At 33.6% G+C, this 72089-nt stretch overlaps 5 protein-coding genes and 1 long non-coding RNA gene across 7 annotated transcripts; 3 read left to right on the top strand and 3 right to left on the bottom strand.

Moving 5' to 3' along the window:
* Nucleotides 1-13369: 13369 nt before the first annotated feature.
* LOC130649086 (uncharacterized) lies at nucleotides 13370-16141 on the top strand. Its single transcript, XM_057455288.1, has 2 exons — nucleotides 13370-15029; nucleotides 15237-16141. The coding sequence occupies exons 1-2, from the start codon at nucleotides 14962-14964 to the stop codon at nucleotides 15646-15648; spliced, it is 480 nt and encodes a 159-aa protein (XP_057311271.1). The 5' UTR covers nucleotides 13370-14961; the 3' UTR covers nucleotides 15649-16141.
* Nucleotides 16142-17079: 938 nt separating this feature from the next.
* Nucleotides 17080-23983, bottom strand: LOC130649491 (ankyrin repeat and sterile alpha motif domain-containing protein 1B-like). The gene is made up of 2 exons (XM_057455774.1): nucleotides 23205-23983; nucleotides 17080-17718 (listed from the first exon to the last, which is right to left on the bottom strand). The coding sequence occupies exons 1-2, from the start codon at nucleotides 23464-23466 to the stop codon at nucleotides 17231-17233; spliced, it is 750 nt and encodes a 249-aa protein (XP_057311757.1). The 5' UTR covers nucleotides 23467-23983; the 3' UTR covers nucleotides 17080-17230.
* Nucleotides 23984-24149: 166 nt separating this feature from the next.
* Nucleotides 24150-28208, bottom strand: LOC130648556 (uncharacterized). The gene is made up of 3 exons (XM_057454609.1): nucleotides 28150-28208; nucleotides 27602-27718; nucleotides 24150-24787 (listed from the first exon to the last, which is right to left on the bottom strand). Exon 3 carries the CDS (start codon nucleotides 24774-24776, stop codon nucleotides 24150-24152), a length of 627 nt encoding a protein of 208 aa, XP_057310592.1. The 5' UTR covers nucleotides 24777-24787; nucleotides 27602-27718; nucleotides 28150-28208.
* Nucleotides 28209-32600: 4392 nt separating this feature from the next.
* LOC130649130 (uncharacterized) lies at nucleotides 32601-35558 on the top strand. Its single transcript, XM_057455348.1, has one exon. It carries the CDS (start codon nucleotides 33839-33841, stop codon nucleotides 34988-34990), a length of 1152 nt encoding a protein of 383 aa, XP_057311331.1. The 5' UTR covers nucleotides 32601-33838; the 3' UTR covers nucleotides 34991-35558.
* A 10455-nt stretch (nucleotides 35559-46013) lies between these two features.
* Nucleotides 46014-46883, bottom strand: LOC130649497 (uncharacterized). 2 transcript variants are annotated; one of them, XR_008983055.1, is made up of 2 exons: nucleotides 46743-46883; nucleotides 46014-46572 (listed from the first exon to the last, which is right to left on the bottom strand). It is a non-coding gene; the product is annotated as an uncharacterized LOC130649497 (long non-coding RNA). The 2 variants fall into 2 exon arrangements; XR_008983056.1 differs by having other exon boundaries at nucleotides 46669-46795.
* Nucleotides 46884-49790: 2907 nt separating this feature from the next.
* On the top strand, nucleotides 49791-51020 carry LOC130648555 (tigger transposable element-derived protein 4-like). The gene is made up of 4 exons (XM_057454607.1): nucleotides 49791-49860; nucleotides 49980-50151; nucleotides 50280-50831; nucleotides 50903-51020. The coding sequence occupies exons 1-4, from the start codon at nucleotides 49791-49793 to the stop codon at nucleotides 51018-51020; spliced, it is 912 nt and encodes a 303-aa protein (XP_057310590.1).
* Nucleotides 51021-72089: the final 21069 nt, after the last annotated feature.

Genomic DNA, 72089 nt, shown 5'->3' with positions numbered 1-72089 from the left:
GCTCGAAAAAATGAACATATTCACTTTGTCTGTTACAGACATACACACACAACTTGAGCATCAGTTCATTGGTCCGTGTAACCCACCAAATTCAGCAAAAAATGGTTAGTGGTCCTTTTACAAAGAACTTTTTTGGATAAACTTGGTAGCTGCTGTTTCATTTGGTACGACTCGAAATGTTGATTAAAATAATGTATATCCCATACATGTTGTTTTAATCAGCGGTCAAATATTAAGCTTAGACTATTTTGCTATCGTCAGAAAAGACTCACTACCGTGTAAGAATATTCTATTTTGAAATCTGTTCTGTAACATTCACTACAATATTTATAATTACTTTCAATTGACATTCGAATCCTTTATAACATTCGAATTACGTCAACTTGTTCGATTGCCGCTTCCATAAGCATTTAAAGCTCACATGTCATAAAGTATGAGTTAGAGATAGAAAAGTACTTACAGGACAAAAATAATTATTCGAAATAAGGAGGTGTTCGAGTTAAGAGACAGAGAGTCTACTTTAATTAATTTTGTTAAGTCTTTGAGGTCGCTAAATAAGTTTATTTTTTATGCGCGTTGGTGTGCATTCTATGTGCGCGTTGCCACACTAAAGTCGTAAAAATATATATCACTTGGCCAACAAACAGAATACTGATATCATTCATACAGCTAGAAACTACAGACAAAATTATTTTGTGTGTTTTTAGTGCAAAAAAAAAAAAAACTGACAGGCAAGACATACTATTATAGTAATTGTTTAAACAAAACGAACAACTGCCCTATAACAAACGAAGAACAGAAAGCATTCGGTCGTGAAACAAGATACAGTTAAATGTAGTTAAATGCATAAACATTATAATAGAGAAATAGAATAACTAACTAACGACTCCTTTATCAATATTTCCAACTGTCTTTGTAATTCACACACACAACAGAAAATAATGGTAAGCATTTTAGATAGTCACGTCTTTTCACCAGTAAACACATTTCTATATCTTTATTAAATCATCTTAAGCAAAACAAGATTAAGAAAACGATCCAAAATATTATGTTGTTAAACAAATAATAATGCTTTCTTTGCCAACAAAAATATCAACTTATACTTTATCCCGTCAACTGACACTTCAGTTCATCAGCGTTTTTACACGCCATGTTAAGGACGGTTTACTTTACAATCAAATTTAACGTCATTGGAACTAAAGCTCTGAGCAGGTCAAGGTTGAAGGAGTAAATTTACCGTCGAATCTTTATTTTAAACCTAAATGTAGTTTTGGGAACAGAATATCTAAATGTGTGTAATTTAGATTGTACTGAAAAAAACATTAATAGAGTGATGTAAAAAACAAAGAAAAAGCTCATGCAGCTAAATAATTTATTGGTCGTAAGTGGAAACGATCTTTTAGGCAAAAATATCCCAGCTGTCATACAGGTACCTTATCTAGAATACCTTGAACGAATAAAAAACGAATAACGAACTTTCGTCGATAAAATTACAACCATTAACTCAATGACCCTGACAGAAAGAAAATTTATGAAAATTTCGAGCAGATATGCCACGCCCATCATGTTCTATGTGATATTTTTTGAAGATTTTGATCTTTTTGCATAATGCACATTATAAAGGCTATATCTCTTTTAAAAAATGTATCAATTTTTTTTTTATACTTTATCCAATTGGACTCTAATTGTTAATGAATTGTGGTAAAAAAGTTGAAATGTCACTCAAAATAACAAAATAATACTTATTTTAAATATTAAGCGAATATCATATTTCCAAAACTTCGTAGCAACACAAGATTGCAAAGTATTTTCATAAAAATTACGACACGTTTTATTTTTGACATGTTTCGACTTTACCAAAGTCATCTTCAGAATATTATACAAAAGTTGATACATACACTCTTTATACAAAAATTTTTTCAAAAGTTATTTAAATATTTCCCAAAAGTACAATTTATATGAATTATACACAAGCTAATCCATGTTGGCAAAATAATATTAGATAAACTAACAAAAGTTAGTTAAATAAAATTTATATACACAATTTGTTTAAGACAATTAAATATTTCCCAAAAGTACAATTTTTTAATTTATTAAATGAATTTAAAATGCTAAATCAATATCTAAGTAACAAAAACGATATTGAACAAGCGGCTAATATAAAATTAAACGGATAAATTGATGATGCAATGCTTAACTTGTTTATTGAGGTCTGGTTTCAACCAAGAAATATGCATACTCTCTTTGAGTTTCCTCTGCCAATCAGTGTCTGCATGATCCAAAATAGAAAAACAATTTTCGTTACATAGTAATTTGCAGTTAAGATTTGACTGCATATGCTTAAATATTTGTGAGTTTTTATCAGTTTTCAAATGTTCTTTAACTCTACTAGAAATGTGCCTGGTGGTTTCACCCACATAGCTAGCATTACAACTAGCACAAACAAATTTATACACAAGTCCAGATTTAAAAGATTCAGGAACTCGGTCCTTGCAAGAAAAATAATCTTTAATTTTACACGACTTAAAAACGAGGCACACATTGATTTCTTTACACATCTTATTGACAAGTTGATTGACTTTTTCTTTGGCAGTAATAGAGTACTTGCCAATAAAAGGCAATTTAAAATACCTCTTTTCTAATACATTAGTTGTCTCTGTACTGACAGCTGTAGAAAAATTCTTATCAAGGTAATTTGAAATGTGGCGGTTTACCAGTTTTGTAGGAAAAAAGTTTTTTCTCAAAATTTCAGTCAGAGCCTTAATATTAATGTCAAAGTGTTTCCAACTGTTGTTAATTTTGAAAGTCCTGTCAATTAGTGTTTTAATGAGACCTATTTTATATATTTTGGGAGTGAAACTAAAATAATTAGTTAAAAGGCCAGTATAGGTTGACTTATGGAACACAGAAGTATAAAATTTGTCACTGGTGTTCTCAATTAAAATGTCAAGAAAAGGAAGTTTACCATCAACTTGTTTTTCTAAGGTAAATTTTATATTAGGGTGTCTCTGATTCAAGTATTCAAAAAAGGCCAACGCTTCACTTTCATCGTTAAATAAAGCAAAGATGTCATCCACATATCTACGGTAGTATGTTGGGCCACAACCCGAGTAATTTTTTATCCATTCCTTTTCTTTAACGCCCATGAAAAGATTCGCTAAAATAGGTGCCAGCGGCGAGCCCATGGCAACACCATCGACCTGTTCATACATTTCATTATTGAACAAAAAATTCGAGGATGACGTTGCAAAAACGAATAATTGTTTTAGTTCAGATTTTGTGATTTTGAGTTTACGATTTCCGGCAATTACAAGTTGAACTGCAAGATCTAATGTTTCATACAATGGTATGTTCGTGAAAAGACTACAAACATCAAAAGAAACCATAAACTTGTCGGATTTACTCACCTTTTTTAATTCCTCAACGAAAGTGAAAGTATCTGCAGTACAGTAATCCTTGGGAATTACATCAGATAATAAACCACCTAAAAACTTGGCAAGTTGATAGTTACAAGTGCCTATAGAAGATATAATAGGCCTAAATTTAGGTAAATTTTCAAAAGATTTATGCATTTTAGGAAGGCCGTATATTCTGGCCGGTTGAGAACCACTGGGATATATATCGTTGTACACTTTGTCACTAAAAAAAACCTTTTTTCTTTAAATTCCTAAGAAAACGTTGTAACTGTCCTTCTCTCTTCAATGTTGGATCTTCGTCGAGTTTTTTAAATTTAGTAGTATCTAAAATGATATCCAAGATGCCTTTTTCATAATCCTTTCTGTCTAAGATTACTACCCCATTTCCCTTGTCCGGCTTTAAAATAACAATATTGTTTTTCTTCAACTTTTTCAGGATACCATGTTTTTTGATAACTTCGCGACTGGGTCGGTAATCGTGGTAATAACTGTTCGCAATATGTGATAGGCTGGACTTTAAAAGATTATCATCATTTTTATCTTTCAAATTTGAGGACATAAATCGATAAATCATTTCAAACGAAACAAACACATCTGTTTTCCTAAGTGTTAATGGTGGAATGGCAAAAGACAGACCATTTTTTAAAACTTCACTCTCATCATCAAGCAAATTGTACGAAGATAAATTGGTGACAATTTCGTCTGCTGTAAACGGTGGTGCGACGTTTTTAGTTAGACTTCTAAGTTTCTTCTCTTGGGTAAAAATGCATAATACGTAAACCCTTACTGAAAAGTGCCATTCACAAAGGAGAAAAAGAACGAATCAAGTTAAGAAAAGATTATGTAAATCACGTCCAATCTCTTAGTGATACCTTGAATTCTATAGATTTCTATATTTTACGGAAAGCAGCCGAGAAAAGTGTTGAAAAAAGTATTAGAAAATGCATTTTTACCCAAGAGAAGAAACTTAGAAGTCTAACTAAAAACGTCGCACCACCGTTTACAGCAGACGAAATTGTCACCAATTTATCTTCGTACAATTTGCTTGATGATGAGAGTGAAGTTTTAAAAAATGGTCTGTCTTTTGCCATTCCACCATTAACACTTAGGAAAACAGATGTGTTTGTTTCGTTTGAAATGATTTATCGATTTATGTCCTCAAATTTGAAAGATAAAAATGATGATAATCTTTTAAAGTCCAGCCTATCACATATTGCGAACAGTTATTACCACGATTACCGACCCAGTCGCGAAGTTATCAAAAAACATGGTATCCTGAAAAAGTTGAAGAAAAACAATATTGTTATTTTAAAGCCGGACAAGGGAAATGGGGTAGTAATCTTAGACAGAAAGGATTATGAAAAAGGCATCTTGGATATCATTTTAGATACTACTAAATTTAAAAAACTCGACGAAGATCCAACATTGAAGAGAGAAGGACAGTTACAACGTTTTCTTAGGAATTTAAAGAAAAAAGGTTTTTTTTAGTGACAAAGTGTACAACGATATATATCCCAGTGGTTCTCAACCGGCCAGAATATACGGCCTTCCTAAAATGCATAAATCTTTTGAAAATTTACCTAAATTTAGGCCTATTATATCTTCTATAGGCACTTGTAACTATCAACTTGCCAAGTTTTTAGGTGGTTTATTATCTGATGTAATTCCCAAGGATTACTGTACTGCAGATACTTTCACTTTCGTTGAGGAATTAAAAAAGGTGAGTAAATCCGACAAGTTTATGGTTTCTTTTGATGTTTGTAGTCTTTTCACGAACATACCATTGTATGAAACATTAGATCTTGCAGTTCAACTTGTAATTGCCGGAAATCGTAAACTCAAAATCACAAAATCTGAACTAAAACAATTATTCGTTTTTGCAACGTCATCCTCGAATTTTTTGTTCAATAATGAAATGTATGAACAGGTCGATGGTGTTGCCATGGGCTCGCCGCTGGCACCTATTTTAGCGAATCTTTTCATGGGCGTTAAAGAAAAGGAATGGATAAAAAATTACTCGGGTTGTGGCCCAACATACTACCGTAGATATGTGGATGACATCTTTGCTTTATTTAACGATGAAAGTGAAGCGTTGGCCTTTTTTGAATACTTGAATCAGAGACACCCTAATATAAAATTTACCTTAGAAAAACAAGTTGATGGTAAACTTCCTTTTCTTGACATTTTAATTGAGAACACCAGTGACAAATTTTATACTTCTGTGTTCCATAAGTCAACCTATACTGGCCTTTTAACTAATTATTTTAGTTTCACTCCCAAAATATATAAAATAGGTCTCATTAAAACACTAATTGACAGGACTTTCAAAATTAACAACAGTTGGAAACACTTTGACATTAATATTAAGGCTCTGACTGAAATTTTGAGAAAAAACTTTTTTCCTACAAAACTGGTAAACCGCCACATTTCAAATTACCTTGATAAGAATTTTTCTACAGCTGTCAGTACAGAGACAACTAATGTATTAGAAAAGAGGTATTTTAAATTGCCTTTTATTGGCAAGTACTCTATTACTGCCAAAGAAAAAGTCAATCAACTTGTCAATAAGATGTGTAAAGAAATCAATGTGTGCCTCGTTTTTAAGTCGTGTAAAATTAAAGATTATTTTTCTTGCAAGGACCGAGTTCCTGAATCTTTTAAATCTGGACTTGTGTATAAATTTGTTTGTGCTAGTTGTAATGCTAGCTATGTGGGTGAAACCACCAGGCACATTTCTAGTAGAGTTAAAAAACATTTGAAAACTGATAAAAACTCACAAATATTTAAGCATATGCAGTCAAATCTTAACTGCAAATTACTATGTAACGAAAATTGTTTTTCTATTTTGGATCATGCAGACACTGATTGGCAGAGGAAACTCAAAGAGAGTATGCATATTTCTTGGTTGAAACCAGACCTCAATAAACAAGTTAAGCATTGCATCATCAATTTATCCGTTTAATTTTATATTAGCCGCTTGTTCAATATCGTTTTTGTTACTTAGATATTGATTTAGCATTTTAAATTCATTTAATAAATTAAAAAATTGTACTTTTGGGAAATATTTAATTGTCTTAAACAAATTGTGTATATAAATTTTATTTAACTAACTTTTGTTAGTTTATCTAATATTATTTTGCCAACATGGATTAGCTTGTGTATAATTCATATAAATTGTACTTTTGGGAAATATTTAAATAACTTTTGAAAAAATTTTTGTATAAAGAGTGTATGTATCAACTTTTGTATAATATTCTGAAGATGACTTTGGTAAAGTCGAAACATGTCAAAAATAAAACGTGTCGTAATTTTTAAGCGAATATCGCAAGAAACATATGCCGAAAAAAAACACCTTTGAACGCTAAATTTTTAACAAAAATGCTAATTTTAAAAGTTATTGCTGTCAGGCATCATTTCAGAGATGAATTTTAATTGTCATGCGACCGGCATTACTTGTACCACGTTTTATGCTTTACAATCCAAGGCAAGGGAAGTTACGAGGATAAGGTATATTAGACCATCTATACACCGACATGAATTAGGTTAAATATTTGCAGTGAATTGCGCATATTGTTGTGACCGTCTGTTGTTGTATAAATGTTATTCTATACGGAAAAACAGACACTGAGATCAGAACACGTTCGCTATCAGGTTCCAACTTTCCTTGAAAATAATATAAGTTTGTTTTTATACACACTTCGTCGTAGGTATCGCTTTCCATTGCAAGTGCTGCTTTCACTTCATAACAACAATTCGTATCAAATGGCGTTACTAGTTTTCCAGAAACTCATTTATTCCTTTGAACCCAATCGTGTTTGTGTACAGTAACACTGGATTTGTGTTGATTTCGTGTTATAAGATAGTATACGTTCGTTTCGTGTTCAATATGTTTGTTACGTGCATGTTTTATTGTTATTTTATGGTGTATTGTGTAATTAACTTGTGTTTATGTTCGTTAATGTGCAAGTGTGATATATTTATTGATAGAATTTATATATGTAGTTTTTTCACGTTTTTTTTTTCATTCCCGCTCAAAAAAAGTAACAAGTTCAAATCAAGTTTCAAACACAAAAGTTACGAAGTTTTGTTTTATCAAATTTCAAATAAATTTGCGTCTGTTAAAGAAGTTCAAGAAAGTTAAACAGTCACAATGTTCATCCTTTCAAGCCGTGTAAAGAATAGTTGATATACATTTGTTATTTATTTATTTATTTATTTATTTATTTATTTATTTATTTATTTATTTATTTATTTATTTATTTATTTATTTATTTATTTATTTATTTATTTATTTGTTTATTTGTTTATTTGTTTATTTGTTTATTTGTTTATTTGTTTATTTGTTTATTTGTTTATTTGTTTATTTGTTTATTTGTTTATTTGTTTATTTGTTTATTTGTTTATTTGTTTATTTGTTTATTTGTTTATTTGTTTATTTGTTTATTTGTTTATTTGTTTATTTGTTTATTTGTTTATTTGTTTATTTGTTTATTTGTTTATTTGTTTATTTGTTTATTTGTTTATTTGTTTATTTGTTTATTTGTTTATTTGTTTATTTATTTATTTATTTATTTATTTATTTATTTATTTATTTATTTATTTATTTATTTATTTATTTATTTATTTATTTATTTATTTATTTATTTATTTATTATTCATTTCAAATTTAAGCGTTGTGTTTTTCTTTCATATTTTCATATTTTCTGTGTATTTATTTTAGTTTGAACCTTGTTTAACAAAAAGTTCCAAACAATTCTATCAGGGTTTTTTGTGATCCCGCGCAAACTTGACAGTTTAACCCCGCATACAATTATTAATTTCAACATAGAGGGAAAATGTCATTTTCCAATCAAATTACTTTCTACATTGACGTTAGCTATCACACTCACCAGCTGTATCTCTTATAATATCACACTCACCAGCTGTATCTCTCTATAATAATAGCCGTATTCCGTCTGTCTGTCTGTTCAAAAGGGTTACCGATATCTTTCCGCGATTTTTAGAAACCAGGGGGTTGTTTAATCGCAAATCAAATTACTGATTAAAATAAATTCAAGAAATTAATTTATTTCCTTACATAATTTAATTACTTTAATTGATTATCATCATTAAGAAAAATAAATTAAGTGATTAATTTAAATTAAGTGAAAATGAATGCATTATTTTAATACGACATTTTTAACAATAATTACCCCCGTGACCTCAATCACCGTTTTCGCTCAGGAGCTGCATAAAACAAATGGGACATTTTACTGATAGTTTTACTGACTTTGTTTTGACCGCTCGCACATAATACACCAATCAAAACGCTTAATTGTTTGAAAAACCAATCCAAGACTTTCGCGGCCTGGGCATGCCGACGAAAAAACATGAGGACCGAAACATGATGGCCATTTTTGTTTTTAGAAGAAGGTCAGTTCAGTGCTGTTTGTAAGTCTGTTTCACCTTTTTGTCTTCTATAAGCTTTTTATTTTCGTAATATTGGTTTTTTGTATGTTCTAAAATGTTAAGATGAATATATTGTCATGTTTTTAGTCACGTACAGATCTTAAGCGCACCAGTTTTAGGATTTTTGGCTAGGAACGAAGATTTTGGAGGCTAGCTAGCTAGCTAGAACCTTACTTATTACTATTCTGTATGGTATAAGAGCTTTTTATCCTACCCACCAATTGTTTTTGTGTTGAGACTGTAGCCATTTAGCTAGCTCCTATCTTTGGCTAGAAGTGAGAGTATAAAAATGCAGTTTGGCTACAACAATATTCTTAAACAATAAGTGTTATGCTATAAATGCAGTTAGCTAGGTAGCTACATCTTTTATTATTTTTTCCTGAAAACTTTTTGTGCAAATAAAATGACTGACAGATTATTTTAGCTGAACCGGTAATGAGCTGTTCCCTGTGTTTTCATTAAAACCGAAGTTGCAATGAAGTTTTTTTGGAAAGGGGTATTACGCCTATACGCCTGTTCAACTTTGTTCAAATGTACTAAGCGGTTAGCCCAGTGTTAACAACAGACTGTTGTTTTTAGTAAAGGCTGTTACGCCTATGCGCATTTACAACGTGGTTTACCTGTACTAAGGGGTCATCCCAATGTGACAATTCATTTTCAAACTTTCTCGGTAATCACACCTGTACGGATGTGCAGCAATGTTTACCCGGACTAACCGCTCAGCCCTGTTGTGTTTTTTTAAACAGAATCTGTGAGAAAGTTTTTTCCAAAGGCGTATTATTCCTATACGCCTGTACAACACCGTTTAACTGTAGTAAGCGCTTAGCCCAGTGTCACGATAAATTCTTTAACTTTCACAAAAACTTATTCCGCAAAATAAAATAATATTGACTGATTGTTTTTGCTATGATGGGGTACCGACTGTTGTTTGTAAACTGCGTTTTTATTTCAGCTATCGTTGCGGGGAATATTTTTTGAAAAATATGATACAGTCGCAAGACTATAATGGTGTATGCGCTTCACTTAATTTACGACATACTGTATACCTGTACTAAAGCGTTCCACCTGATCGTGTAGCACAGTTTACGGCTCTTATTAAGCGCTCCACAGAGTGTTCAACGTCAGGTCACACCTTGACTCTGGCTTACCCCGACGTTTCGACACCGGGGTGAGCCAAACGCGAGACGCGCTTAAGTGGTATAAAAAGGATGGGCGGACCCGTGGATTTTTTCACGGGCCATCGACTAGTATCATATATTAAATTAATGAACCATTACAGTGCACTTAAAACTTTTAGGCTAAATGAGTTGGAAACGAGGTGGTGACGTCAATAATTTTTTCAGCCGCGTGGGTAACTAGGGACCACCTAGGACCAATTTGGGTAATTTTTCCAAACCTGGATCCCCAATTCCATTTCGGAATACACGGGTTGATGACGTCATCAAAATTTTTAAATCCCAATATCTCTGCAACCGTTTGTAAAAGATATGTGATCCCGTATATTATTTCGATCTGCGTTTCAAGATCTATATGATAAAGGCATTAGATATAAAATTCTAAAAAAAAAAATTTATTTATTTATTTTGGTGGGTCTTTGCAGACATCAGCAAAATTTTTAAAACCTTACAAACAAAGCTCTAAATTATTTTCTTGTGGATGGGCTGCTGACGTCATCAAAATTTAAATGACGCTTCTTTTTCATTTTTATCCTGCCTCAGTGTCCACGAGCTTTATCGACTAGTATTGAATATTTTAAATTCTGGTCTGGTCGATAATGGCAACTACCTGTGTAAGGTTAAGTGTTCGGATTCTATAACGCATGCAGAAAGCTACAGCGTGGTTCATAAGTCCTGGTGCACGAGCTGCTGTTTTCCTTAGGTCTTAACATTTATGTATTTTCTATGTCAAATATGTTATCTGTGAGTTCTTTGTTGCGTTGTCTCTCTGCTGGATCTGCAAACTATCCTTGTAAAAGGGATATCTCGGGCCGCATGTAGATCTTTAGAGGATATGAACGGTAAAAATTTAGCGAATCGGTTTTTTGTTATCTCACATTCATCTCCTCAAACTTAAAATTACAATGCAATACTTATACTAATATTGTTTATCCAATTGTCACCAATCTAATTTACATTTACATATTGACAAAACTTCAATATGGTTAGAAAATTAGATATGACTTTTTCGGCGACTTCAGAAATTGATAAATACTATCCAAGTTATCTCCTTACTATACACGTGAAAAAATCCACTTCGGAAGAGGAACAATGAAAACAATCCTGCATTTAAATTTGATGACGTCAGCGATGATTGTAAAAAAGGTAAAAAAAAGTACTTGTCGCTTGTATGATTATGAGATAACAAGACAGCAAGCTGTGATGATGGAACTGGTCTAACGACCCTTGAAGTTAGAATTGTAGAGGTTACACCCTCTAAAGATCAAAACGCAGTGCAAGAATAGAACCTAAAATGCTAATTAAAATAATGTATAAGATCATGTGCTTTTAATGGTTAAAGATATAAGGGTTTAAAAATTTTGCTGGTGTCAGCGAGGGCCTGCCAAATAAATAAATTTATTTTATCAGAAATTTCTTAACCTCCTCTTGCTATTGTGTAGAAGATTGAAATGCTGTTCACAAAAATGTATAGGGTTGTGTGCTTTTGACAAACGTTTACAGCTCCCTGCAATGGCTTTCCTATTTGAGTTTCATGCATTAACATCGAGATGTACCGTTTATGCATTTTTCAAATAAGAGATACTTTTTTCGGCGAATCAAAGCTGGCACTAGCCGGGAGAACCGCAGTCAAAACCTGGTGTTGAATGACACGTGGAGCATATAATAAGACCATCCACTGTCCGGAACATCTAGGTGGAGCGCTTTAGCGCAGGTATACAGTATGTCGAGGGAAGCGCACATAACAATTCAGTGTTTTAGGTGCAATGTATTTTTTAAATGTAACTTTCCCGCAACTATAGCTGAAATAAAAACAGAGTTTACAAGCAGTTGTTATCCCGTCATAGGAAAAACAATCGGTTAATATCGGTAATTTTTCGGGAAGGGTAGATAAATAATCGTGACACCGGGCTGAGCGCTAAGTACAACTGTTTTTGCACATCTGTATAGGCATAAAAACTTTGTCATAACTTTGGTTTAAATAAAAACACAGGAAACACTCCATTGTTGACACCAGGCAGGTATATTTCTTTGCCTTATGGCCACTAATTATGATAATTCATGTTTATTTTCATGTCTCTTCTATTTATTAAAATGTGTGACCACGATTATTGCATAACTTTTGCCAAAGAGTGCCTAACTGTTTAAACATAGGGCACTATCAGAACGTAAGGCAAAAGCGATGCGAAGCTGTGTTTGAAAACAACATCAAGAGGTAGCTGGGTGTTGCAAAGAAGCATTATTTAAAGAAGTTAAAACGTTAAATTCATACTTTGATCGTTTTATCATAGTCAGAACTTTGTTTTTATATTTATAAAAAGCATAACGATGGAAATGCAGCTATACATGCTCTCCCTCATTAATTAAATTTTAGGTGATGACAAGTATCCAGCTAGCACGTGATCGACTTAACTGTGTGTTTATGATCGTGTGAATCACGGCTCTGTCGGAGGAGAGAAATTAGGGTGAGTTTGCTATTGTAGTAAAACATTTGAACATGTCCTTGTCTTCAGTTTTCAATAAAACTTTCAGGATTATGTTTCCTCATCTATATCTTTTAGCTCTTACAATAAAATGACCTCAAAAAAATTTGCCAACAAGGTGATTTCGTGCCTTTAAAGACGTTTTTGTTTAGTTTTACCAAAAAACCCACTGGAGACTTGTTCCTATGAAAGGGCTCGTAGACGTTTTAAAATTTAAGTGAAGTTTTATTCTTGGGAAAAGGATACGTTGAATGAATGTTTAGTGTTAGCTACACTATACCTTCCCTTCCAAGTGTATAAAGTGCGCATTTATAACATCAACAGTTGTGTAATGACTGAAATGCATTTTATAAAAGGGCTGTTTGGAATATGTAACTTCAAAGAAAGCACATTATCTCACGTGCACAATGTAACAGGCATAGCTTTCAAGCACGTATACGACCGAGTTGGTGATGATTGGCAAAAAATTATATGGCGCTACAAAAAGCATATAACGAAGCCGTTTTTCTTGGGTAAATAGATGGATTTGAAGTGTTTGAAAACAGCGCACAAGAATAACTGGATTGCACAAAGACGATGCTTCTTCGATGCTTTGTCAATGGAGATCCACTAGCTGTAGCAAAAAGATCGATTGATTAAGAGTAGTGACAAGAAACATGAAAGAAAATTTAAGTGCGTAAGATAATGACCTTTCGTAAACTGGTTCTTAAGTGGATATTCAGCAAAATGCGGGCTCTCACATACATGCTACAAGGTCTGGTTCTTAAATGAATGTGAATTAAAATTCCGGTTCCTAAACTGGTAAGAACATTAGGTTTTTAAGCGGATATGCGGCAGATTTCTGTTTCTTACATTGGTGTTAGGAGTTCTGGTTCTCAAGTTATAAACGACAGTTTGTCGCTCTTATGTGTAAATGCGAACATGTTGCAAAATAGAAATACTAAAGTCACGATGACCCGAAGTACCAGGCACCTAAATTTGAGATTTTGATTTGGCAATATTCCAATATTTAGTTGTAATAGATCGAACTACAAAAGATGCAAAGCGAAATTTGTTTTTCGCATATAAACTCTTTTAGCTGCGAAAGTATCTACCTGGAGTTTGATTTATTATGCAGGAGGTTACAAGTCTTCAAAATCTGGTTTGGAAAAAAAGTTTGTTGATCAATGCATAGGCATAGCCTAGCGAAGAATTGGAAAGATTGTCGAAAACCTTTACTAATTTATTTGGCGTTTCAGTGCTAATTATACGAATTAGTTGTGGGATTCTTGCATGCAAAATTTAAACAAAAATTAGTAGAAATAATGCTCACAAACTACCATCAATAGATTTATGTCAGAGCTTCGAAAACCATAGAAGGTTCACTGGAAAAGGCGGCTAGGAAAATCAAATACCTATTAGTAGCAAGAAAACACAAAAACTTTGAAAGATGTAAATAAAAGGATTGGTAAAAGAGTCAGTAATGGAATCTGCATAATGTACGACACAAAAGACTCGCCCTCTAACGATAGAGTTGAAAAAGAACATATTGAGTTTTGGAAAGAATGTGGGAGAAATAGTTTTCCAATTCACTTAATGTTCTTATCGGAGAGGCAAACAAAAGTATTTTTTTTGTGGCGGCCAGAAAATAAATTTTAGACGAGAGAAAATTTTGTATGGATTTCTAAACCTTAAAATCTACTAAGATAACTACTATAATAACAAATAAATAAATATATTTCACAACTAAGTATCTATCTTTCTAGCAACATTTTTACAGAAATTTTATGGCTGTATGGGGTGGAAATAAGTACTTTTTGGATATACTTACTAGTAAACATCAGAAATAAGATCTTTGACTCAAGATAAAAAAGAATAATTTACGTACTATAGTAGTAACAGCATTTATAACCTCCGTTTTAACACTTTGAACTATAGAAACACCTGCCATGACCAACAACAATATTTTTTCATGTTTTGAGTCTTTTTTCCACAACAAGTCTTGATCAAAAAGGTTTGTTATTATGCGATGCCGCCAAAAATGTTAATAAATATACAGACCGAAAACATTCAACAACAAATCGAATACGCAATATGGTTGCTTCATCTTTATTCTCGAATCTTTACTTTCTTTATCTTTAAGGCTCGAATACACGGAACAATTTTGCAGATCAATTTTCAAAATAAAATATTGAACTAAAATTGATCTAATATTGTTGCGTATATATCGTAGAAAAATAACAGAACGATAATGCCATAATGACGTAAAAACACTCAAAAATTGATCTAATAAAATCAAACCGGTTTGATTTTATTAGATCAATTTTTCGTCGGAACAATATTATTTCAAAGGAAACCGCCAGCTGCTCACTTTTTTTCGAAACTCACGCTCGGTATTTTATTCATTTCAAATGTTTTTATGCACGTAAAGAGAGTAAATGAAGAGAAACGCGACTAAACATGTCAGATAATTTTGTTTTACCAAGTACGTTTAGATCGTATCAAGCCGCAAGGCAAACTGAATTAAGGTACTTTGTATTTCTATTTTTTGTCTCTACTTTCTTCGTGATTACACGTTGCTCTCTTCCACCTAACGTGCAACGTCGCGAAATGACGTTGTCGCGATTCCTATTCGAAACTTGAATTCTTCGTTCACTGGGAGGTTGTTACTACCACAATGCTGTGTCTCCTGAGAGGTTTTCAATGTACAAAAAGCTTTTTGGAACTTTGTTTAGATCCTCAATTCCTGACAATGACAATTCGCAGGACACGCAAAAACGGAGTGAACCAGCTGAGGAGATTGCACAACCTGAAACAGCTGTGGTTGCAAAAAAACGTGGCAGACCTTCAAAAAAGTCATCCGAAAAAAGAGATTGGGATGATAACGAAATCTTTGTTCTTATTGAAACTTGGTCGAATCACGATAATCTCTACAACACAAGAAACAGCCAATATTTTAATCGTGGTACACGACAAAAATCTCTTGAAAAAATTCAGAAAGAATTAGCAGACCAAGGTATTTTTGCTTCAGTGAAAGATATTGCAGATAAACTCACAAATCTAAAGACATACTATGGTGGTCAAAAAAGATCTGTCGAATCTTCAAAGGCCAGTGGCGCTGGAGCTGATGATGTTGTGGTAAATTAAATTCAGATTGTTCTTTATATTGTCTCGTGTATGTATACAAAAATATTAAATTAATTTAAGAATTGAGTAATTATTGACCTAAAATTTTTGTATGTATTTTTTTCAACAATATTCCGAAAAATAATATTTTTCGAAAATTGATCTGTAAAATTGTTCCGTGTATTCGAGCCTTTACTCGTAAATTTTTTTAGTAAGTTAGGTAGTATAAATGAAAATATGTTCGTCACATGTTGTTCAACATTTTATTTTGTTATTAGCATTTTTAATTTTTTCTTGTTTAATTTAATAATTTGTGCCTACATTAAGAGCACTTGTTACGTTCTTCAGAAAATTAAAGGAACCCAAATATTTGTTTCTAACCGGAATATTTGAAGCGAGGCGAAGCCTTAACTCATAATGTCCATCAAAATTTCCGTAACTGGTAAATAGATGCAGATTTTTGGCTTTTGCAGGAGGAAATATTCATATTAGGGACAATTTTCAGTGAGTAAGATGTTAAACATAACAATATTTTTTTCAGCGTTTTTACTTGAAAAATTACAAAGTTAAAAATAATAGCGTTTCAACGGAAAAAAGTAAACACTTGACAAATGTGAAAGCAAATAAGAGACAGGTTTGTGCACGATTTGTCGGACTAATAGACTAATAGACAATAGACTTTAGGTTGGTGTTTTTATGATACAAATCAATGTGCCGTGTGTTGCGTACCGCATGAATGTAAGATCTCGATGCCAATGCGTTGCTTAGCTCGTTGTGCTGGCCAAGAACATAGGGATGTCAAAAAATTAATCTAGAAATTTAGGCACAGGAAAATAGTTAATTTTGTCAATGATAAAATTTTTGTTTTGACTTCATTTGCGGAGATGGTTTGTCTCTTATCAAGATGACTTGGTGTCACTATCGACCTAGCGCGTCCAGGCTCAACGTTGTGTCTATATGTTTAACTTCCAAGGCGATGTTAAAGCTTAAAAAGTGATACAATTTTTAAAATAAAAACCCGCACAACTCTTCTGAAAATTGTTAAGGTAATTGTTAGCCCATCAGGACAGATGTAAAAAGCTACGAATGACTTGTCTATTTTTATAAATATCTTTTTAAATTTGTCTCCCTGGCTCCCTCTCCCTTATCTTTTCTTAAACATATAATAATAACATCCATGATGTAGTCGATTTTTGTTATAAAGTATAGAAGTTACAGTAAAAAGTTCTAGTCATGTACAGAAATTAAAAACGAGTAATCTGATTTCCTGAAACGTATTACATATTATGCATTATTCACATGCTGTTAGAAAAGATGTACAGATAATACAAATGTTTGTTTTTATGCAAACTACTTCTTATATAAAAGTAATCATCACATAAGTAATTCTTAAAGTTTTATTTTACAGGAAATTCCCCAAGTTGAATGTCCTATAAAAAATAGTACTTCAAATTTGACAGACAAATAAAATACAAATAGTTATGGGAGCAGAGTAAAAATTTAGAGTTAAAATATTTTACAACATTTATTTAAAATTGTTTTTAAATTATCAGTTTGCGTCATTTTTTGTAATTCTTTCTTTATTTCTTGGTATAAAGTAGTCCTATTTTGCGTGATTCTCGATCATTTTGATAATTTTTTCACGGTTTTCTTGGTGGGTCCTATACCCAGTAACATCACGCGCAGTCCTTCCATAGGCATCCCTGATAGAAGTGTCAATGTTGTTTTGACGCAACAGAACTTCAACGCTTCTAACCTCCCCCGAAACCACAGCATAATGCAATGCTGTACGATTGAGATCATTTGTGCAATTAATATTCGTAACATCGTTCTGACATAGCACTTTTAAAGTTTGGTGATGACCAAGCATAGCCGCAAGATGATAACAATTTGCTCCATGTGTATTCATAGCCCAAATGTTACCTCCATGCGCAACAAGAAGTTGAACCATTAAGGGATTGTCAGAGAAATTTGCTGTTACCATCAATGGTGTGTGTCCTTCTTCATCAGTCATATGAACAATGTTTGAGTTGGAGATGAGTAGCTTCTCCATTTCCACGATGTTGTTGGAAAAGATAAATTTCTTCATGTCTGATATAAAATGACGTAAAAGGAAAAATTAACACAGGAAGTGACCAGCGACAACTTTTTTCAAATATCAATTTGTTTTTGCATAACATTTGATGTTGGTTTCGGGTAGATTTCCATGTGATTGAATTTTTTGCGGAGAGCAAAAAATGCAAAAATCCGGTTTTATGGAAACATACATTTAGAGAAACACTTGTTATTTTTATCGATTTGAAAGGTTAAGAACAGTCAGGGCGCAAATAGATGGAAAATAAAATCATGCAGGATTCACTTTTCGTCCTCGCCTAATTTTACAAAAATGTGTATATTTCATAGGCCGTGGTTCATTTAACCACTAAAAAATTTATAAGCTAAATACATTTACATAATTATAACTTAGAAATTAGAGTAGTAGTGCAATTATTTCAACATGTTACCTATGTAGTAGTAAAGTCATGTAATTTTTTGTACGGGGACAGCTTCATTATTATTACTATTATTTACCCAGGATAGCCTCTTTAGTTCATAATAGAACTGTTAGCAATAGGATCATGCGGACGGGGTCCTAGTACAATTAAAGCTCCCATTTGGGTTTGAAAAGCGTGTAAGTGCAATATAATATATCGATCCTTTTCTCATGCTGAACGTTAAGCAGAAAGAATCGAGTCACACTTTTATAGGCTCTGGCATGACTTGGCAGGAGTTTGAAAGCAAGGTCAATTAAAACTCAATTGTATTCAGAATGTGAAAGGATATAAATAAACTGAAATATTAAATCGTTTTGTAGCTCCTTTACCTAATAAATTGTACGGGCATGGTCCTATGTTGTTAAAAAATATTCCAATTTACGAACCTGAAATACTTATTGCTTTTTTTTCACGAACAAAGATATTTTTACGTCTAAACAAGAAAAAAACCAAAGCTAGTAAGCCAGCATGAAACATATTTGAGCGATACTGGTGTTAAGCAAAATAAATATAAGTATTGAACTTTCTTCCGTTAAATATAAACATTTGTATACATAATCATACATGTTATAAATCAAAATTTTTTGGTTTAATATCTTACACATCAAGGTACGATGTGACATTGTCATCAGATTCACCAGAACGATTTATAGCATTTACACAAAATGAATATGTTTCACCAAGTGTTAAACCATCTATGATACACTCATCGGTGGAGATTGCATGTCTAATATCCTCCCATTGTAAATATCCATTTTGTTTTTTTATGATATAGCTGTATCTCACATCCACTGGAGCTGGCATTTTGTTTCATTTATGTAATAACAGCTTAAATGTTGAACTGGTTCTGGTGGATGCAGACTAAAATATATAAAGGTGAATACGCTAAAAACATTTACAGACAGCCGTTCTGTAGCGTCGTCCTTTGGTAAATACATTGACATGTAGATGGGTCCTACTAGATGAAGCTAGGAGCTAATTAAAAAAAAAAATACGTAAAAAGGTAAAAACGATTAAATTCATTTTCATTCCTACAAGAGGGAATTTAGTAACGTGATAATTGCTTCTAAGCTACTGTTGGTTTTGACATTTGCTGTCATTTAGATTCTGTGCATTCTAAGAGTTCGAAATAAAAGTCCTTCTCTTTATGAGGAATTTAAAACTCGAAAAATTGCGATTTTTGTAGTACAAAGGGAACATAAGCTTACCTTTTAAGTATAGCCTGCCTTGAATCAGTCTGTCCCGGGTATTTCTCTTCGTAATTAATCTTTCTTGCTTTCTTTAAAAGCTTTTCGTCTAGCAAGGACGCTGTGTTCACATAAAGCATTGATTCAACCGCACAGATATCCCTTTCCGTATAAGGACTCTCTTCATCGGCATCGATTACACATTCAACATACATTTCGTTTAAGTAATTAGGAAGCAAGTTCTTAATAATGTGTCCAATGGGTGAATTCGTTTCTTCAGGACTGTTCACATTCTGCATTGATACAATTATTAAACGATCAGTTGTTCTGGACATACCTTCCAATGTTACATGTCGCATTTTTGTGTCATTAATATCGATGACACATACACTTTCTGAGAATTCAGCACCACGACAACCATTAACTTCCGTCAGTAAATTGTAAAAACCACTTTTTGGAAGATTCTTTACAACGGTGTTGCCATTTTCCAGACATTCCCAATTTGTTTGTTCTCGGTAAGCAATATATATTCGATTTCAAGCAAAGTTATGATCTTCTTTAAGGTATTCCTTTGGTTTTCTGTGTGATAGAAAAACAATCGTTTCACACCAGATCGATTGATGCATATCTTTTTCAATGCTATTGCCAAAGTTACTATAGCATGTTCGTATGTCTTCTGATTGTGATTAAGGTGAACCACGATTGGTCTTTCACCTTGAATGTTGTGCCCAATTAAGTTAGCAGGGTTGCGTTTTAATTTGGTTATTGTTTTGTAGTCATCAGATATATTTGTGTCGTCAGAGGTGGCTGCAAGTATGTCTACATCAGTTGGGCATTCAAAAGTTTTATTACCTTCTGTAATATGCATTGGTTGCTCTTTAGTGGAGTTAGCTTTGTTTAATCCAATTGCCGCTTCGGTCCAAAACTTTGCAACACACTTATTGGAATCCAGTATAGCATCTTCACTACTGCTACCACGTACAGGATGTTTAATAATAGTTTCAAGTCCAGAGATGACTTTCTCAAATTCCAGCAAGAACTTGAAGTTTCTTTTTGATGTTCTTATTGCTTTACTAAGATAAAACACCTTCATGCCAGTTTCTTTAAACTTATATTTCCCATGCTCTTTTTCTCCATTGGGCGAGACATATGTGCGATGTTTCTCTAAGGACTGCGAAAAAAGCACTACGAAGGACATTTGCAGACCGTGTTCTGTTTCAAACATCTGTTTCAAGGACAATGACTCTTTTATGTCAAACATCTCACCATCTATCTCGTCTCCAATAAATGAAAACAGAACATCCCGTGTTTCTTCAATAACAACGCTACTAACTGCGACACCGTAGGCAACTTTGATAAATTGAATTCCTTTGCAATTTCCTCAGCATTCGTGATTTTAATTCTAGCATTTTCATTTTGCTTAAATTTCTTTGCATATCTTTTTACATCGTTTAGTAGTAATGTCTTGTCACTCCATAGTACATAGTATATGACCGATTTAGTGACACAGCGTTCATATTAAAGCTGCAAATGGGTTAAGGCAATAACCGTCTTTCCACTTCCAAGGGGTCCAAGAATAATTTTTTTCTTTGAATCATTATGTACACAACGGAGCTGCTGAGATGACAAAATCATTGTAGTAATTTTCTCATTGACGTCTGCCTTAAGTGTCGGTACTGCGTATAAACCATCTATTGTCGCCATAAAGCACATCATCTGATCATGTAGTGCTTTTTACTACATTCGCTAATTCGGTTAATCTTATGTTGAAGCAAATTATCAAAGAAGCGTTGAGTATTTTGTTCCGAAGACAAATTTTGGCTGTCTAGCAAATTACAATCCTTGCAAATGTCACTTTGTTTTGTTTTTAAAAAATTTGGAGCGGTGACTACATTGACGAAATTTAACAGCAGTTAAGTGTATTATGTGTGATTCGCCGTTGAGAAATTTGTTGCGAATGGTTAGCTCGTCTCTTTTTTCGGTAAACCTGATGTTTACGAATGTATTACGACACGGATGACTGTCAGGGGCGTGGTTGGATGGTACGGCGAGCTGGCTCATGTGCAAGAAGTTGAGATTTTCTACTGCGTCATAGTGTGTTAATACAACGTAATGATGGCCACAGTCCTTTAAAATATTGATAATTCTAAACGCAAACTGGGAGACTATCAGGTTATGATCAAATGGTGGAAATTGAATTTTTTCTTTCAAAAACGTTCCTCCTGTGAAGTATTCTTGAGCATATTTTTTTGAAAAATCAACGTATTCTTTCTGTGTCATTTTCCGCAATGTTCCACAACAAACAAATTTATCAGGTTGTTCAATTTCAGCAGTTTTCATTGTCTCTATTTCGAAGGCAACGTTCTCACAATAATGAGTACACAGAAAAGCTTCACTATTCTTTTTTATAAACTGGTGTGGGCATGCCAATTTTACAACTACGAAAAGAATTCAAAAACAAATGCTATTCGGTTAAGCTGAATTTGTTTCCTGCAATAGCAGTAATTGCATTTCCAAAACAAATAATCTTTGCTAAATTATTAAGAATCTAGCCGAAAATGAATGTTTTTCTACCATTTTGTTTGTTATTCCCTGTTATATAAAACAATTTCTCCTAAAAGGACATTTCTTCATGATTTATCGTGTTCAAGCCCATTTCATAATTACCAAAAAAGAATTAACTAAGTATAAAGAGGATTACTGACTTGTTATAGGGTACTTTTTTACCAATGCAAAGAAACTAGCACAAAAATAGTATACTTACAGCTATACTTCCTTAGCTTCCTGAGTTACAAAATTTAGGTATTTAAGGTAGGGCGATCAGACATTTCGGGTAAAATAACTAATCTTGACGGAATTGCAAATCAATATATAATTTCTTAATCAAACGATTCCTTTAAATCCTATGCATACGCTAAGACAATTTCAAGCAAAAAGAGTTTGGTAATTTCTTCTTAGGCCGAGTGATAAACATTTATATTTAATGACACAGCACGACTAGTGGTAATGCCTGGTACTATAGACCACCATTTAATCAACTTTGACTATTTAAAGGATGTTAAATGTCCCCCTTGAATACTTACACACACAACCTATCAATATTTAATATTAGTTAGTTATTTGTAGTTTAATGAAAAGAGTAACCATGAATTGTGTTTAGCTTTGGTTGGAATAAAAACACAGGGTAACCTGTTGTTAACTTGCCAAAGCAAAAACAATTGGTCAGTTTTTTGTTATTTTGCAGAATAATTGTTTGAGAAATTATAATTTGGGAGTGGGGTTTAGTGGATTTATTATATCCTTGTTCGAAGAACTCCAAATATTAGGCATTTGAAAACGGCAAATTTGGTTAGTTGCTTATTCGTAGCTTTTGAGATATTTTCATGACCATTATGTTGCTTTGACAAAACTTCTTAAAGGTATTACTTTCATACTTCGTGGCGTACTTTTTAGAGACTGGTGGTCCTGCATGAATTGATCTATTATATCGCATTCACAAAGGTTAAATCAATAAATTTAAAATTTAGTTTTTTTTAAAAAAGTTTAAATTTCACGACCGTTTGTTGATTTTTTAAGCCCTTATATCTCCTTAGGTGTTCGTCCAAAACATATGATCCTATACATTGTTCATACATTTAGTTTAGTCCTAATTCCATAATAGAAATCATTTTGAAGATAAAAAATTGTCCAAAAAAGGTCTTTACCATGGCTATTTCTACACACATTGTTTCCATAACATCTCCCGAGCAGTTGGAACTTCATGTTGTAATCATGAACAAAAAATGTTTTCGAGATCAAAGGAAAAGGCTACTTGACTCACAGACAAAAAGTCGCGTATGATAATATTCTTACTAACCGTTAATCGTTATGATTTTCCTTTCCCCTTCCTTGTTAGATAACGTGATTTGAAGTTCTCGAATACCTTGAACTAGCTGGTGTTTTTCGTTCTTCTGATGATATTGATTACTTGATTGCAACTCTGTCACGCCTTCTGCATTCTTTTTCTTAATTTCGACGACATGTGAATAACTCTCGTTATCAAACCGCACCACTGTGTTTTCCTGCATGTTCTTATACAATTCAAAACTAAAATCCAAATAGAATGAAATATAAAACATAAACTTGTCTGTTATGCATAGCACAAATAATATCTCGAACGTGATTAGCTAAAGGGAGCAAGATAATATTAAGTGTAAAATATTGAAAACCTTGGCTGGGAACTAGCGGAGTTCAAATTTTTACCAAATAGTCAAAGCGTTGTGTTATGGAGAGAATAAATGCATTTTAACTTAAAAAGGTGATAAAAATCTCCTGGAAACAGTTAAAAGAGCATGAGAAGGTCAAAACGACTTACTGGAACAAAATTTGTGATTGTCAACACCAAATGAGACACTAAAGTTAAACGGTAAAGCAAAGAAAATGAATATAATTCGATTTAGTAGTTGTCAACTGTTAGTTTATAGTTTTAAATTTTCACGAGAAACCTTAAATTAAAATTATAAACGCTCCCCGAAATGCGTTGTGTTTAAACAATTTTAAAAATCCGAATGTTTTTTTTCTTCTAACTTTTTGAGCAACGCTTTTGGATGTTATGTACATTTCATTCAAAAATTTTCTATTCAGAGAATATTTTTCGTGCTAATGATAAATTAGTTATTTTTCAATATGTCCTTTTTCATTCTCGTTCTTTTGTAGATATTTTCAAATAACACTTAATTTTATCGCACCGGGCTAAATGTTATAAAACATTTAGCCCGGTGCGATAACTAGTTCTTACAAAAAATCAACAAATACAAACATTTTACCTTGGCGTGCTTCTTGCTTGGACAGCATTATGCGCATGTTGAGTTTTTTCGGGTTTAAAGGTGTTGATTTTGTGTTCTATAGCACTCAACCTTTGATCTTGCAACTCTATTTTGCTTTTGTTTATTGACACTTGGAGATGTTCCAAATGCTCCAAACTGCCAGATTTCAGATCCTTTACAGTACTAATATCATAATTAAGTACACTGAGAAAGACTTCCAAACTAGTCCATCTTGTTTGAAATTCTGTACATAATATGTTGGGATTATGCAGGATAAGATTTCTCTCTTTTCTTATTCCTTCGATAGCCTCTCGTACCTTCTTGCTTAGCTTTACGTGGTTTAGAAGAAAGTAGGATAAAAGTGTGATATCAAACTCTTGGGAATCAGTCTCTCTACTCTTTGGTAAAACAATTGTCCGCTGGTTTGGCTGTAAATGATTTAAACTTCCATTTTTATCTAATTTTACCATAATTCCGTATATTTTTTTCCTGTCAGTTGGAAAGTTGCCATATTTAGGGTCATGGAATATACACCGAAGGTGCTTTTCGGCTTCGCTTAAAAAGGTTACCAAACGAAGCTTGAACTCTTGGTCAGCTATAAGTGATTCGTAAGATGCAGCCATTGTGAGTAAACCTGTATAACACGACAATATAAATAGACTTAGTTACAGAAAATTTTTTTAATTGCAAAATTATTCGGTTAAAAAACCTTTGGAAAGTAAATCCAATACCTTATCGGACTATTTTTTCGTCGGAAAAAATTTTCGTCACCTCCAAAAAATTTCGTTACTTATGTCCGACGAAAAATTTAGTCCGACGAAAACTTTTGTCCAAATCTAAAAAAAATTTTTCTTTATATTCTGTATCAAAAACAGGTAAAAACATGAGAAACCGTAAATAGGCTATGGCATAGTTTAATAATCGAGTCAATAATAACAAATATCTTTGACTTATCAATCTTATTCTTACAAATAATTGTTCTTATAAATAATCGTTCAATCGTCTTTATTTTCTTCAAGTTCATCTCCATCTTCGTTTGTGGACGAGTATGAAATTATCGGCGGACTTTTTCTTTTTTGCCTTTGCCCGATAACTTCACTACAGTCATCACCATCAGTTTTTTTTTCCTTCCACTTTATCGTCATCATCTTCTTCGATTCCTTCATAATCATACGAATACAACGATGTTATGGGCTCTTAAATGTCAACATCAGGGGGATTTCTACACCATCTGCGGGAATAAGTGACGGTCAGTGTTGAGTGGAATGTACAAACCAATCTATTTTTCTGCTCTCCTCTTTCAAAAATCATTCCTTACCTATCAAAAGCCAAAAAAGAAATGGTATATCCAAAGGAGCAGTATTCTCTAATAATCATGGAAACATTTAAATATCAGGACAATGATACACTTAAGGAACTCTGTTCAGAAAACCATTGTGAAGTAGTTACACAATTTGACCAATAAATTTCAGCCGTTGGACACCAGCGTTAACAAAGCAGCAAAATCATTCATCCAGAATCTGTATAATGAATGGTGTTCGAATTTAGTGGCAACGTAACTTAATCAAAGCGTGACTCCAACTGACAATAAAATTTCGTCCAAGTTGTCGGATCTCAAACCGCTATATGCATCATGGATTGTCCAGTTGTATAAACAATTATGCACACAACCAGAAAAGATTACACAGGGATTCGATGCTGTAGGAATATATATATATATATATATATATATATATATATATATATATATATATATATATATATATATATATATATATATATATATATATATATATATATATATATATATATATATATATATATATATATATATATATATATATATATATATATATATATATATATATATATATATATATATATAAAAAAGTGGAAAGTCATTTTAGATGTTAAAAAATAAATATGGTTTTCGAAATTACTGTTTTATTGCCTTATCCCATAATTTTCTTCAGGTGATATTTTTTGTTTTATCACACATGACCAAAATTTCCAGCTACGTTTGAACAAAATATTTCGTCAGACAAAATTTTCGTCCGATAAAATTTTCGTCACCTTCGAAAAATTTCGTCACTTTTTTCCGACATTCTTTGTCCGATAAGGTAATCAATAAAATATACGATCTGTTCAGATATAGCACTGTAAATTATAAAGCCAAGCTCGCAAGGTCTGAAGCTATGGAAAGATCCTGTTATTTTAAAAACAAACAAGTCAGTATCAGTTTCATCATCGGACTGTATCTGATTTAAAAAAATGAACTCTCTGTAATTGCATCATTAAATCACCATGTCATTGCAACCTTTGTACCTACCCAGGCAAACAAGAATATCAAGTAAAATTAACGTTTATTAAAAAAAAAACATGGATTGGAAATGTACAAAATTGTATACATTTCCAATAAATTCTCTCTGAGACGCTATATTATCGTACGAATATTTCTAATACCAAGTTTTTATACTCCACAACAACAGTTTATTTTTTGTTACAATAGAAACCTCGGTCCCATAACACAGAAATGGAAGTCGAAAAAAAAATTAAACTAATCTGGTGATGGAAAAATTGGCATGCTTTGTTTAATAGATTTATTTTAAGGAAATAAGTACAAAAGTTATAAAAAAAGAACTTGTTTTCGTGAGATACGGCATGCGGATGCTAAGTTAGGGGTAAAACCAAAATTATTTTAACAATAACGGCCCCGTACAGCATTAAACTAACCAGCAAATAAAGTCCTGTTTTGCGATTTACTTTATTTTATTGAATTTTAGCGCAACGCCACGCTTTTGGGAGGAATACGCGAGCCATAAAAAAGTGACTTGAGATTTTGGTTAAGTAGACTTATATGCTCACTCACGCAAGGGAATTAATGTATAATATTATATAGCTTGGTGTGTTGATTGGAAAAGTTTACCAATCCTTAACCCTATCAGTATGGTTGGAGAGGGGGCATAAAGTACCGGCGCCTGCTTTGACAGCTTAATTAGTTTCAGATATATGTCCGGCAGGCACTTTATGCCCACCCCACCTCCGATGCTATGGACATCAAAAGAGCCCGGCATTATTAGAGATAAGGCTAGTTACTAAGTTCGGCAATTTGTATGCCCTGTTATTTATTACAGGACAGGTATATTTTCAAGCTATCTTTACTACACACCGTTGTTTAAGAATGAAGCCAACGTTCTCCAGATATACATTTTTTGTTTTGCATAGGTGCATAATTAGCTACTTTAATAGGAGAAACTTTTGCGAATTCGCGATTTTTTGCCATTTTCGCGAAAGTTTCTCCAATTAAAGTACTTCGTCAATAAAAATTTTTATCCCTCGCAATTTTAAAGTCTTTTTTTATAAACTTGAGTTTTAATGAGAGTTTACTAGACTGATAACACTTTTCTGAAGCCTTGTGTAAATTTTCATTTATATTTTTTGTACTTACTTTTTTTATCAGTCAGGCAACATTATGTTGATATGGCAAGGTAAAACAATTTCATTGTTTTTCCAATTAGGCTTTTGAGTGTATATCGTACGCAAAATATGCTTCTAAAATATGCTTCTAAAAATCAAAATAATAATATTGAATACAGTTTAAATTAAACACTAAAATAGCTCTAAATGGTTCTATTTAACGCAGCTTAGTCACAACTTAAGAATAAAATCACTGCTTGAAGGCGAATGTAACGCAATAAGTCTCAAGCTATAAGATGAAGCATTAAACTTGATGTAGGGTTTAGTTGTGCAAAAACAGATAGCATTCAATCACTTCACGTTAAACGATAAGCTAGGATGGTTGATAAGAATTGAGTCTTTTTGATTTACTTGTACTAGACAACAACATTCAAATCGTTTCAATTTTTATCGTATTTTACGTTTTTAAGGCATAGCTGTCTAATTTTGTTGGACTAACAAATAAAGAGAGAAAACGAGAAAGTTACCAGAATACCGCTTCGAAATAAAAAAAGAAAGGAAACAAGAATACAGACTTACGTTTGTTAACAATACATGTCCTTCTTCGTGTCCTTTACATGTCCTTTAACTGGCTTAAAAACAATAACAGAGCAATTAAAAATTAAATTTTCTTCCCCCATAAAATTAGTTTAATGAGGATTTTATCACTTTGTTGACCCAACATGGTTATCAATCTATTTTTTAATTAAATGCTTACGTGAAACTTCCTTCCCGTGGTTAACATGATTATTTTAGAATTTCCCTCTGTTTGGAAATTTCTCGTTCATAAATTAAAGTTTCCCTCCATTTTTAAATCTACGCTGTTTTGTGATTTTTTGCCGCTGGTTTATAACATCCTACTGCTTCTCACTTAATCTTTTATTCGACTGTTATTAACATTCGATCATAAATTAGTGAAAAGAAGTAACAACATCGGAATCAAGATTTATTTATTTATTTATTTATTTATTTATTTATTTATTTATTTATTTATTTATTTATTTATTTATTTATTTATTTATTTATAACAAATATTTACGCAGGATTTTTCCATTCAAAAATTAGTAAAATATACAAAATATGTATAATTACAAAATTTCTGTTCTTCCATGGGTCCTGTTTCCCAGCCCCCCAAAAATAGTAATAAAATTTAGAATAATAACTAAAAATGTGTTAGTAAATTAATATTTACAAATTAAAAAAAATCTTCATATAATTTTACAAAATCTTCTATTGATTTCGAAGCACGTATTTTCAGAGGAAGCTCGTTGAAAGTTTTTGCACCATTAAAAAAGAAACTTTTTCTACTTGATTCCAGCTTAATCTTAGGAAGTCGTGGTAAATGATTTTTATTTCTTGTGTTGTTTGTCATTTTTTCGAAATAATTTACAAAGTTTTCACACACGTCTCCATGAACACACTTGAAAACTTGAAGGCAAAGACGTTTCCTTAACAGATTTTTAATTGATGCTGGTTTAGATTTTCTTGGCACGTTTTTCTTGAATATAATACGATTTGCTCGCTTTTCTAAATTTTCCAACTTTAGCTGAAACGTCGTCTTAGAATAACATGTAATGATTGAACAATACGTGAAAACTAGTATCAACATGGTCTTGTAAATTGTTGATGCAGTCTCGATGGTTAACTGAGGTCTGATTCTCTGAAGCAAGTATAATCTCCCTCTAACTTTCTTGTATGTCGACTCGATGTGCTCACATAGTGAAAGAGTTTGGTCCAATTTTACACCAAGATACTTGTAGGAGTTGGTGAAAGAGAGTGATTGATGCCGATAATCTATATCCAAGGTTTTATTTTTGATACGTTGGGTAGTGCCAAACAGCATGCATTCCGTTTTCCCTTTTTTCATATTTATAACAAGATCGTTCATTTCGAGCCAGTCTGTAACACGATTGAAGTCATCAGTCAACAATTTTTCGATGCTATCTTTTGTTTTACCAAAAACATAAATGACAGTGTCATCAGCGTATGTCAGTATTTTACAGTTTGAAAGGACGCTGCCAATGTCATTGAATGTAATTAAGAATAAAAGGGGACCTAAAATCGAGCCCTGCGGTACACCACAGGTTACTGACTCAGGTTCAGATGTTTCATTATTTATTTTCACAGTTTGCTTCCGACCAAAGAGGTAGTCAATGAAAAGTTCCTTTTCAATTCCTCTAACACTATGACTTTTCAGGCTTTCAATGATTTGTGCGTGACTTAGCGAATCAAAAGCTTTGCTAAGATCTATGAAGAATGCACCAGTTAACTCTCCATTGTCTAAATTCCTTCTTATTGTGTCAAGAAATAGTGTGGCAGCAAGTTCCGTGTTTCTTTTCTTTCTAAAGCCATATTGAGTTTCAGATAACAGTTTCTTCTGTTCTAGAAATTTACATAACTGGTTGTGAATACATTTTTCCAGAATTTTCGAACAAACAGGCAAGACGGTAATTGGACGATAATTGTCCATGTCATCTTTACGTCCTGATTTGTGAATGGGCGTCACTTGTCCCAGCTTGAAATCGGACGGTATTATACCAGATCTTAGTGAGGCATTGATGACATGGCAAAGAGGCTTTGCTAAGTGTTTTGCGCTGTCTTTCAACATGCCTGGTGGGAGATCGGCAGAATCACAAGCCTTACTACGTTTGAGTTTCTTGAGATGCATGAAAACTTCATTAACTGTGACCTCAGTGAACTCAAGGTAGTACTTGTTTTCAAATTACTTTCCTTCGGTTTTGCCCAGATGAAATTTTTCAGTGGCATTGCCTTGGCTTTCAGTTTCGAAACGGTGGTAGAGAAGTAAGAACAAAAACGTGATGCGATAGATTTTGCATTTGAGTTTCTTATGACGTCAATAATAAAAGATTTAACTGTTGAGATTTTTTCTTTTAAGGGAAAAGTTCTTTTCAATGTTTTCCAAAATCGTTTAGGATCGTTTGCCGTTTCCTGCAGGAGTGTCCTACTATGTTCGTTTCTAGCCTTTCTAAAATGGTTATTTACTTTGCTTCTTTGACTCTTGAATTTTTCAAAGTCAGTGGGAGTTCTTGAGTTACGAAAATTTCTGTTCAACGTGTCTCGGTAATTCATTTCCGATTTTATATCACGTGTCAACCATGGTGATTTTTTACCCTTGACTTTTTTGGTAATATTTGGGGCATGCGTGTTGAAATTCCGACTTACAATATCTCTCAATGTATCCCAGGCGTTATTAGGATTTCGTTCAGCATAAACTGAATCCCAGTTTTCATTACTCAAATCGCGAGATAATTCAACAGAATTGTAATTTAAATAATCTCTACATTTTATTGTTTCATACTGTTGTTTAATGTTATTAAGTTTTCTTTTGCACTCAGCGCGGTTGAAACGATTTTAATTTCCATTAGATTCTCGGCTTTTGTTGTCAAAATAACATCAATAAGCGACTCAGTGGTGTCCGTAATTCTTGCTGGTCCCTTGATGGTTTGTATAAGGCCATTTAATGATAGTAAATCTTACAACGGTTTATTGTTATTTTTTATAAGATAATTACAGTTAATGTGTCCCAGTATTATGAGTTCTTTGTTTCCGTTATTTATTTTTGTTAAAGTTTTTTGAAAATTATTGTTAAAGTTTTTACTGAGGTGTTTTAAGGTATTCGGTGTAATCGGAAAATATTTCTAACCAAATGCATTCGACATCATAAGTTTCCAAATCGAGTCTTCTAACATAATTTAAGCTGTTGCTAATGTAAGGGCCAACTCCTCCTCACGGCGAAACACGGTCTCTCCGTTCAAATGTATATCCAGAAATATTAATAAACGAACGCAAAGAATCATTTAACAAAGTTTCTGTTACTCCACAAATCTTGATGTTATGATTTTTAATAAAGTAAGTTAATAATTCCAATTTACTTGACAAACCTCGATTATTCTGGTGCACAATTGTAAAATCCTGTTCTTTCCATGGACCTGGACATTTTTCAATATCCCCAGCCATTAACAATAATAAAATTAATAAAAACACGCACACACGTCCGTCCGCCATCTTTCTCTCCTCTTTCTTTCAATATAGAACTAGTCTCGAATGTTTTAATAATATTGTTGTTGGTTCTTCTGTTTATGATTATATGAAAATGTAAAGATCCGTTTTTAGCTACCCTTTGAATATAAACATAGAAGGAAAGAAAACACAAAGGGAGCAATTCTTTTTGATTCTATTAAATCAAACGGTGAAGTTTTATAAATAAATTATTCTTTAATTAAAATTAACTATGATTGTTTTTTAAAAAACCGTCACTACTTATATTGTGGCTGGTTTATTTTTTAATGAAAAGTTATTCGTCAAAGTAATTACTTTCCAAAAATATGATAAAATATGTGACAAAAAAGATTTTTTAAAAAAATGATATTTATTTATGTAAGGAAAGAAGTTAAAGATTGCGAATTCATGGTAGAAAAAATCGTAAATTGCGAAACTAAAAATTGCGAATTGGTGATACAATCTTGGAATGCGGAATTAAAGATCGCAAATCTGGTATTGTGTCAAGAAATACTGAATTTATAATTGAGAATTGTAGCAATGATCCATCAATTTTTCCACGAAATGGCTTTATAATTTTTTTTTTTATCTTGATCATTAAGATTTGTTCTTTTAAAAATTTCTTCCGATGCCAATAATTGCGGGGGTTCCTCTATAAACATTCATATAGCAATACAACGACAGAAGTAACTCGTCTTTTTCATAGAAATGGACAAAATTAGATACGAATTTTATTATTTTTCATTAAATTGCGGAAGAAATGATTGCGAATTTTGGCCAAATTTGCAATCTTTTTGTCCGCAATATTTTCTTTTGCAATAATTTTTTCCCTTGGAGTACTTTGTAAAGGCCGTTTTCCACTTACCGGAAATTTTCCGAGGAAAGAAAAATATACATAGAGCATGCACGTTGGCATTATTTAAAGTTTTCCGCGGAATATTTTGATATTTTTTGGCGAAAAAAGAAAATGTTTTCAACTCTGATTTTCTTTTTTGCGGAGAAGTAATCTATAAACCAATCATAATTGTCGTTTTCACGTGATCAAAGCATAAAAATTAAAAATGGCGGACGAAGCATGTTGTGATGATGTGTGGGAGCAGAATTATACCGCAAATAATTACATGCTCATTGAAAATTTGATGAGTTATATTCGTGAAATATAAAAACGTTCCTGCTAACTTCACGCAGCATATGATCTCGAAAAAGCAATTCAGTGAGTAAAAATACTTGATTTACGACATACTGTATACCTGTACTAACGCGCTCCACCTGATTGTGTGACACAGTTTACGGCTCCTATTCAACGCCGGGTCACACCTTGACTTGTGGCTTACCCCGGCGTTTCTATAATAATAGCCGTATTCTGTTTAAAATGGTTGCGCGCAGCTTTTTTCAGAAAGTTATCGCAAAACCCATTTTTTACGGACCTTCGTTATTCGGTTGCACTCAGTTAAATTTCAGAGTCATGTCAGTACCCGAACAAATCTGAAACATGCTGCACAATCCATTTTAGATTGATAATGTCATTGATAGTTCCGTATGAAACATTGATTATAAGGGACGTAAAAACCTTGTGCATATAACTCGCGGTTGCGACTTATATATAACGGTCAAATGTCATAATTCACAAGTTGCGGCCGCATGTTATAATTTGCAGCTGCTTATTATAAGTCGCGGCCGGGAGTTATATATCTCATAAGTCGCGGACGTGAGTTATACGTCGCAGCAACGTCTTCATGCTATACAATTTGCTGACCCACTACGTGACATACACATTCCACAGACCAGATACACGCTTGTATTTGTAATACGCAGTCGCTAGTTGTAAGTTTCGACCGTTAGTTATAAGTCGCAGCCGCGAGTTGTGCCGCGAGTTGTGCCGCGAGTTTTACTGCAAGTTTTGAACTAGAACCCAGTTTTCCCAAATCAACCATGGTACAAATCAGATTATATTGTATTAATAGGATCCGCGGAAACAGCTTTGTATGACATGAGGATCAAAAATAAGATAAAGCTAAAAATTAATGTTCATTATGAAGTATTAAACAGAGATAAAGAATGACAGCTAAAAAATATATGTAAAGTTTGTAATTAACTAAATCCAATCAAACAATTACTCAAAAATGAAATTGTGGTTGAAACACACATTCTTTAAGAACGTATCCTCATTACGAAGGCACATATCACGTTAACACACCAAAGTGTAGATATGAATAATTTGGTTGATATAAAAGAATGGGAGCAGAAACGAAAAACCACCTTCTTTGTATATATGTTATTATATTTTTTCGCTGAATTTGAGAAAAGTATAAACACGGCTACGTTGTGGTTTTACTTAACAAAACTCATGAAGACTAATCAACCCGTTTTGTATTATGGATTAATAAGCGCTGCAGTTTATATTCTGCCATTTCTGTTATCTTCCGTAGTGGCAAGATTCGCTGACAAAACAAGACGTATTAAGCTGATTATTATCATTATAAATTTTGTGTCCATGTTAGGCAGTATTTTATACGTTATTTCAGTGTCTCCGCTCTTTCCTTTCACAGGGAAACTCCTCAATGGATGTGTTATTATATTACAACCGTTAATTATCGGTGAAACAGCAAGATCATACCCATCTGAAGAAATACAAAGTAAGTTTGCCTATCTAATTGTATCAGCGACATTAGGATTTATGATTGGACCTTGTGTCGTACTTCCGTTTGCAGAAATCGATTTTTGTTTCGGTCAATTACGAGTTGGATATGGAAATATATCAGGTATTCTTCTCCTCGTTACTATCATCTGTATACAATGCTGTGTTGTGTGTTTTGCGCATGATTTATCAAGAGAATATGATATGAAGGAAGCAGCATCTACAGATAAGTCATCCTCTATAATAGGAGATGTTTCAAAGAGCAATGGTATTAAAGTCGTAAAAAAGGCGTTTAAATCAAAAGTTTTAATGTTTATGTTTGCTTTGACATTTTCCAGTGTCATTGGTTCCATCTCATCTGGCAGAAATTTCCCCTTTCTTGTGCTGAATGTATTATTGATGTCGTACAAATGGATTTCTGCTGGTCTTATCTTCCAAGGTATCGGACTCTTGTTACCTTGTCTTGTAGTCATTAAAACCAAAACCGGATCTGTGGTTGTTTTCTGGATTGGAGTATTAGGACAGGTTTCCCTGGTCATATTATTGACTTGCCAATATATATTTGTGTCTGTTCATCTATTTTTCAGCATCAAAGTCGCCATGTTACTGCTATACCTTCTTACCACAATTTTTGTCGATTTTAGCGAACAATTGTTTTTAGTTGTTGCATTTTCCAAGCTGGTGTCATCGCAACATCAAAGCTATTCAGAAAGTAAGAATTGATGCAAGAATTGATGTATCCAGTTATACAGGTCTAAATGTTTTTCGACAGATGCTTGTACGACTTCTTTCGTGTCTGTCAGACCTTTGATAAGTAACAATCACATTTGAAAACAAATTACGACAACATTTTAGTTACAATATTTATAAAATAGTGCTTAGGAAAGGGAAAATTATTTAAATGCAAAACATTTTGTTAAGGGGTTCAACGGGGTTGGAAAAGTATTAGTTTTTAATCTAGTAACATAGCATTTTTTTAACAATTTAAGCTCCTAATATTGTCTTTGTTTGCTTGTTAAAACAAACTCACGATTTTACTGATATTTAATATGTTTGCCAGACTTTTGCTTACTTTACCACCGAAAGAATAAAACGTTTCTAATTTCGAATATAGCTATAGAAAATTTAATTAAAAAAAATTATTTTTAAAGACTGTAAAATGCTTATAACAATTTACTTGAATCTTTTTGGAGCCCTTGTAATTACTCTCTAAGCCGATTTCAAAGCCATCCCCATGGCGCCTTTCGGTTGATATAATGTGTTAATTGATTTAGATATTATAAAAGGGGTCCTTTAATTGATTCCTGTTTTTTTAATAATTATAGAGTTATAAATTGTGACGTAAAAAACAGATTGTCTATTTTCTGTATTTTGTTCCCAGGGTGTGGATTATAATATTATCACAGAATCACCTGGCAGAATAACAAAATTTAAAATTATTTTCATTTAATGGTAGCTTTGAGCGACAATTTAAAAACAATTAATTCTGTTATGTCTCACAACAAAATCTCGGTATAGGTTACGGGAAATAGCAAAGCACGGTTTCATTGTTGCGTGGTGTTATTCGTAAAGAGTGAGACAATGACATAAATTTTTCAGATCTACGTACTGGGCACTTTGATTTCACTCATAAGCACAAGAAGTGTACAAATAAAATTTGGTACTTATACAAAATACCACCAGGTATGTTTACAAAAGAGAACAGCCTCGACGTTGTTTGCTGTTGTTCTTACACGTAGCTTAGCTACCCTAAGGCTAGATTTAGGAATAAACTAGCGTTTATTAGTTGATACTAGATAATTAAATATTAAACTTTTTCGCTATAGCTAAGACCGAGCTCTTTAGCTGCTTTAACAGTCAAAATTTAGGAGAAAAATTACATCACAGTTTTTAGCTTATAGTAAACATATCTGAGAACATCTGGGAAAATTTTATTGTTCATTAAGTTACCCCATATACGCAGTGTGAAGTATTTCTTTTTACAAGAACATCAAACAAAATTTCACAAGGATTTCTTTTGCATTATCTAAAATTAAGATTTTCTAAGATAAATTTTTGTGATTTTGTGATTTATAATTATTCAACTTTCTTGCTGAGAATTTTTAGGTTTAAAACCAATGTCCCGCAGAATGTGTATATTTTCCATTCTTACCCTATTATCACATAAGCTATACAACGCCTTTTTTTGCAGGAAATTAAAAACACCTAAACAGAAAAAGTTTTTTTTATGAAATATATTAATATAAATATTGTAAATTAATTTCAAACCGATTAGTCCCTACAGCCATATTGGTGTCCGCGGTATAAAAAACTATAAAAAACGCGGCAAACATGGCGTATTATGTGACGTAAAATTACCGTCAGCAGTCTTCTTTGCTAAAGTTGCGTAATATGATGAACAACGTCGAGGAACCCTGGGTAATTTCGAAAAAATGTGGTGCTGATATCAGCATATTTCAGCCCTCGAATGCAACCCCTCCGTTTATATAGGAAAATATTTTTTTAACCTGATAGTCAGATAGAGTGATTAAAAACGCTTAACATAGAAATAACAAATACGTAAAAGTATTTTTAGTAAAGTTTCTCTGAAGTAAGAAAATTTTATCACACCGCTACGTTGTGGATTTACTTACTTAACAAAACTCATGAAGAGTAATTAACCTGTTTTGTATTATGGATTAATAAGCAATTTAAACTCTGGCATTTTTGTTATTTTCCTAACCTTTGAAGTGCAAAGCACGTCCACAGCTGGAGGCCCGTGCACGTAGTTAGCGGTGTTCTAAAACCCAAATCTCTGGAAGAGTAGGTGGGTGTCACCTGTCTCATGCTTTAGAAAAATATTGAATTGGGTCTAGCAACTTTACCAAACACAAACTATCTGGAGATTTCAAAGCCACCAATCGCAACTCAATTTCCGTTAGGCTAATTATTTTTGTCCGAAAACGGTTTTTTTTAAAAACGTATCATCTCTTAAGATTATTGATTCTGAAAAAAAGAATTGTTTTACAGTACACAGAAAGGATATGTTCTTTAACGCAGAATTTTCTTATTTATGCTTGTGTCAGTACAAAGCTCTTAACAGTTTTAAATGAAAGAAACGTCAGTTATGCCATCAATTAAGATTACTATTATCAGCATAAAACGATTGTTAATCTTATGAAATCTTAACGAGGTCAGCCAAGTATTAATAGGCATATTCATACAAGTTATTCCTTCATGACCAACCATCTGTGTTATCAATGCCTGTTTGTGTGTGTGAGAGAACATATCACAGCTGATAAATTCATACATTTTTTCGTTGTTTCGGCTGTACTTAATTGTTAAATGGAGCAGTGTCCAGCATTTGTACTTAATCGAAAGACAATGCATTGTTTTGAAAGCTGAGGATTGTTGTGTGTTTATAAGGTTTTGGTGGTGTAGCTGGCTACGTAACAGGAAAAACTATGACATTTTCGAAGTAAATCAGTGTGGTTAACAAGGTTAACTATTTTGTTCTCGGCTGAATTACATGATTTAATCGTACCGGCGACCACGAGCAATTAATGTGAAAAATGTTTTTCGATGAATTAAACATTGGTTTTTCGAAATGTTGCTATTAAAATACAAAATACCAGCAAAGAGTAATGCACCAGAAAAAAACAGGCAACTAGCTTTATTGAACTCACAGCTTATCGAGCTTTACTTTTAGGGATAATGATGAGGCAAATTACTGGTTCATGAAGCATTTGGATCTTTTAAACAAAACGTAAGCATATTGCTTTCGTCCAAGCTTTAATAATTTGTGGTTCCTTTTAGCCTGCCTCAGGTTAAAAGATACCACAAATCCTTAAAGCTTAAACGATTTCCCTATTCATGACTGACGGGTGTGTGCGTTGTTAAGAGGGATTATGTTCTTAGTATCACATTCATTTAAACGAGAAAACCAAACAGTGATCATATGATATGATATGTGATCACAGCATTGTTTTCAGTGTGATCAAATGTTTAAGAAGACTTGACTTGGTTTCTATACTCGTGTTGATTTTTGTCTGTACAAAATTTATCTGGAGGGTACAAAATAAACTATTCTATCAAATGAAGAGGGTTTTATTACATAAATATGTAGCTACTAAATAAAAACTATTAAATTAATAAAAGATAAACAAACGAAAATGTTGTTTGATATAAACTCATCAATACAGCTACCGCATGTTCCCGAGAATAAAATAGAAAGTTTTCAAAAGTTCGTCACATTCCAGGATGAAAACATAGAGCTTTTTATAAATCAATTGTACATTATCATGTTGAAACAAATTTGAAGTAAAATTATCTTTCGTTTGCTTTTTAAATAAGTAAGAATAGTTTATAAATCAATTTAATAAACCAGAAAAAATTGTTACTAAGTAAATTCGGATATTTTATTTATTTTTACATTCCTGTGCAATATTATTTTTCTTATCCAGGTCGGTTTAGTCGAGTTTTTGACGATTTTTATCAGACCAGCAAAACGCCAGCAAAAGTTGTTTTAAATTGAAGGACATTCGTATATAGTGATTTCGATAAAGAATTTGCTAGCATAACCAGCCGAATAAGTTTGTTCATACGCCGTAAATGTAGGTAGAATGACGAATTAGTAATTTTAACTAAATAGGCAAAATTAGTCACTTTTAGATACATACTTCTCTATAAAAATAGCTGTCTTCTGTCTATCTGTCCCAAGCGGTTACCGATATTACTTTGATGTTTCCGCGAGTTTGGGGTTGTTTAGTCAAAAACTTTGTATTGAATAATATAAATATTATCATGTAATTAACAAGCGAGTTTATTCTAGGCTACGATTCGACAGCTACAGCTGTCATCAAAGTTAATTACTTTAAATGCTCTGATCAGATTGGTTAATTTCGATCCTCTAATTAATTCTTCAAATAATAAATAGCCAAAGATGATTACGATCATTGCCGTCGATGACAGCTGTATCTGTCGAAACGTAGCCTAGAATAAACTCGCTTGTTCATGACATGATAATATTCATATTATTCAATGACAATGACTGAAAAGATACGTGTCAATATTTTTAAAATTAAAAAAAAATTATAATTGATTAAAATAAATTCAAGAAATTAATTTATTTCTTTAATTAATTTAACTACATTAATTTATTACCATAAATAAGAAAAATAAATTAAGTGAACAAAATGAATACATTAATTTAATACGCCATTTTTACTGGGAGATATTCCAGTCTTGAAATGGGCTGCGCTAAGGCACAAACTCGGGAATATCCCACCCGTTTGCGATCGTAGCAGGCCAGTTGCTTAAATCACGCGCCTGCGATATTATTTTACCTACTTTCTCACGTACTCTATCCTAAATCAATTTTAACATTGAATGTTCGTCCAGTTTGTTTTTAAAGAGGCCATTGTTTTTTGCATACTTGTCAGACGATTCGATTGTTAACTCGAATATTCACTATGCAAACACAGGGTATCTCTAAGAAAATCAGCTCTCAGGTAAATAACTCTCATGCTGTCATTCACTCAGTAGTAAATTTGGAAGCACTCGAAGAATTCAGTGTTCTTACATATCTTTATTTGCAATTTGTTTTTCAAAGTTCAATCGTGTCAATATCTGGAATTCAAATGACTTGGAATATGTCATTGAACAAGGTGATGTACTTTACAAGTCCATGAATACTTCATCATTTTTATCAACCCTTGACCTTCCTAGGACTGTCAGTGTTTACAACGCTATAGTAGAACTTGATTTTAACCAAGGCATGTTTGGAACACTAACCAGGAATAATGAGTCATTAAGTGACTTAATAACATCTTTATGTTCAGACCAAGATAACGATGGTAAAATATTTATCTGTGAAGGTTACTGTATCATTATTTAATGCATCTTGTAATCCATTCAGTGCTATTTTAGTTGATTATCATAGCCGTGATAGCAATAGAGAACCAACTCCTATTGGAACGTCTATCTTCTTACATTTTTCTAGTTTACGAGATCTGGCATCCTACTTTGCAACAATTGTTCTAACATGCCAGCTATTAACGAATGTCAAAAAAGAATTCTGATGTAACAGTGATCAAAAATACTTCTTCAAGCCTAAAGTATGATGTGTTGATGACACTGGATATGCTCAAGATATGTTCCTATTAATAACAAAATTATGTTTGTTAAGAAGCTTTTGTCCGAAATGTTCACAATAACGTTAAATACAGATAATATGACACCCTATGATTTGAAACTCTTTACCGAAAATTCTTAAGCCGATGATACAAGCGATGAATAGGTTGATAGATGTTCATTTCATTTCTTCATGTATATATTTTTAATACTTTTTATTTTTATCACTTAGTTCACAATTTTGTTATTTTTACACAACTTGGTATAACTAATATGTATACTTTACGTTTTCTCAGGCACCTCGTTATAGTTAAAATTTCCTGCTGCAGTATTTTCACACAAGTTTCTCCGGAGTTGACAAGTAATATATCATTGCTTGCACATAACTGACTTTTTACCTTGTATTCCATAGTGCATATATTTTAGTTTTTATATCTCTGTTTATCTTTTGTAAATTCTTGCAGTCGGATTCGCATCATAATACTGGTTGAACCAATCACGGGCCAGTATTTAGGTTAAGCAGCCATTATGAAATGGTGTACAAATACCGTAATCATAATGTTGTGGTGAAACCTTCATAAATAAAATACTGGATTTTTTAAGGAATTCTTTTTTTTTTAGTCAAATCCATAATATGTTTTAGATACTGCTTAATAATTGCCATTTTGCGACATTTTAACACCGTTTTGCTTGTAAATTCTGTTTAAATAAAGGTTGCTACTGTGAAGGTTTGACTGTGAAAAGTCGACTTTGTACCTCATCGGAGAGCGACGAAGGAGAACATTCCGACCGCAAGAATAGGACAGCTAACTGGCCTGTCACTTTTCTAATATATTTTGTTCCATTTTCTTTTCTTTTTTTTTGCCAACAAAATGTGAATATGTATTCCATTGTCTAGTGCTTAGAAGCATTGGTGCCTGTACTAAGTCAACCATTTCTATGTCCTTCTAATCCGCAAACGCAAAACGAATTATAGTCTTCAACCCGCGTTCTTGCTATATATCATAGCCAACAGGGCCGTGGTCATGTATTTACACTCGGAATGCGAAATTTTCGAATTCGTAAAAAACATGACACCGTGTATCGTATCGAACAAACTATATGATTGCTAATGTTCATCTGTGTTAAGTTTGACCAATAAGCAGCCATTTTTTGCAAAGTCGTGATTCGTAGATATCGTCCTGGGTTACGGACGAAATTTTTACCATCTATGGAACAAAACCTCGTATAGTTGTGATGGCGAGTATTTAGGATCCTAAAAACTCTCGTTCCCAATGCCTTTTGTGTCTTTGCTATATTAGTCTCGCTACTCTCTGAATATGAAAAAGAGGCAATGAAAGGTGAGGGCTATCATCATAGTATCTGATGGTTCTTCCACCACCCTTCGCACGTACCATACCAATCAAAATACATGATTCTTTGAAAAACCAATCCAAGATTTTCGCGGCCTGGACATGCAAACGAAGGAACGTAACGACGAAGGCCATTTTGGTTTTGAAAGAGGTCGTTGTCACTGTTAGGTTTAACCTTTTGGTGTTCTAAAAGCTTTTTATTTTTGTAATATTTGTCTTATGTATGTTTTTACATCTTAAGATAAATATATGTCACGTTTTTTAGCCAAGTACAGATCGATACAGTTTTAAGATTTTGGCTAGGAACGAAGATTTTAAAGGCTAGCTAGCTAGAGTCCTACTTTTAATACTATTCTTTATGGTATAAGAGCTCTTTATTCTTACCCAACATTTAGTTTTATGTTGGGGCTATAGCCATTTAGCTAGCTCCTATCTTTGGATAAAAGTGAGAGCATAAAAATGCAGTTTGGCTACAACAATATTCTTAAGCAATAATTCTTATTCTAAATGCAGTTATAGCTAGGTAGCTACATCTTTAATTAATTTCCTGAAAACTTCTGCTAATAAGATGGCTGACCGTTTGTTTTAGCTAGGCGGGCAACGACAGGCTGTTCCCTGTGTTTTTATTTAAACCGAAATTTCAATAGCATTTAGCTCGATGTCATGACTAATTTTGTGTGTATTAAGCCCAGTCCAGTGTTACAATTAATTGTTAATGTTTACTGAAACTTATTTCCCAAAATAAAATATTATTGTCTGATTGTTTTTGCTATGGAGGAGTCACAACGGTTGTAAACCGTGTTTTTATTTTAGCCTTTGTTGCGGGAAAGTTGTTTTCTGAAAAATATGTAACACTGGAAACAACATGTTGTGTGCACTTCACTTGATTTACGACATACTATATACCTGTACTTAAGCGCTTTACCTGAATGTGCATGCCCTACACTTGTTTTTTGATTTTCCATTGTTTGAAAAAAGCATGTGAATATTTAACTGCTAAAAGTTAAAAATAATACTATTCCGAATACAAGACACAATAAAAATTCAATACAATTCTTTTCATTTACAAAAACTCGTTTACAAAATATGTTTTAGATGAATACATTATACATCTATATGGCAGTCCATTGGTATCAACGTAAAAAAATATGATGGATATGTCAAAATAAAAAGAAACATAATATAAAAAGACAAATTTAAATCAATAAAAATAATATTAAAAAATTCAACCAATTAGGATAAAAAAATATGTTTTGACGATAAATAAATTATTAGAAAAAAAAAACCGTTAAAAGAAATAAAATTTGGAACCCAGCCGTTAGAAAGGTTGTGACAAAGATTGAAAAGCAGAAAACTGGAAACAGAAAAGCGTTCTGACCTTAGACATGAACACTCGAGAAATCGTATGGTAATGCTTGGGCTGACGAAGAAACCACCCCTTAGAAAGGTAGGCTTAGAACCCAGCGGCGGTAACGCAGAAAACAATTACATATCATCTCGAACTTAAACAAGGAGTTCAATTCACCAGCCAGTCAACTTTTATGCTTCGAAATCTGCCACCCTCCATTCTTTGGAAGGCGTTATCAATCGTCTCGAGATTGCAATTGAAGACCTATCTTAACCAATGAAAAACACACACTCTTTTGTCACCAAAAACAAAAAGCCTTCACGATCTATGGTCTTTCCCACCGAAAAAGAGGAGAAAATCTTTGAAATTTGAACATTTTTTATTCACAATAATGTTTAGTTTGCAAATCTTATGAATGAACCGGTAACTGTTAAACCCTTTGTGCCTAGGAATTTAAAAAGTACATTAATAATGATGGGGTGCCAGTACAAATTAACGTATCTGTTGAAATGGCTTTGTATGCTAAAGCTAAATGTTTGACCCACTTCACAAATCAAGAATGCCCAAGATCCTGAGATTGCTACGTCTAATGACCTAGAAATGGATAATAAACGATATTTTTGTTCTGGTAATTTGAATGAAATAATTTCTTTAGCCAGCACAAATGCAACCTGTTTGCAAACTTCCGTCATTAACAGAAATAGAAATAGAATCAGAGGAGGACAAAGACTGAAAATTGTAAAACTACATATTATGCTATTAGGTGGATATTTTTGTTCTTATTTTGTTATAAAAATAACAATACGATATATTGTAGGATGTTTTTGTTGTAGGGAGACATTGGTATTTTGCTCTTTAAAGTGCTTTTTGTTGAATATATTTATATAACAAGGCACTGCATCGTTATGTACTTTATTACATTTACATATTATGTTTTCTACTTCACTTACTTCCTCCCAAGACTCCTCAGTTACGTTGATATGTTTTTCCTTAGGGTTATAATTTTGTGGGAAGGAAAACATGTGATTAGGTATTCCAGTTCGTAATTCTTATCCTGATTGATCCCTTATGCTGAGAGTTTCACATACGACAAAATGTATCACATTCTCTTTGAAGTACAGGATTAAAAATATAGGATAGCATTTTACGATCAAATGTTCAACTTGGGTCATACAAATAGGATAATCAACCAATCATGCAAATCCTTCCACCTTCTTTCTATTTTGTTAGAGGTTGATTTCGCATACTCAATTCACTTAGTGCTGTCCTCCAGATCGCAGAACTTGTCAACTAAGTATGCCATTGCCATTAAACCAGTCCCCTTCAACGATCCGTGAGTAAATACATAGGCAATTTCTTTGTTTCTAGAAGATACTCAGTATAGAATTTTCCAATCAAAATTGGGTCAGGAAAAACTATTTTTCTGAAAAACGTTTCTAGAAAACCATCATTTTGTCATGCCCACCAAGAGAAAAAGTCGATCCTGGCCATCAGAAATAAACGGTCTTTTCAATGTTTTTTTTATTTTTTTTTTCACATTTCTACACCCCACTTCATCTGGATCTTAATCGAATAACATATCTGCTACAAGATTCCTAGGAACACAAAATTATGTTTCGCTCTGAGTTTATGATTCATGGCGCAACATCAAGTAATTTGTCACATTGAACAGCTTTCCTAACAATTGTGTTGCATTGTCGACATAATTTATTTGACAAAATTTCAAACGCCTGTCGCTGGAAAACTCAAGCAGTATTGTGGATACAGCTTTTGAATAAAGTCAACTTAACTCTGACCGTTCCATATTCTGTTCCACGTAACATTTCAGTTCCTCATGTAAAGAAATATCTTAGCAACAATCAGCCATGTTGTCTCAATTAAACAAGCCCTGTATAAGTTACGCGTATAAAGCAGACCATCGATGAAGGGGAACTGGTGATCTTGATTTTGATACTCATAGGCCATGCCGACGGTTTTCATTTTGAAGAAAAAAAAGACAAACAACACAACAATTTTGTTTTTAATTTATTTAAAAACTAATTAAAACAAATAATAACATTAAAATAAAAAAAAAACTTTTAGGAACGAATTTTTTTATCATTTATTTATTTTATTGCTTTTTTCACTATCCACGTTAGTTTCATTCCGCTGAAAACATGGAATATTTTATGCGCATGCGCAAAATTTAAATTCTGAGGTTCCTCATTTCTGCCTCCCGGGCGAGCACAAGCGTGGCTGCACAACCCCTATTTATTTACTGTATTGTAGTAAATATATAGTGTAGAGCTAACCCTGGATTCTTTTAAATGACGCAAGTGTGACCAGGGCGTCAGAAAATAAAAAAATATGGACTTTGAACGCTCAGGGAAATTTATAGCGCGAAATTCAAATCGAGTCTAAGAGACTGAAACAACACCGAATTTGAGGCCCCAAAACAGCACAAAAAATTTTTTTGCATATTAAAACTGGACTTTTTAACCATAATTGATCTATTTTCTGAGCAAATCAAAAGAAATCAGGAGCCTAACAGTTTTTTTCAAAAGATATAAGCGAAATTGAAGAGGAAGGCTAGCTACAGGATATTCAAGATGGCTGACCAGACACACACAAACAACCTAAGTTTTGTCGTATTTGTGCCAAAAAATTAGGGAAAGACAAAATGGACGTACGGAAATTGAGTGAAAGGATTAAGATTGCATTCTATATAGATCCAGTAAATGACGAAACCTGTGTACATCCCACCAAAATGTGCCTAAACTGCTATTCAAAAATGAGAAATATTGAAACTAGAAAATCAACACTCTCAGCAGACTTTAAAGTGGCAGAATGGACCCCACATTCCTCCCTAAACTGTATTACATGTGATCCCATGAAACGTGGTAGACACATTAAAAAAACCAATTCAGGTCGTAGGACAAAATTAGAAAACGCCAAATGGACACGAGATATTTTGCAAAAAATTCAGGACAATTACATTGACACTTTTCCACACAATATATACAATGTAGAAAATTTGGATAATGAAATAAATCCTTATCTTAAATTGTGCATATGCAATATTTGTAATAACATACAAAAATTTCCTGTATACATTCAAAAATGCCAGCATTCATTTTGAATGAACTGCATCCTGCCCAAGATTGAGTGAAAACTATTGACTAGGCCTATGTGTCCAGTGTGTGGCACTAATTTTCAAAAAATTGAAAAATCTGTAAACGTAGCTGACATGCTAAAGTGTATTGTGATTGCCTGCAAAAATTCATGTGGTTCTACATTTAATGTGCATGATGAAAAGAGCAGACAAGAACATGAAAGTCTTTGCTTTCAAAAAACACCAACTGCCATCACTGTTAATGACATCTTCAGAATTAATGATGTTGAATCGATTCCAAGGGAAGTTGAAGATGCGACTCTGCATATTATTGAGAAGAAATTAGCCAGTAGCAGCTCGAAAATTGCAGAATTCAAATCTGGTGGTCCTCGGGTAAGCAGTTCTAAATTACAATAATTATATTTTCAAAATCATAAAACATTAAACTTGTATATATTCAGACAATGTTTTTAAAAATGAATATTTATTCCAGCATTACATTTTACTTTAGCCAATTTACATTACATCAACACCGAAAGCATACAAAGCCAGTAGCATTGCATCACAACGTACCCTCAGAAATAGGAATAAACATGTTCAAAATAACATAATAAATATTTCTGGCAGTGATGAAGTATCTGCTGTAAGCCAGACTGCTGTTCTGATACAGTCATTTGAACAAAAACAGAGAGTGGAAATTATAAAAAGTCACAAATCCCACCAGTGGAGATATCTGAAGAAACCATGGTCTCTTTGAAAGCAGATATTGGAATACCATGGGAAAAACTGAAAACAATGGCTCGTTAATTTTCATTTTAAACTATTTCTTAAAAACAAATTCATTTTATGATCATCTGCATGTATTGCAAATGTAAATATTTTGATTACAAACATGTTTTAATCCCTTTAATTGGTTAAGGACATTCAACATTAAACCAGCTGCAATCAACAAACAACGAGATGTAGCACAATCATGGGCTGGCAATGAATACATTGTTGAGGATACACCTTTTACAATGGAATCGAATGACCACAAAGGAGTATATGAAGTTAGAACAACACCCTGGTCATATGTAGCAGATCTTAAATCACACATCTTAGATCGTATGAATAAACTTCATGAGTAAACCTTTTTTTTATCTCTATTCATAAAAATTGTTGTTGAATGAAATTTTTGAATTAAATAATTATTTATTGTACTTATACCAAGATATTAACAACCAAGAAAAGAATTATATGTAATTCCTATTTTAATTAGGAGCAACTTTGTGATGCATCCTAAAGAATTTCAGAAAGAAATACATTTAAAGATTGGTGGAGATCATGGTGGTAAATCTTTTAAAATGAGTTACCAAGTTTGTAATGTGGAGAAACCAAACAAGAAATAGTGGTGTTTTCATACTTTGAGGCAAAGAATTACCGTGTTAATCTTAAAGTTGGTTTACAAACATTCAAAAGTCAAATTGACCAGCTTCAACTGAGCCACTGGAGGTAAATTTAACTTCATGTAAATCAAACCATCATGTAAATATTTTTTTAGATCATTCAAGTTTGTTTTCTTATTAGGGGATATCTGTTATGTTATACTTGGCGCTTTATATTATGCGTATATATTTATGGTGTAATCGGCACTTGATATAATATATATAGTTGAAACTAAACAATATCCAATCAGAGTTTTCATGTTTGGTGACTATGAATTTTTGTGTGCCGTTTATGGCCTTACTGGAGCAAATGGTAAACTTTATTACTTAATCGAAAGTGTTAGGCATATACCTGAAAACAGATGGAATTCAAAATGTTAAGTTTTATTTTTAGGACGCCACTGTTGTTTATTTTGTAACATCACTTCAACTGAGATGCAGTTAGCAGATCGTGGAGCTTCAGAGTTTCGAACTTTAGATACTTTGAAGCGAGACTTTGAATGTTAAAGCTGTTGAAAATTCAATCTAATAAAATATACAAAGGTTATTCACTCACTGTTTTTACAACCAGGTTGCTCTCCCTGTACTCCATATCTCTCTTGCAACTTTTTTGAAATTCTTTAACATGCTAGAAGAAAAGTGTAGAATCATTGATTTAAAAATTGCAAAAAAGATTGCTGGTGTCTTCACCAGCAAAAACGATATTGAGGAATACAACATGCTGCACCGGAAGGCCAAAGATCTGGAACATTGAATTGGTGAATGATGCTATTGCAAGATCTGTGATTGACAATCCAGACAATGAAGAATTCATCAAAAAGACATATGAACCAAGACTAGAGTATCTTCAAACCAAATTAGTAAATAAGGTAAGTTTACACTTACAAAGCTTAGTCTGAATGCTAACCCCCTTATTGGAAAAAACTTTTTATAAAAAAAATTAAAATCTAAATGAAAAAAAATATTTTGTAGGAAAAAGAAATGGAAAAACTTTTAAGATCACCATGTTTCAAAAAAAGTTATGGGCCTTGTGTAAAAAAGTTGGATGAAATTTTGTCAAAGTTAAAGTACAGCGCCAAGCGTATCATGGGAAGAGTTTCGTGGGAAACCACGTTCATAAAATGTTGAAGGTATATATATAGCATTATTATTTGGATTAAAATGTCAATTAGTATGTTTTCATACCCTTCTCCTATATATATTTTCTTTGTATAGGTTGAAAACATTATCACACTGTGCAATCATTGCCAATATTAATTGTTGGCCTTGGTTTTGCGAGCACAGAAATTCATATGGAAGCCATTGAAGTGTGCCAATCATTTAAACTCTTATTCCACAAATATTCGAAGTGCCACAATTTGATTAACGATTTACAAGTATTTGACAAAGAACGACTCAGTGAATTAGGTAGACTTATTGTCACACTTTCAAATATTCCATATTGTTATCACATATAGCTAGCTATTTATTAGTTATGTTGCTTTAGTTAGTTAGTATCATGGTCTGCCAGTAGTATAGTCTGTGAATTTATATATGTATTTGAGTTCCTAAGATTTTTTACAGCTGTCAAAATGTAAAAAACTGTGTAACACTGTTAAGGTCATCTAGGCAATGGAGCCAGCTATAGGATAAGTTTTAAGAATGTAATAAAAATAGAATAAAAGTTTAAAGCTAGCTATACTCATTGGATATTATCATTTCAGACCGAAGTATCATTGACTTAATGGCATACCTTAGAAATACGTGGCCAAAAGACACCATCACCCCAAAACATCATTTACTGGAGGATCATGTTCTTCCATTCCTTAAAAGATGGAAAACAGGTCTTGGGGTGTATGGAGAGCAAGGAGGTGAAGGTATTCATGCAGAATTTAATTCAATAAAAGCGATTTACTGCAGAATGCCATCTTTGGTTGCCCGAGTTCACAGCATCGAACAGATTCTGTGGTCCCCTCAGAATTTACCTTGAAAACCTTACAAGAAAACTCCTATAATTCGAACCCATGTAATTCGAAAAATCATGTAAATCGAACAGATTTTCCGGTCCCATCAAGAAATTTTAATCATGTAATTCGAATTTTCGAATTTTTTGAGTTTTTGAAGCTTAACAACTCGATAATTTGCAATCGAATGTTTTTTTTTACATTCGATTGGAGCTCGTCCACTGCTTTTGGCTTCCATTTCTTATCACGACAAGATGGGGAAAAGAAAGCATAAAGAACTCACTTTAAAAACAAAACATGAAGCTCTCCGTGACTTGGAGGATGGTATGTCCAATAAAGACGCATCCATCAAGTACTCCGTTCCAAGCAGCACCTTGTCAACATGGAAGAACAATAAAGAGAAGATATTCCTTGCTTTCAAAAACTCGTCACTAAAACGCCAGACAAGTACGAAAAATTGAATGAATCGTTGTTGACTTGGTTTACCTCAATGCGTGGTAACAACATCCCAATTAACGGACCAATTTTAATCGAGAAAGCTCGTGAATTTGCCACAGCATTTAACTATGAAGATTTTTCAGCATCGAACGGATGGTTGAGAGGCTGGAAGGAGAGGTAATACTTACTTGTCTATTATGTTCCAACAGGGTTTATTCTAACATGAATGCTTTCACTCCATGCACATAAGGATAAAAACTTCCGTAAGTTCGATATTTGCAACATGATCTTTTTTTACTATTCAGATATGGAATCACATTCAAAGAAGTATCTGGGGAGTCCGCAAAAGTAACAAGTGAGATGACAGCACCTTGGGAAGAAACTACCCTACCAACTATATTGGCCAGATATGAATTAAAAGACATCTTCAATGCCGATGAACTCGGCCTATTCTACCAAGCGCTACCATCAAAGTCTTATCACTTCAAAGGAAAACGCTGTTCCGGCGGAAAGCACAGCAAAGTGCGCCTAACAGGAATGGCTGCATCTAATGCTTTGGGCGAAAGACTTCCAATGTTTGTGATTGGAAAGTCCGCGAAACCCAAATGTTTCAAAAACTTGAGAAATCTACCCTGTCGGTATCGCTCGCAAAATAAATCCTGGATGGATGGAGTATTATTTGAAGAATGGGTTAGAGAATTAGATCGTAAATTCGAGTCACAAGGAAGGAAGATTGTTTTAATAGTCGACAACTGTCCCGCACACCCAAACATCACAGAGTTAAAGCGTGTAAATCTACAATTCCTGCCACCTAACACCACTTCTTGTACCCAACCTATGGATCAAGGAGTTATCAGGTAAAATTTCTTCAAAGTTACTCATTATTCTGTTGTTTGGAAATATTTATTTCCCATTCATTGTTTTGAAGCCATTCCAGTGTTGTCAAAGAAAAAAGTTTGTTTGGTAACACTAGAATGTCTTCCAATTACTCTCTACCAAAACAAAACAAAATCAAAAATTTTTTTTGGCATACTAAACTTAAGTAAAATGGCAAGAACTAATATTGCAGAAGTTGTTGAAGTTTGTGGGAAGAAGATTTCTTTGAGTTATGAAATTTCATTGTCCGTAGTAAGGCAATTCAAATGCGAGTCAATGGTTAAAGGGTATCACGCCTATATGAATGAATGGATACCAGTTATTGGTGAATCTTTACAAACGCGTCCTGAACCTGAGAACGAAATAGATAAATATGCAGTTGCTGTGACAAAAGACGACAAAGTTATTGGTCATTTAAAAAAAAGAAAAACTGGTCGATATGCGAAAACAATCTTTTACTTTTTTTTTGTTCAGGTCTTTGAAGGCAAAATACCGATCACTGGTAATTTGAAGGATCTTGAGAGCGTTAGACAAGAAGGCTGAACTACCGAAAACATCAATTCTTGAAGCCATGATAATGCTCAAGACGGCTTGGGATAGTGTGTCGAGTGAAACAATCGTAAATTGCTTTCGAAAATCAGGAATCTCGGAGGTTGCAAGGAATGGTGCTATGGATGAGAATGACGATCCTTTCAAAGATACGGAAAGTGACAAGAGCGATTCAGACGACGAAAATGATGAAACGAATGTTGTAGAAGATTTGAATCAAGATCTAGACCGATTACGAAAGATTAGACCTGACATTGCACCTGACGATCTGGATGTCGAATCGTTCATTGATATAGATTTCAACGTTGTTACTAATGAATCACGCCCATTGTCTGTCAAAGAAATCGTGGATATGTATAAAAATTCGGAAGTAGAAGTCATCGATGACGGCTCTTCAGACGACGAAAGTGCAGAGTGTCCTGATGATGAACCAATTCCACCCCCATCGCAAAATGAGATTGACGACGCAATGGAGACTCTCAAAAAGATGACCCTTTTCGAATCATCGAACGTCATCCCATTGATTCAGAAGATCTCCGAAGAGATTTCCAAGAAACGAGAGCAGAAAATGAAACAATCAACAATCAAAGACTTTTTCGAAAAATTATGAATTTAGTATTTCATTATTCTAACTCGAAAATACAAAAAATAGTTCGAAAGTAAACCTGGGAAAGACTTTTTTCATCGAATTAGGTCAAAAATATGAAAACTCATCTAGTTCGAAACTCATGTAATTCGAACAAAATTCTCGGCCCCTGAGAATTCGAATTACATGAGTTCAACTGTAATATATATATACACAAGTTATATGGTTATTTATTATTATCATTTGCATAAAATTTTCTAATTTTACATACCTTTGACTTCCACGATGTTCTGCAATAGAGGTCAGTGTGTAAGATCATCAAACGCAATGCACACATTGTCACGGTTGACTAACATCACTGCTTTCTCGTTGAGTAGAAAGGTTTCACTGATCTTCATCATCTGCATCATACTCTCTACACTCAATGACTTGTGCTGGAAACAGTGTTATGGGGGTTTCACTGTTTTGAGATGTGGATGTACGCATTGTTGGTAAAGATGAATACTTGGCAGGCAAGTGACATGTGCCGCACTTGAAAAATTTCTCACACGATTCTTTAATGGTGCGATAATGGTACACTTCGGACACTTCTCTGCTGAATTTTTCACAACAACACTTGCCAATGGAAATCGTACTTTGTTGACAAGTTTGAATGGCAAATGACATTTATGTTGTTTGAAGCTTTTAACTTTGACTATCATAGATAAGTCGCTTCTCACTATCTATATCTTTAACCGAAGCATCATTGAATCTATACTCATCATTTTTACTGACGACAACAATTTTATCATTCCACAGAGTTATAATCATTGTAGTACCATCTTGTTGAATAAAACTTTCACAGCGTCTCGATGCCTTTGAAAAATCCAACGTTGGAACTGGAAATTGTTCCATTACGCGAAGCCGTTTACAGATACCACCTTCTTGTCGTAACCACTATAAGAAGTGTCTGGATCTTTGATATTGGTGCACTTTTTTATAATCTTGGTACTGAAAATGAGTTGTTCGTTTGTATTCATCCATCATAGTATGTCTGTTCACCTTCGAATTGAAAATAAAACAGTTATATTTCGTGGAGGCAATTAATAATATTAATAATATTAATAAAATAATATTAATAAAAACAAATGAAAATGAGTACTTTACACAAAATTGCTTATAAGAATCGTGGAGAAATAAGAACTTTGACGTTACAAAGGAAAATAATCTTCTGATATACTTTGCCTTTGTGAAAATGCTTGATTTTAAATTTAGGCATTTTACCAAATCCTGTGCAAGAGAATAGAATCAGCAACAATATTATAACTATGACCATGTTAATAAGTAAAAAACTCCCTGACTATTTAAAATGGCACTTGGAAGTGCCATATCACAAAAAATTAATAAAAACAATCTATCTAACAACAAACTGCATTATAATTTCCTGATTTTATCAGACTGTTCACCCTGTGAGTACATGAAATTATATATAAAAACAAATTTGAACACAACCATTTACCTCAATTTCCTGAAGATTATTATACCCCAAGTTCGCTTTGAACTTTTAATTGCGCAATTTGACTGGTGATTTACTCTCCTCGGTCTTTTGAAACACTTTGTGCAAATCTGACCTGTAGAAAGCACCAAATACCAAGAAACATTTGATCTCGATTTCTTTTTTTTTTTTTTTTTTTTTGGGGGGGGAACGTTTGACACATTCCATTCACAAGTTGAGCCAAAAAAAGGAAACCCAATTGTTATCTGCCGCTCCCACCAAGCTTAGGCCGGCCCGTGGGATTTTTATGGTCTACAACAAAGTTAAATTTTTTAAACAATGATACCCCCAACGATATAGACCGGATATCGATGTCGTTATTACTAACTCCTCTGTCCTTCCTGCTACCTGTGATTCTTCGTTACTCCCATCCACTAAACATTGGACATTAGAACCGTGTAAAGTTGTTTTGCAAGATGTGCTAGCTGGTGATTCCACTGAAAAGTCTCGGCTGCTGAAAGCTAACCCGGATAACTCCCACAGTGTTCTTCCTCAGCAATCAACAGAACCTGACCATCTATGAAATGGAAACAACCTATTGCTTGGCCGAAGGCAATTGACAGAAAATTGTGGAATTCCCTTGATGATGCAGTTTCCACAATCTTCTAGGCTCTTACCCCTTGTCAAAAAAAGTGGAGCTGTTAGAATCAACAATTTACCACCATGCGTCTCACCTGTTTGGTGTAAGGTCACTTCCCCAGCACAACCTATCAGGTTTGACAGTTAAGAATGCGAAGGCACAACAGTCATATTTTTTTTCTTTTTAGAAGAGCTGAGGTAAGAATATTTTAACCAGAATGAGTCAGCAAGGGGGCTTGACTACACTCAGTCTTGTCTTTGGAGAGTGACGACTCCACTTAATTACCCCAGTCAAAAATAAAACAAAATCAAATAAAAATTAAGTTAGCAAGGGGGTTTGATCACATATGATCTTGTCTTTGGAGAGTAACGACTCCACTTATTACCCGAGTTAAAAACAAAGAATAGCACAGTTGAACAGAAAGTGGTCAAAGTTTACTTTAGGAAAATCAGGATGTCTAATTTCTGCTGATGACCGTCCGCGGACCTCTTCGAGGTGACCCAGCTAGACATTCAGGGTACTTAGGTTCAGAAATATGGGTCAAAACCTACCTGTCCTTGGTTAAAGTTCTGTTCATCTTTTCAAATGTGTTGTGTCCTTTTTATTTTTTTATATTTTTTTTTAATTAATTCCTTGTAGAAAGGGAGAATTGTGCTTTTAGAGGCATTTTCTCTAGAGGAGTACAACCTCTAGCTTTTTTCCAAAGACCTAACAGGTTGAGTTCATCATTGCGGTGGCTAGCCACCTCTTTGTAAATTACTTTCTTTCTTCTCACAGAATATCCCGTGTACCAAGCAACTTTATTCTTATCGCCTCCCAAAATGTATCTATCGGTGGCGCACAACTTTCATTACAATAACTGGGTTCACAGTTGTGCACGGCGCTTTTGCCTTTTTCGTCGACCCCGAACCTGTTGTTTTTTCCTAGATCTATTTACTTTCTAACAGATATTTGAAAAATACATGAATGGAGCATTCCCATTGCTTGCCAACTGCGTTTCTCTGGTTCTGCTCACGGAGGATGCGCAATAGCAAGTCTTCGCCTGAATAATGCCACCTTCATACTTTCATTGGTCTATACTTCGTTTTGCTACGACAGCTGACGGAAATTAGTTCAAGGCATGACAAATGTGAAAGTTGGAAATTTCCGTTTTGCGAGACAATCTTAAAGTGGAAAGACAGTTCTTTGCCCTTTTTTGCCCAATATTTCATCCAGACAATCAAGAAAAATGTCAACTCCAAATTACATCAAGTTGGTGTATTCGCAAAATATTTTTGATTTGAGGCAGGTGTTAAAATCAAGGTTGTAATTCCGCCTGTGTGAAAGAATGGAGTGATTTGAGGTCTCACATCTCAGTCTATTTATTTGACACAACTCGCTACACATTTTACGATGGCCGTTTCAGCGGGCAATTAAAAGCCACATTGTTCTAATGAAAAATTCTGTCGAAAAAATCTCAAATTAGAAAACATCTTGGTCAACGGTTGAATATTAAACATATTTTATTACAAAGAATCACTTATATTTTAAGTCATTTTCATTCATGGATTACATTTCGTAACGCTTCGTCAAGCTGTATAAAGTTCATCGACGAAAGTTCAATTAACGGCGACAATTATTCAATAACGACAATTCGAGTTTGTGACGTCCAAAATCGCTGCTGATTTTCATGCTCATGCTGTGGTTTTTAAGTGGCTTATATGCATCAGTCTGTGACTTCGGCAGTATATACAATATCGTTTCCAAGATTCGAGCTTCTGCAATCATTTCTCAAGCGATGTGCGTATCTGAGTCTGTGACTTCCAGTACATACAATAGCCACGGGCAACTGTTTCCGAGTTTCAAGTATCTACTGTAATTTCTTCAAGTGGTTTGCCCATGCTTACATTATTAAAGCAGTCTGTACCTATGGTCGCAAATGACTTGTTAACGATTACCAAAACAGTTCAAATTTTCGTTCATCTGTTTTGTTTCCATCTGCATTTATTGTTCCGTGTGTATATAATGCATGTAATGTCATTTCAAGCGTCTTTTCGCTTCTACTTGAATATTAAAATACGATTTTAAAATCATGAAAAAAAACAATGATCTAGTCAAATTTTTTCTTGAAATATGAAAACAGGGAATTAAAAACAAATTATTTACTAGAAATTGATTAAAAAAAAACACCTCTTTAAACACGAAGTTGATAAGAAGCAATAAACATAGAACAGGTGATTAACATAACTAACGTTACTAAACGACTATAAAAACCTGAACCTTAAAAAACAAGAATCCCCTGTACAAATTATAAAAGGAAAAAGAAGAAACAAAGATGCTACAAATATTAAAACATGGAAAAGATGTACCTAAGATCTCTGTGATTTAATGTTGGGTAGTATTTCTCGACAGTTTTACTTTAACTGCATTATGGTCGAAAAGAAAAAAAAACTTTTAACAGTGCAACTGGCATTCATTTCTTGACTGGCATCGTTTCTAACATAGACATGATCTAGTAGTGAGCCTGATATATGTGTTGAATTTTCCACAGTAAGTTTATAATGTCTAAAAACATCTCTGAATTGAATGAACGAACTATCTGTTGCACTCCAGTGCATTGATGTTAAAGTCACCTAAGATCGAATGTATACTGTTCTTAAAAAATGAGAGAAAATGCGAGACAATATAAAAAAGTTTGAAAGAGAAATAGACTGCTTACGATATAATAACAAAATGCCCCAGAAATCTTTCATACAGCAATATATTGAGACAATATTGATATTGGATTTAACACAACAAGGTAAACCACTAAACTTATCACTACTTATTTTGTGCTCTATAATATCAAACTCTATCAATGTTGAATGGATTGATTCTAAACAATCATCATTAGAAATTTCAGTACCCCATGATATCACTATCACATAAACTTTCATCAGCATCTATATCAACTGCATGTTTCTTGAGTGATCAAGAATTCGCAAGTGATATTGTCAGAATTTCTATGAGTAGTTTGCACAGCCATCAAAGCAAAATTTTTACGTAAAATGTCACATTCTAAATTTGCTTTTGGGTCAGCTCGAATAGAAGCTGATTTGTACTCTTCAATGAGATGTGAACCACTCATCGAAGTCACTCCGTTCGATGCTACATATATTTGCCCGTAATTAAAATCCCTTTGTTTCTCTAAATTGAAGCTCATTACAATTTCTGGAAATTGTTTTCCTTGCATTTTATGGACTGTGCATGCCCATGCCAGCATCGAAGGAAATTGTGTTCTTTTGATTGCAAGAGATGAGTCACTTTTCTTTAAAAGAATATTTGTTTCTGATTTATTTATAGTAACTACATCATTTTGTTTTGCATATGCATCACCATTCTTTTGTTTTAACCCTATATTTCGATCTTCAAACTTGACCTCATTGCTTACATTACCAAATTGGACATGATTAACGTTGCCTATTTTTCCTTTTGTGAGTTTGTTCTCTATATCAACATTGGCCGTTAACATCACCTTTGCACCAAATTTTACTGTCAATGTGTGAGCAAGGCCCCCTGTTTCCAATTGGCTTCAATTTTGGGCCCTCTCAATGACCGAAGTTGGTATACCCTGGGGCATATATTAATTATATGAATACTTTTAGAAGCAGTTTCGAGTTTTTCCAGCATTCGACAATTATGATCAAACACGGTTTATTTTCTGCCCATATATGGACAGCATTACTTGGAGAAGCATTGTCACTTAAAGTCCAGAGTCATCTCTGGACTTTAAAACCATTTTAGCATCAAAGTCTAGTTCAGCTGTTCTGATTTTGTTAAGCAAATCAATAACTTCATTAAGCTCTGCTATCTTGAACAATCTCCAAAATCAAGCTATGTTTAGCATCGCATCTTGATATTCTGCACATACTGGTCTTTGTAGAACAGGTGGGAGCTGATAAAAAGCACCACAAGCAATAAAAGATATACCTACAAATGGTATTTTATGTGAAACTCCAAATATTTCAGTCAGTCTGTGATGAATATGTAACAGAAGGTAGTTAAAAACCATATAAATCTCGTCAATGATAATGATTTTCAATTCCCAAAACTTCTGTCTCAATGTAGCACGTTTCTTGCCGCTCAATTTTGAAACAGACGTTCTAAAATTCCCAACAGGGATCGCTAATTCGGATTGAATGGTTGTTCCATTAATATTAACTGCGGCTACTCCAGTTGGTGCGAGAAGTAAAACTTTGGTTTTGTCATGTTCCCTAGAATGATAAGATAAAGTTTTCGTCAATACATGGTAAATAGTTTTGATTAGGTGAGACTTTTCACACCCCTACTGCCCGCCAAAACATATAAATTGGATGAATTGGACATTTTTTAATAGCACCAGCATTCTTTATGTGGTCTCTTGACCATTTGATTACAACTTCAAATATTTCTCTTTGTTTAGAGTTCAATGTCCTGATATTTCCATTAACTTCATCATCAGTCAGAATTGGATTATGATTAGGGAAAAATGTAATCTAATAGGATTTTCATTGAGCAATACATCATCTTCCGCATCCCATGTTTCAAATTATGGAGGCGTACTTAATAGTTCATGTACTTCATCATTTTCTTGTTGTGCAGAAGAATCCAAGTTACTTACCCATATCACTGCGGTAGTTATTGAGTGCTTCTTCAACTAAATCAGAAAAGAGTTCATATGTTTTTTTCATTCACTTACAAAACACCAACGGTTCCCATAAGTTATCCAAATAGCTACCCGTATCCGGACAAAGATGATTCATCGCGAAATGGAAAAAAAAAAAAATAACATATGGTTAGCATATTCTTCAGGTTTTCTGTGTCTATTTGGAGCATGATATCGCAATACAGACTTGACTTTGCGACATTTAAGCTTCCACTTCAATGACAGGGTGCAACACATTGGGAAAAAGGTGACCAAGGTGTTTTTTCAACAACCTTATCAATTAAAAAATAGGCTGATTGTCATTACTATCAACAATTCCATATTTTCCATTGACAAATATAATGTTAGGGCGATCTATGTACCGGTCCAACGTATTCTGTTTGAATATATCAGTACTATTTTGGAGAAACTCTTTGATTTCCTCTTCGCTACGACAAATTTTATATTGAGAGAGATATTGCTATTTGCAAATAATACTACAGAAAAAGATTTCTTAAGCCAAAGTTCAGGCATAACATGATAGGGAGCTTCTTGAATAGAACACTCTCGTTTTGTTGCATATGCCCTAGCAACTGACTTTATTTTTTCGTATATAGTTTTATTCATTGTTGAAGCTTCACTTGCAGGTTGCGTCATAGCTTCCGCAGATTTATCCTTCGACTTGGAAAAATATGCACAAATGTAACTAACTGATTTGAAAAAATTAATGACTGACTGGATGTCCATATTTGCTTGCCAAGCCATTAAGCCTTCAACAAAATAGTTATTCACAAATTAAAAGCCCTTGCAGGCTAAAAGATTTCAGAATTTTTCATGTAGTACGTGAGATGCAGGGTGGAACAAACCAACGCGTTAATTTTTGCTGGCAACTCAAGGGTCATAAGTTTAAGTAGCACAAAGCGGTGAAAGAACGCAAGCCGGTCAGACTTCTGAATCAGATGCTCGTAAAAAAGTAATTACACACATTTAGGTGGAGTGTTTTAGTATAGTATGTCATAAATCGAGTGAGGCCTAGAACATTATGGTGTTTCCAGTGTAAAACATTTTTTTTAAAAAATGGCGCACAACATTATCGTCTTTCCAGTGCAGGGACGGATCTAGGGTTAGGCAGCCTAGGCAATTTCCTAAGCCTAATTAATTTTGTGGCCTAGAAATTTTTTTTATAGATTTAGATAAAATGATCTATAAAAAAAATGAATTATTTTTGTAAATTGTTTTTAGGCATCCGCCGATGTGGACTTATGACGATGCCGCGTTATATCGATTTTTTCATCATTGATATTTTACTTAAAAAAAGCAAACCCGGGGCGATCTTAGGCAACAATGTCGATTCGCCTAAAACGTCCGCGGGTTTTAAAGTTCCGAATGAATGAAAATCACAGGTGGAAGAAAAAACGCCTAAAACGTCCGCGGGTTTTCAAGTTTCAATGAATGAAGCTCTTAAATGTGAAGGAAAGCCGCCTAAAACGTCCGTGGGTTTTTAAGTTTATACGCCTAAAACGACCACGGGTATGGTTACGGACGACAAGTGCTTCTTTTTCAACATGGTTTAGCTGGGTCAAGTTCAAATAATTAGAATTTCAAAGCAATTGTATAAGTTGAATGAAGACGTTTTGAATTTGGAAACCCTTTCAGATATTAAAAGGATTGGAAATGGGAAGTGTTTTTCTCACATGTGCCATGTTGTTGTCTTAAACCAAACCTTCATCCTGCCTCTGCAAGAGACAATAAATTCGTTGCTAAAGTAATACTTCATTTTTTTTAGTTTTTACTGCTACTGGATTTAAGACACTTTTGTTTCAAGAACTATTCTTAAAAGTGGTAAAACACCAGATGTTCTTACAAACGTGTGAAATAAGACACGATAAGAAAGAGATTTAAAATCTCCTTCTTATCAAAACATAAGGTTTTAACTTGACCTAGATTGTTTGTTTATTAAAGCCCAATGCTAAACGAGATAACTGAAGCAATTTAAGTAAAAATTGTCTTGGCGGTCAAGAAATGTTTGGAGGTGTATGTTAAGTTTGGTATAAAGTATTGCTAAGTTGCATGTGTATTAGTTGGGATTTTGTTAGTTTTTTGTTTATTGTCTAAGGTCATAGGCTTCGTGTAGCCGTTTGGGCAACTGTGTACCTTTGTGTCTGCGGAAAAAGAATAATTTTTGCAAGATAACTAAGGGACAGCTCTTTCATAAACGCAAAAGTGTAAGCTAAATGTAAATAGGTCTGTAGACCCCCTTTCCCTGGGAATCTACATATAGGTAATATTTAAATGTCGTCAGTCTCTGAAATCATACGCACTCGGATAGGTGCTCAATAAGTTTACATTTGCGGCCAAACAAGAATTCAGGTTCTCGGGGCAGATTCTGGCGACAGGGTTTCTGAAATGTGTTATTGGATTCCCCGAATTCGATTTTCTCGATTTTTTATTTTCCTCCGTTTTACCCGGTTTTGATCGCTGGTTTTGTTCTTTCTTTATATTCTGAGAAAAGAGTAGTTTTATTTTATGAGTTTAAGATGGTGAAAACAACGTGTTTTGAGTAATGCGTTTTGTTCTGTTGTTGTTTAACCTAGCTTAAAAATTAAGTAATTTTGAAAATTGATTTTAACTAGAGCTAGGCTAGCTGTAGCTACATAGTCTGTGATGATTTTGGCTGTGCATAGTGGGTGCTGTGTCTCTCTTTAATCATCTTTTTTGTTGACTTCTACGTGCTCCTTTTTCATTCAGCAGTAATGAATGATATAACATTGAAGTATGCTGGAAAAGTACTCAATCTTCCCCATGGAGGTATGACGGCTGGGGAATTATCCATGATGTGTTCCGTAAAAGAAGATGGTCTTCACTTGAAAGCTTATTTGAATGGTATCTGGAAGAATTTTTGGCCTTCAATGTTGGGAACATTTGACATCCCATCAAGCATTAATACTGTATATTTGGTACATTAGTTGTTTGTTTCACACTGTTCTGATTTTGAATAGACTGATGTCTAAAAAGGTTTTGCAGAATAAAATGAATTATTTTAAGAACTATGAAAATTCAGGAAAAATGTGCAGTCTTTTAATTTCACAAAAACTTCTTACAAAAAGCTTTTGTTTCTTTAAGATACCTTTATGCTTTATATATGCTTAAAGGGTATGTAATGTTTAGATTGCTGTTCCAAATTCTGATATGCAAGTGGTGCAAGACCAGTCTGACCCGTCAACAATATCAAGCACACCGGTAAATTACATAAAACCATCATTTTATGCAGGCTCTTTTACCACAGAAAGAAGAGGTGTGGCAGCTGAAAATGCTTTTGGTCCTAGACTTGCCCCCCCCCCCTTGAAAAAAGCAAAACTGACAAAATCTGCAAGGTTAGTTGAGAGATAAAAATGTGTGTTTACAGCTTAAATTTTCTTATGTATGAATTAATATACAAACCATTAATCTAACTTTTACATTCACTTTTTCAGTAAAACTCCAGCAGTATTAAAGTCCATATCAGTTGAAACTCCAGCAGTAATAAAGTCCATATCAGTAACTGAAGTTGGAGAAGATGATGATCTGATAACTATTGTAGATGTGAGAGTGGACCTCTCAAAACTTCAAAGACAGTGTGGCAATTTCGGAGTGAAGGAGTTGCAACGAGAGGTTGCATTACAATTGGACAGGTGTTTTTATTATTTTATACAAAAATTTACCACCCGTGAAGGACTCACAGAATACAAGAGGTATATTATTTTATGACATTTATGTTCAACGAAGTTTCAATTTCTTACAGTTAAATTTATAATCTAAACATCTGAAATTCAAATAAGTTTTTTCGTTTATTTTAATTCTAGGCATTCATAATTGGAATAACAAAGCTACCATATGGCCTCTGAGATGTTTGCAAACTACAAACCAACATCATACAATGCTATTAAAGATGATTGTGAATTGATAGAACTTGTTGAATCACCTCAAAGATCAGAATTGTTTTTGATATTGATCTCAAAGCACTAAAATCGTTCACAACACAATTGAAAGAATCTGTCGAGTCAGCTCAACATAAACAAGCATTTGCAGATTATGCAGCAGTATTTAAATGTTTCATCTGCTTAGAAGTGTCACCAACTAACTTTTCCTCATGCCCATTCTGTGGTCGTTTTTGGGATGCTTTGACTGTCTAAAGAATGTAAAGAAGTGTGCTGTTTGTAGAAAGAATTTTTGTTGTGTTAGGTACACAACAGAATTTCCAAAAAATCCTTTAATTTTACCCGGAATATCTGAGTTTGTTCCATGTGTCAGAACGACAGGCACAACAGAAATCGATAACATTGATCATGGTGGCAAAAATGAACACATTGAGCTGAGTCCTGACACAGACATTGTTGACAATGAGCTTTAGTTATTTTACAGTTAGTGAACTGTAAATTATTTTTGTTACTTTTTGAAAAAATTTATTTACACTAAAAAAAAACCATAAAGTTTTTATAGTTTTTATATATATTTATATATGGAACATTCACACATTAGTGTGTATCATAACAAACATAATTTCAAACCCATATTAGTGATGGACAAGGTTAGGTCCAACCGTTATGTGAATGTTTTCCTTCTATTTTGTTATTTTTATGTAAAGTTTTTATGCCAAAGATAGTGTTATGTTATAATACAAGTGTAAAGCGTCTCTTAATTGCCCTACATCACCATGTACTACACTTGCGAATAACTGCTTTGGGCTTGCTGAGTTTACTTTAAACAACGATAACTTGTATTCATAAAGGTCTTTATGCATTAAAAAGGGGGTCGTACCCAAACTCAGCAGTTCTACTTAATTTCCTCCACACGATTCGTACATACGCACTGCCTCTGCCGTTGTTGGAATTAATTCTGGCGGTATACAAGAGGTGTTTTTTGTTCTCCTCATGTTCTCTATTGGTACGCAGCCATTAGGTCCAGGAACTCGATGATGATTCCAAGAATTTAGGAAATGTTCAACGGCGTCTGTTGATGCGTATAACATAATCCAGGAAAAACACGACTTAAGAATTGGATCAGTGACGTCTAAGTCGTCCGACTCTACAATTTCGTTCATAGCACGTTTTAGTGGATAATTTATTCTCCCATTAACTTCTGGCCAAAGCCTTTCTGCGACGTAATTGCTGGTCGACTTTGTTTGCTTAAACGATTCTCTTCTTTGATTGTTTCGGTAAACGGACAGGATTTTCTGTACAAATATAACCAGACAAAACTCCTTACCATGATCCATTCGCAATTGTTCCCAGATCCCAAACTTCACTAATGCTGGACGGTATACGAATTCGTATAGAGGAATTGGGTTCTTCACGGGCATACCAGCGCATCCCGCCAAAAGTCGTGAACACCCATCAGCAAACAAAACATGCGTACATCCATAATCTTGACCAATCTTTTCATTTTGGTCAAAATGTGCCTTGTACCCAAAATATTGGCAAAATATGGTACAGGATTAGTTATATCAATAAGATCACGCAAGCGGGCGTTTTGGGCCACTGGGCAACGGTTTTAAGAGCTTTTGCTATTCTTCGTTGGCTAACAGCACCAGATGTCACTCCTAGCATAGAACGTATGCTACCTTGCTTTAATCGCCTTCCATAACTATGACCATAAGAGGAAATCATTTCCAACACAGTGTCCTCCAACTCTGTATCATCAATCCTGCTGATTCTATTTAGCTTACAATATCTGCGAACGCTTCTAGCACTGAGTCCTTTAACGGTTGGGTATGCTTGTTGGTAGTGTTTGGCAACTTGTTGGTGAGTAGCACCTCTTCTGACCATCGAACGTACAAGATCTTCGTCAGCTACACTACCAAATGACTCCATTTTTAATACAAGTAAAAGCTTTTACCAGTTTTATCACAGTCACACAATCTAAATCCTATAATTTCGGTTTCAAAAACAGGTTTGGAATCTAAGGTGAAAATAACCATCTGTTGAATTAATTTCAAAGTGGCCGGGGAGGTACACTCATCGTGCTCCTGTTAAGCAGGTAGACGACATGTTCAAGATACCTTCTCTTCTCTAAGAAATCAATGTTTACAGTATGAGATATACTTAAAGCCAAAGGATTCCACCTTGTCCCAACGTCAAATTTGCGTTTCGATTGTGAGTGTCCCAAGAACTTTGACTTTGTTGGTACTTTTAAACAGTAGATTTTATATACTACATCCCAATGCTCATTTTAAAAATTTAAGAAACGAGGAGATCCTTAACTTTCCCATGCTACTTTTAATTGTGATAAAATTGCTAAAAACAAAAGAATGAAACAATACCCAATCTAAGAATAGTCCAAGTTTGTTGTATAATATTCCTTCTTTTTTTGTTGAGCAATACAACATATATAATTTTGTTTTAAGATAAGATATATTGATGTCAGCCATGGTGAATATTCTTCTGACAATTAAAATCACCATCAATTAAAGAGCACAGGAGATTCGTTAGGAATCCTTATAATATTGGAAAACTGTAAACAATGGTTATATATCTATATATAAAATGGATGGATATATAACAAAATAACTTGTACTAATAGAAATGATTTTAACGTAAAATGATACAGATCGCAATAAGAATTGCATGTTAAATACGTTCTGTTAATCTTCAGAATAGACCTAGTTACTAAAACTTTCTTAAAGATTTTAAAGTATTAAACTACTTTTTGAACATAGTTGACAGGGGCATGTGAGGGTAAATAATATGCAGACATGTTAAATGCTTTGATGTTATTTTTCTGATTTCTAACTCTTTTCTGGCTTAATAAACTGCTTAAATTTTGTGGAAATTTTTCAATATTAAAATGAATGCTTAATAGAAACTGTAGCAAAACTACACCAGTGACCTTAATATTAAACTGTATTAACTTCATAAAGGGGTAATTACTATAAACTTTTTGTAGAGGTTTCTTATGCGTTGCTATCTTACACTGTAAGTCTACTGGGAAGCTTTCATACTTTTATAATGCTGCTTTTCTTTTTACATTTTTAGGTTGTTAACACAGGCTATAATTTTCTGAACAATATTTCTACGTTGCACTATTGTTGACTATCAATGCATAAAATCGTCTTGTAATGTAATTTTTTGTTGTATTATTAGCTGTTAGACATATTGCATATTTTGAAATAAAGTAACTCAACTACTTGTAACTCAGCTATTACTTGTACTCGTATTAAATGCGTAAAGCGTAAAAAAGATGCTTAGATGATACCAGTGCTGTATGTCATTCATAGGAACTATGGCAACGCTAACCCTGTTTCGAGTCAAATTTACCAAGCGGATGCGTTTTCCATCCGCATGTTTTAGCGAGAATACAAGTGTTAAACTACGGAGGTTGCTTTTATTTATTGGGCTATCAAGACACTTTCGTTTCTAATCTAGGAAGAATTTTTTATTACTGAAAACCTCAATTTTGGGAAGATTTTAGTTCCTTTTATAATAAAAACACAAAACGCCCGCTTTACGTCAAAAACACCATAACCCTTGATATTACTTTGTAATATACTTTTCTAAAAAAAAAAAAAAAATAAAAAAAAAAAAATCCACAACTTTAGGTAAAAAAAACAACACAGTTTGCAACTCGTTGCTACCCTGTCATAGCGAAAACAGTCGACCAACCTTTAATATGTTTTCGGAGAATGTACTCGCTAAAAGTAAGAAAATAAATATTACGTTAGGCTGAGTGATTAGTACAGGAAAACAATGTTGTATATCCATATCAGTATCATACCCTTTTTTGAAAAAACAACTTTATCGTAACTTAGGTTAAACAGAAACACAGGAAACAACCATCATTTACATTGGACTAGGCGCTTAGTACATTTAAACTGTGTCTTCAATGTTTAATGACGACACAGTTTACGTGGCGTAAAACCCTTTTCAAAAAAACTGTTGTTACTTCGGTTTACATAACAACACAGGATACACTGTCTTAAAACGTGGTTGTGCGCTTACTACATACAGGTAAACCGTGTCACATGTCCATATAAAAGGACACATATTGATACCAGAGATTATCTCTGAATGTATGTATACTTTTGAAAGGTTCATAATAAATAAAAAAATAGGCGTCATACCCTTTTCAAAAAAACTTAACCCATCTTTCATTTAAACAAAACACACAGGAAACAACCTGTCGCTAAAAATGAGCTGAGCGCTTAGTACATGTAAACGGTGTTGCACATGTGTGTAACCGTAATACTCTTTTTTTTTAAAAAACTTCACTGCAATTTCGGTTTAAATAAAAACACGGGAAACAGCCTGTCTTTGCCCCGTCTAACTAATAGAATAACTCAGCAATTTTATTTTGTAGAGTATCTTTTTATGACAGTAATAAAAGGTGTGTCCACCTACTAACTTCATTTGGTTTGTTCCAGATTTACACATGGCTAGAAAACGTGATGATATTTTCATTCTGATATGTGAAAACATAGACACATTAAAGAGAATATCTTAAACGTCGATAAAACTGTATTTAGGCAGCTAAATAATCATACTAACCGAACCAAGTATTTCTTTCTCTTCATAATTTTTTGATTCGCAGCTTGATGCACAAGCTGGAGTATAATCAATATGGCATCCTTGAACTTGGTTTCTCAAAAAGAACAACTCGTATTTTAACCCCAAGAGCTCGGTTTAGGTGAGAAAATCTGCCTCGTTAAAAAGAAAACTGAAAACGAAAATTTAAAGGAGTATCTAGCATAGTTCATCAAATAATATTAAAATAACAGTGTATAATAATATATGTGATCAAATTCGTAACGCAGTAGTCTTCATTCTTTCCAAATTTCACGAATATTAAGATACGCACACAGTGGTAGCGCTAGATCGCGAGGTCAGGTCGTACTTTAAAAGTCGTGACGTTACGGCAAAGAAGAAGGAAAAGGAAAAGACCGCCATGCGGTTCTTAACTTATGCGGAGGTGAACACCGACGGAGCACGAATAAATCAAGTCTGCAAAACTGCACTTACAGGCGGAACAGACATTGTATCATGGATTTAATTGTATATAATTTCTTCATTTGACAAAACAATTGTTTAAGACAATTAAATATTTCCCAAAAGTACAATTTTTTAATTTTATTATTAAATGAATTTACACATGCGGCTAATACAAAACATAAAATTAAACGGATAAATTTGGATAGAGTACGCAGGTAATCTGTCTAGCTTTTTAATTATTTGCTTAGTGTAAAAATATTGTATTGATCCTTATGTTTTCTTTTTTCTTTTTGTGTTTCGCTTGTTAGGAGATCGCACCTCTGAGGATGAAGTAGAAAGAACAGAGGGAATATATTGTCGGAATGGGGAGGGATTTCACATTTACTACAATGTTGCTGATGGCAATGGGACGTTTTGGTAAGAAAAGGCACAAGTTAATTATTCATTGAATTATATTAGTTAATAAGGATAATAAAGATACTTACAGAACATTTATATTTCTCACATTTTCTTAATAATTTAACTACAATCCAATATAAAGACTGTTGATACCACAATTTAAAAATAGTAGCCATACTTATAGACAATTTAATTTTGGAAAATAGAGGTGGATGAAATAAAATAAATGTTTCGAAAGTTTTGAAGTTAAATAACATCAGCAGGTAAAGCTGTAATTTCTTTTTAAGATCAAAATTTTTGAGTTGTATATACATTAATAAACCTTTTTTTAACGTTTTTCAATAATTCAAATTTTGTCTCAATCTTCTGAAATAACAAAAACATCCAGGTTTCGATGAATGTTGATTTGGTGACTTTATTGACTTTTTTCTCTGAGTGTTCTTCAAACAATGCAATTATTTTAATTCTTTAATCTTCACCAAATTAATAATTGCTTTTGACATTAAATTTTAGCATTGATGCAACAAGGTAGCCTCAGATAGCAAGGTATGAAGTGCGATGTTTGATTCTTTTTATGGAAATTTATTGTATGTACTTTTTTATGCAGTTTTTGCACATGCTTTACATGGATACAATTTTGCATAGACTTAATCTTGCCATCCACTAAAATGTTTGATTTAATTTTGTGGTTTAACCCTTCGTAAAAAGTTGAATTAAATTGAATTGAATTTTATGGTCAAAGAAATTGAAGTAATTCTGACATTTTTCAACCTATCTTTCATTTGGATCCTTCAAGAAAAATAAGAGAAAATTACTAAGTTATTCAAGTTCAATTTTTTTTAATAAACTTTTGCTGTTGGTTTTCTTTTTCACTAAGAACAAAAAGAGTTGAAGGTCTAGCAAGAGACACTCTCAGTTTTAACTTCCTTGTCTCTGTTAGCCGAATATTAACTTTTCGTCCTGAAATTGCATCAAATAAGACTCCACAATCATGCATCTTTTTGATCTGCAACAAAGACAGGTGTACTGTTTTCTGCAAATGAATTGACCTTTCCCTTCATTGCCCTTATAGTAACAAAATACCTTGTGCAGATAAAATTCATACAAACGAACAAGGTCTGGCATTGATAATGATGCTTTGTTTTTTATATTGCAACAACAACAACAAAAAAGCAACAACATATATTGACATAAAACGTATATATATACAAATGAATAAAAACTATAAAAAGGGGAACAAGCATATAATTCCTAGCACTCTAGGCATTAAATTTTGCTGTGAAAAGTGAGATTGGAAATTTTGATTTATGTAATAATATTGCTCTAAACCAGTCATGATGTAAATTTGCAGAAATTTAATTTTGACATTACACCCTCAACATGTTAATTTCAAAGGATCCAAATAATTCAACTTCAGTTTAAATTTTAGAAGGAAAATCTGAAGCCACTTGACAAGGCAATGGTTGCTCCTTCACATGTAAGTTCATCCCTATTTATCAGTAAATATATCATTACCATCATTCATTTATGTTTGTGCAATTGATATGTGTGTGTGTGTCAAAGAAAAACTTATTAAAAAAACCTACCTATTTGACAAAACAACAGCATACAAAATTTTCCATTATAGAAATGTTAGTCCAAATTTCGCCCTGAAAAGAACCCAAATTTTGCTCACAACATTTCTATCTCTCACACCAGAAAAAAATGGTATTGTAAAAAAATGTTGTTCGTGGTTGAAGAAAAAATAATTTCCAAAAATTCAACACCATGTAATGAGTGAGAGAAAAAAGGGAAGCATTTTCATTGTCGTAAAATAATTTGATCTTTTTTATCCAGAACAAACTTGGATAAATGTTGAATTTAACTTTGAATATAAACTAAGGGGGTCATCATCATTCTCTGCTTAACGTCTGTTTTCCATGCTAGCATGGGTTGGACGGTGTATATTAATAACCGTCTTCCAATCTGATCTAGACTGTGTTTAACCTTCTGCCAAGCTTTTCTCGGTCTGGCTCTGGGCTTTGCCTCAGGAACTATCAAGTCTGTACACTTTCTTACCCAATTATCCTCGCCCATTCTTTTCAAGTGTCTCAGCCAACTCAATCTTCTTATCTAGATGACATTTTAAATTCTACGGATACCTAGCCTGCTTCTAGCTCATCTGAACTATTTCAGTCTCTCAGACTGGCGTTACACATCCACCTAACCATTCTCATATGATTCCTTTTTAAACGGTCAAGATCTTCCTGCTTCACTGCCCATGTCTCACTACCGTACAACATAACACTTCTTACACAGGCCTCATACAACCTACCCTTAACCTCGATTGACAAGACTCTACTAGTCAACAAAAGACGTAAGTCTCTGAACTTTTTCCAAGCAGAACCTATCCTGCAAGTAACACTTCTTCCAACACCCCCTTCACTGCCCAACATATCACCTAAGTAACAGAAGTTCTCAACTATCTCTAACAAGCCACTGTTGTACATCATTAAAGCTGGAAATACTTTATATCTATAATCTCACCTTTGCAATGCTTGCATACAAACTGAATTTCAGCTCTTAATCTTCCTCCAATACCACTGCACTTCTTATGTACCCAATGCTTGCAGGTCTGACAAAAAATTGACCAACCCCTTTCCTGCAAACTCCACATCGCCACTTTCCAACTACAAGGTTACACTTGGCTGCAATGCTACTAATCATGACTTTAGACTTTGCTGTGTTCACCCTTAGCCCTTTCTCTTATAGTACGTTCTTCCACTTCTCAAACTTTGTAACTAATTCTTCTATCGACTCTGCTATGAGAACCAAATCATCTGCATACAATAACTTCTATGGGCAACCTCTTCTGAACTCCATCGGCAAAGCTTCGAAGACTATAACACACAACAAAGGACTAAGTACAGAAGCCTGATGTACACCAACATTTACACTAAACTTATCACTAAGTCAATCGTTAATCCTGACACGACTTCTAGCATTGCTGTACATAGACTGTACCATCTTAACTAGCCAATTATCCACTCCTAATTTTCTCATAGCCCACCAAATAACTTTACGTGGCACTCTAATAAAAGCTTTCTCTAAATCTATGAAGGCAAAATAGAGAATCTTTCTCTTTCCTAAATACTTTTCCTGAAGCTGTCCGAGTAAAAATATTGCATCTGTAGTGCCACACCCTGAAACAAAACCAAATCGCATCTTATCTATATCAATTCTTTCTCTAAGTAATTTATCAATCACTCTTTCAATAACTTTCATTACTTGATCAACAAGCTTCAACCCTCTATAGTTACCTCTTTCTAATGCATCACCCTTGCCCTTGAAACAATTCGCGATTACACTTGACTGCCACGCACAATATCTGATACTCCTGCAGTCTTGCCAATCTTCATTTTCTTAATAGCCTCCACTACCCATTCTGTCTTGATCTGCATAGCTGGCACTTCTACAGCATCATCATCAAACAAATTATCCTCATCCCAATCAAACTCAGTGTTAGCAACCTCTGATAATAACTCTTCCAAGCTACCCTTTTCTCCTCCTCGGTGCTAGCCAAAACACCTTCATCGTTACGTATACACTTCTCACCTACAACATCTTGATTAGTCTTCTTCATTTGCTTTGCTATCCTCAACACCTCATTGCGCTGATCTTCCCTTCTTAACACATCTGCAAATCTGTTCCTCTCTGTTTCTGATTCTGCCTCTTACACTGCTGTACGAGCACAACGCTCAGCTTCTAAGTAAATATTTTTACTACCACCTGACTTCCACTTTTTCCAAAGTTTCCTCTTTCCCTTTATACACTGGTCAACCTCATTAATTCATAACCAGGTTTGTCTAATGTATAGCTGGTCCTTTCGTCCACCTACAGGTATCATCAGAAACTTGAAGTAAATTGTCTTGCTATTATCTCTTCCTTCAGCTTCTAGACTTTACGACGGGGCCAGTAATTTCCCTTGGCTTCTTTAAAACCTTCAAGAT

Source organism: Hydractinia symbiolongicarpus, chromosome 7 (genome assembly GCF_029227915.1).
Source record: "Hydractinia symbiolongicarpus strain clone_291-10 chromosome 7, HSymV2.1, whole genome shotgun sequence".
NCBI classification, from domain to species: Eukaryota; Metazoa; Cnidaria; class Hydrozoa; order Anthoathecata; family Hydractiniidae; genus Hydractinia; species Hydractinia symbiolongicarpus.
The sequence above is the reverse complement of the archived record's forward strand: the minus strand, read 5'-3'. Positions and strand labels throughout refer to the sequence as shown.

Excerpts from the sequence above, each read along its gene's own strand:
- LOC130649086 (XM_057455288.1), top strand. The coding sequence starts at position 14,962 with ATGTCAGATAATTTTGTTTTACCAAGTACGTTTAGATCGTATCAAGCC. Across the intron at positions 15,030-15,236 it reads GCAAGGCAAACTGAATTAAG|ATCCTCAATTCCTGACAATG; the intron begins GTACTTTGTATT and ends AACTTTGTTTAG.
- LOC130649491 (XM_057455774.1), bottom strand. The coding sequence starts at position 23,466 with ATGTTTTATATTTCATTCTATTTGGATTTTAGTTTTGAATTGTATAAG. Across the intron at positions 17,719-23,204 it reads GAAAATCATAACGATTAACG|ACATGAAGAAATTTATCTTT; the intron begins GTTAGTAAGAAT and ends ATTTTATATCAG.
- LOC130648556 (XM_057454609.1), bottom strand. The coding sequence starts at position 24,776 with ATGGCTGCATCTTACGAATCACTTATAGCTGACCAAGAGTTCAAGCTT.
- LOC130649130 (XM_057455348.1), top strand. The coding sequence starts at position 33,839 with ATGAATAATTTGGTTGATATAAAAGAATGGGAGCAGAAACGAAAAACC.
- LOC130648555 (XM_057454607.1), top strand. The coding sequence starts at position 49,791 with ATGGGGAAAAGAAAGCATAAAGAACTCACTTTAAAAACAAAACATGAA. Across the intron at positions 50,152-50,279 it reads TTGAGAGGCTGGAAGGAGAG|ATATGGAATCACATTCAAAG; the intron begins GTAATACTTACT and ends TTTACTATTCAG. Across the intron at positions 50,832-50,902 it reads ATGGATCAAGGAGTTATCAG|CCATTCCAGTGTTGTCAAAG; the intron begins GTAAAATTTCTT and ends ATTGTTTTGAAG.